Source organism: Amblyraja radiata, chromosome 38, assembly GCF_010909765.2.
Source record: "Amblyraja radiata isolate CabotCenter1 chromosome 38, sAmbRad1.1.pri, whole genome shotgun sequence".
Taxonomy (NCBI): domain Eukaryota; kingdom Metazoa; phylum Chordata; class Chondrichthyes; order Rajiformes; family Rajidae; genus Amblyraja; species Amblyraja radiata.
In genome coordinates this window covers 13571842-13643930 of record NC_045993.1, presented here as the reverse complement: position 1 = coordinate 13643930, position 72089 = coordinate 13571842, and the positions used below count along the sequence as shown (strand labels likewise).

Here is a 72089-nt window from a genome sequence, read left to right as displayed (position 1 = left end):
AATCAAGACACATTCTGGACCACAAATCACTACATACTCTGTATAATACACTCATATTGCCATATCTGAGTTACTGTGTGGAGATATGGGGTAACACCTACAACCTACAGTCATTATGCACATTACAAAAAAGAGCAATAAGAATGATCAATAACGTTGGATATGTTGAACATACCAATTTATTATTCTTAAAGTCACATACACTGAAGTTCACGATCTGGTTAAATCTAAGACTGCGCAAATCATGTACAAAGCAAGAAATAATTTACTTCCAGGAAATATACAAAAGCTGTTTATGGAAAGACAGGGTGGTTATAATTTGAGGGGAACATAATTAACAAACAACTCAATGTCAGGACAACTCTTAAAAGTATGTGCTTAGCAATCTGTGGTGTGAATTTGTGGAATGGTCTGGAACAGGAGATAAAACTTAGCACAAACATAATTCAGTTTAAAAAGATGTACAAAAACACTTGTTTAAAAGGATATTTGGATGAGAGGTGATTGTGAGTGGGATATTTGTTATACTGATTGTATTGGGAAGGGTGATTATAGGGTGATGGGTTGTATATATGACTAAGATACTGTATAATATATGAGGGGTTTTTCTCTTTTTAGTATGGCTTTGTAAATATTTGATTAGTGTATAAATGTAAATAATTTGGTGTACATTTAGCTGCTGGTGTACATATGGTGTACATATAGCTGCTAAATGTGTGTAAGATAATTACAAGCAGTTGAATAAGGGGTGGGAATTAATAAGCTTTGGCTTCTTCCTGCTCCTTTTCGGACACATACGATTTCATTTATTTATGGATATTATTTATGACACGTTATAAATATTCTTGGATTTTTTTTGTATGCTGTTTCACACTGGCTTTTTTTTCTTTTATTCTGTTCGAAATATCTGTTCGAAATAACGTCCTTTAATTATTGGGCCAATCTCTGCCTCAACCACCTCCACTGGCAACTCGTTCCACACACCCACCACCCTTTGTGTGAAAAAGTTACCCTACAGGTTCCTATTAAATCTTTTCCCTTTCACTTTAACCCTGTGTCCAAAGAGGAAGGATGTGCTGGCTTTAGAGAGGGTCCAGAGGAGGTTTATGAGAATGATCCCAGTAATGAATGAGTCCAGCACATGATGAGCGTTTGACGGCACCAAGCCTGTACTCGCTGGAGTTTCGAAGGATGAAGGGGTTACCTCATTGAAACTGACAGAATACTGAAAGGCTTGGCTAGAGTGGATGTGGAGAGGATGCTTCCACTAGTGGGAGAGTCTAGGACCAGAGGGTACAGCGTCAGAATAAAAGGACGTCCCTTTAGGAAGGAGATGAGGAGGGATTTCTTTAGTGAGAGGGTGGTGAATCTGTGGAATTCATTGCTACAGAAGGTTGTGGAGGCCAAGTCATAGAAACATAGAAACATAGATAATAGGTGCAGGAGGAGGCCATTCGACCCTTCGAGCCAGCACCGCCATTCATTGTGATCATGGCTGATCGTCCCCAATCAATAACCCGTGCCTGCCTTCTCCCCATATCCCTTGATTCCAATAGGATATTGGATATTTTTAGGGCATAGATAGGTTCTCGATTAGTACGGGTATCAGTGGTTATGGGGAGAAGGCGGGAGTATGGGGTTGAGGGAAAGATAGATCAGAAATGATTGAATGGCGGAGTAGTAGAAGACTTGATGGGCCGAATGGCCTAATTCTGTTCCTATCACATATGAACATGAGCTTATGAAGATGAAGAAGTGCCTGGTGCCACACTGCTCCAGGGAGCTGGGATCATAGAGCACAGCCCAGTACAGCACAGGAACTGGCCCTTCAGCCCACAATGTCTATGCCAAGCATGATGTCAAGTTAGACACAAAATGCTGGAGTAACTCAGGGTGTTCCTCCCACCCGCTGAGTTACTCCAGCATTTTTGTGTCAATATTCGGTGTAAACCAGCATCTGCAGTTCCTTCCTACACATAACGTCAAGATAAACGAATCTCCTCTGCCTGCACGTGATCAATGTCCCTTCATTCCCTGCATATCCAGGTTTCCTCTGTTGTTGGCTGTATCCAATGGAGAACACAGTGGCGCAGCGGGTAGGCCTGCTGCCTCAAAGCGCCAGAGACCCCGCTTCGATCCCGACCTCGGGCGCTGTCTGTACGGAGTTTGCATGTTCTCCCTGTGACCCGCGTGGGTTTACTCCGGGATCTATGGTTTCCTCCCAACACTCCAAAGACGGGCAGGTTTGTAGGTTAATTGCCTTGGTATGAATGTAAAATTGTCCCTGGTGTGGGCAGGATAGTGTTAGTGTGCGGGGATCGCTGGTCGGCGCGGACTCGGTGGGCTGGAAGGGCTTGTTTCTGCGCTGTATCTCTAAACTAAACTAAATGGTGAAGGAAGCCATTCGGCCCATCGAGCTCATGCTAGCTCTCCGAGCCGTTCCACTGCCACCATCATTCCCTGCTGCATCCTCTGCCAATGTACCCAACAGCCGAGGACCCATCACCTTGCGCTCAGCACCCGAGCTGCAGCCTCCCTCACCTCACTGCTAATGTGGGCCCCACCTGAGTCACTTCATCCTCGCACCTGCAACAGTTGTCTTCATTGGTACATCGAGGATATTAAAGTTTAGTTTAGTTTAGAGATACAGCGCGGAAACAGGCCTTTCCGGCCCTCCAAGCCTGCACCGACCAGCGATCCCCGCACACTAACACCAGGGACAATTTACATTTACACCAAGCCAATTAACCTACAAACCTGTACGTCTTTGGAGTGTGGGGGGAAATCGAAGATCTCGGAGAAAACCCATGCAGGTCACGGTGAGAACGTGCAAACTCTGTACAGACAGCACCCATAGTCGGGATCGAACGTGGGCCTCTGGCGCTGTGAGGCAGCAACTCTAACGCTGCACCACCGTGCCGCCCCATTTTGGGAAGTTTCGATGAAGGAACTGGAATGAAAAGCTGCCAGTTTTGCCAGTGTTGGGGGAGGGTGTGACCGAGAGAACGTTGCCCCCCTGTTTCCAGCCCCACTGCCTTGTTCATTGTCACTTCCCCATCTCCTTCCACCCCACCCTGTGAAAACTCTGTGTCCCACAACACTGCCCCACAGTCAGAAGCAAGTTCAAGTTCAAGTTCAGGGCAAGATTAAACCCGTGATGTGGACAATAAATTTGTAGACAGTTTTGTTTAGTTTCGGCGCAACTAGTCCATGCCGACCAAAACATCCCATCTAAGTTAGTCCTAATTGCGTGCAGTTGGCCCACATCCCTCCTATCCATGTCTCTGTCCAAATGTCTGGTCAATGCTGTTATAGAACCTGCCTCAACTACCTCCTCCAGCAGCTCGTTCCATACACCCTTGTCCCAAGGGGTGCAGGGTTGCAGTGGTAGAGTTGCTGCCTCACAGCGCCAGAGACCCACGTTCAATCCTGACTACGGGTGCAGTCTGTACGGAGTTTGTACGTTCTCCCCGTGGCCTGCGTGGGTTTTCTCCGGGAGCTCTGGTTTCCTCCCACACTCGAAAGACGTGCGGGTTTGTACGTTGATTGGCTTCACGTAAATTGTCCCCAGGTTATTGTTAGTGTATGGGGTGATCGCGGACTCGGCGGGCCGAAGGGCCTGTTTCCACGCTTATCTCTAAACTAAACTAAACTGAACAAGAAAATGTTCATCTATCGCTCAATCGATAAGCTGCAGAAATAAGACACAAGCCCAATGACACCAACCCACGCTGTCTGCCATCTCCCAGCCAGCAGCCCCGAGCTGGAGACAGAGGGACAAGTTCCCACTGCAGTTTTGAAACTAAAATGTCAGCTTGTCTCCCCTGATCTCTGTAGACCTTGCTGAGTATTTGCACCACTTCATGCAAGGGATCTAATGAAGCTATATTTGAAATTAGGGCAACAGGAAAGTGATTCTTCCTTTCACTTACAAGACAGGCGAGAACGGTTTGCCAATGTCACCTTCAGTGCCATGAACTCACTCACCGCCAAGCAACACTGGGGAGGAAAGAGTTAAACTGCGATGCAGAGGCAGATACTGGTGGTACAGAGGCAGTGGGTAAGCCAGTGGTGCCACACACGTTAAGTCAGGTCAAGGTAGACACAAAATGCTGGAGTAACTCAGCGGGTCAGGCAGCATCTCTGGAGAACATGGACACAAAGTGCTGGAGTAACTCAGCGGGTCAGGCAGCATCTCTGGAGAGAAGGAATGGATGATTCCTTAATTTATATTTAAGAGGGAGTTAGATGTGGCCCTTGTGGCTAAAGGGATCAGGGGGTATGGAGAGAAGGCAGGTACAGGATACTGAGTTGGATGATCAGCCATGATCATATTGAATGGCGGTGCAGGCTCGAAGGGCCGAATGGCCTACTCCTGCACCTATTTTCTATGTTTCTATGTTTCTATGTGATATTTCGGGTCGAGACCCTTCTTCAGACATTTTTTGGGGTCTCGACCCGAAACATCACCAATTCATTCTCTCCAGAGATGCTGCCTGTCCCACTGAGTTACTCCAGCACTTTGTGTCTATCTTCGGTGTAAACCAGCATCTGCAGTTCCTTCCTCCACCAACTTCTAATCGTTTTACACTTAGCTTGGAAACAGGGTTAGGAAGGTGTGAGATGTTCAGATGTAACAGCAAAAGGCTCTAGCTCCTCCTGTACAAGACTCTGGGGAGAACATGTAGAACCAAGGAACTGCAGATGCTGGTTTATACGAAAGATAGACACAAAGTGCTGGAGTAACTCAGCGGGTCAGGCAGTATCTCTGGAGAAAAAGGAAGGGTGACGTTTCGGGTCGAGACCCTTCTTCAGACCTGGTGAGAGCTTGATGTGTGGCGAAGGTCTCCACACTTTATTGACCGTGGAGGACATGCAGATGAAACTTCTCAGGTGAGACTATTATCAGGAGGAGAGCAAAGATGGTCCTAGAGCTCGCTGGAGGGCTCTACAGTTGACCCGTGAGGGGTGGCCGAGTGGCTATTTCCCCAGAGTTGAAAGTGGCAGCTCAGCGGGTCAGGCAGCATCTCTGGAGAAAAAGGAAGGGTGACCTTTCGGGTCGAGACCCTTCTTCAGACTGAAAGTAGAGGGGAGGGAACTGGAGGTCAGGAAAGTTCCAGAACAAAGCAGGGCTGGCAACAGATGGCCAACATGGTGAAGCCCAGCATTTTGTGTCTATCATTAGTATGAACCAGCATCTGCAGTTCCTTCCTACACAAAGGGCGGCATGGTGGCGCAGTGGTAGAGTTGCTGCCTTACAGTGCTTACAGTTCCAGAGATCCTGGTTCAATCCTGACTACGGGTGCTGTCTGTACGCAGTTTACACCTTCTCCCCGTGACCTGCGTGGGTTTTCTCCAAGATAGCGGTTTCTGCCCACACTCCCAAGACGTACAGGTTTGCACGTTAACTGGCTTGGTATAATTGTAAAATATTGTCCCTAGAGTGTGTAACATAGTGTCAATGTGCGGGGATCGCTGGTCGGTGCCGACTCGGTGGGACGAAGGGCCTGTTTCCTCGCTGAATATCTCTAAACTAAACTAAAACAAAACTAAAATAAAAGTTTGGGTGACGTTTCGGGTCGAGACCCTTCTTCAGACTGATATGGGGGGGTGGGCGGAGAAGAAGAAAGGAAGAGGCGGAGACAGTAGGCTGTGGGAGAGCTCACCCGCTGAGTTACTCCAGCATTTTGTGTCTACCTTCGATTTAATCAGCATCTGCAGTTCTTTCTTACAAATATAAATATATGTGTGTACATATATATACATAAATATATGTGTGTGTGTGGGTGGATATGTGTATGTACACACACACTGAACTTTTTTTGCCTTTATCATATTGTTTATAGTGTACTATGTTTACATACTCTGTTGTGCTGCTGCAAGTGAGAATTTCATTGTTCTATCTGGGACACATGACAATAAAACACTCTTGACTCTTGTGCACCATTGCAGTAGATGCTAACATTTAGCTTCTGCTTAAAATCTCTCCACAAATCGAGAAAGAACAACGTGCGCTGTGCAACAGTTACTTTCCAGGTGAGGCAGAGGTTCACTTGCACCTCCTCCAACCTCATCTGCTGTATCCACTGTTCCTGGCGTGGACTCCTGTACATCGGCGAGACCAAGCGCAGGCTCGGCGATCGTTTCGCTGAACGCCTCCGCTGGGTCCGCTTTAACCAACCTGATCTCCCGGTGGCTCAGCACTTCAACTCCCCCTCCCATTCCCACTCTGACCTTTCTGTCCTGGGCCTCCTCCATTGTCAGAGTGAGGCCCAGCGCAAATTGGAGGAACAGCACCTCACATTTCGCTTGGGCAGCTTACACCCCAGCGGTATGAACATTGACTTCTCTAACTTCAAGTAACCCTTGCTTTCCCTCTCTCTCCCCCTTCCCAGTTCTCCGACTTGTCTGACTGTCCTCGTTTACATTTTATCTCTGTTTGATTTGTTGTTACCTTCTCCCAACTAACAATGATCTATTCTACATTGTCCTTGCTCCCCATTCCCTTTGTCCCGTTTTCACACCCTACACCTCCTTATCTGTGCATCTCCCTCTCCCCTGATTCAGTCTGAAGAAGGGTCTCGACCCAAAACGTCGCCTATTCCTTCTCTCCAGAGATGCTGCCTGTCCCTCTGAGTGATTCCAGCATGTTGCGTCTATCTTTGGTTTAAGAGTGTGGCTCTGTGGTGTCAGTATTATTGTCTCCAGTCAAGTTAACAAGAGAGTTAACAGCAGCATCGTTTAATGGAGTATAAATAACCAACTAAATTAGAAGCTGTCCTTCAAATCAATCTATTTATATACATGTGCTGGGCTTTTATAAAATCCCCGGACACCTGGTGCCTCGGCAACTGTGTTGTTGCTGCCTTCAGCAACGTTGATTATTGTGATTATAAATGTTAATTATAGATCATCAGACCTGGGTGTTGAGATGCTGGGCTCAGTACCGCCATCTCAGCCTTGCCTCTTGTCGCTTCTACCGGCTGACGGCCCACACAGATATGGCAAGTGAAGAGAGGCGGTATCCATGGCTCATCCTCGCCTCCATCCCCGAACCTCAACCCCATCCCCGAACCTCGCCTCCATCCCCGAACCTCAACCCCATCCCTGGACCTCAACTCCATCCCTGAACCCTAACTCCATCCCCGAACCTCAACCCCATCCCCAAACCTCAACTCCATCCCCGAACCTCAACTCCATCCCCAAACCTCAACTCCATCCCCAAACCTCAACTCCATCCCTGAACCCTAACTCCATCCCCGAACCTCAACCCCATCCCCAAACCTCAACTCCATCCCCGAACCTCAACTCCATCCCCAAACCTCAACTCCATCCCCAAACCTCAACTCCATCCCTGGACCTCAACTCCATCCCTGGACCCTAACTCCATCCCTGGACCTCAACTCCATCCCCGAACCTCAACTCCATCCCTGGACCTCAACTCCATCCCCGAACCTCAACTCCATCCCTGGACCTCAACTCCATCCCCGAACCTCAACTCCATCCCTGGACCTCAACTCCATCCCCAAACCTCAACTCCATCCCTGGACCTCAACTCCATCCCTGGACCTCAACTCCATCCCTGGACCTCAACTCCATCCCCAAACCTCAACTCCATCCCTGGACCTCAACTCCATCCCTGGACCTCAACTCCATCCCCAAACCTCAACTCCATCCCCGAACCTCAACTCCATCCCTGGACCTCAACTCCATCCCCAAACCTCAACTCCATCCCTGGACCCTAACTCCATCCCTGGACCTCAACTCCATCCCTGGACCTCAACTCCATCCCTGGACCCTAACTCCATCCCTGGACCTCAACTCCATCCCTGGACCTCAACTCCATCCCTGGACCTCAACTCCATCCCTGGACCTCAACTCCATCCCTGGACCTCAACTCCATCCCTGGACCCTAACTCCATCCCTGGACCTCAACTCCATTCCTGAACCTCAACTCCATCCCCGAACCCTAACTCCATTCCTGAACCTCAACTCCATCCCCGAAGGACGAGAGCAGAAGAGGGGTGACGTTGCCTGGGTGTTGGGTGGGGAGGGGGGGGTGGGGAGAGACGGGGGGACACCTCAGTCGAAATCTCCCTCTGCAGGCTGCAACATCGCCATGACAACGGGCCTTCATGGTCAAGCCGAGAACCCTGGAGAGGATGTTTCTACTCATGGGAGTGTCTAGGACCAGAGGCCACAGCCTCAGAAATAAAGGACGTTCTTTTAGAAAGGAGATGAGGAGAGTTTTTTTTAGTCAGAGTGTGGTGAATCTGTGCAAATCTTTGCCACAGAAGGTTGTGGAGACAAAGTCAGTGAATATATTTAAGGCAGAGATAGACAGATTCTTGATTAGTAGTGGAGTCAGAGGTTGTGCAGGGAAGGCAGAAGAATGGGGATAGGAGGGAGAGATAGATCATTGGATCAGAGGAATTCATTGTCACTGACCTTTCCCTCTCAACCCCATTCTCCAGCCCTCTCCCCATAACCTCTGACACCCGTACCAATCAAGAATCTGTCTATCTCTGCCTTAAATATATCCATTGACTTGGCCTCCACCACCTTTCGAAAGGTTGTTGTAGGATGATACAGCTGGGAAAAACTGTCCCTGATACTAGAGGTGTGCACACTTTCACACTTCTGTACCTTTTGCCTGATGGGAGAGGGGAGAAGAGGGAGTGGACAGGCTGCGAATCATCCTTGATTATGCTGCTGGTCTTGCCGAGGCAACGCGAGGTATAAATGGAGTCAATGGAAGGGAGGTTGGTTTGTGTGATGGTCTGGGCTGCATCCACAATTCGCTACAATTTCTTGCGGTCTTGAATGGAGCTGTTCCCAAACCAAGCTGTGATGCAAGCATCCGCATCAAACAATTCCTGATATAATGTTGGCAATAAAAACTTGTGGCATTGTTAGAAATAACCAAAACACTGCAGAAAGGTGTAAGACTAACAGAGTTAGTGATATTAACTTTCCCAATATTGACTCTGACTCTCAGTTCACAAAGCTGAGGTGGGGTACACTCTGTTAAGTGCATCCAAGAAAGACAATAGGTAGCTAGTGCTTCTTTGGCCCACCGAGTCCGCGCCGACCAGTGATCACACCGTACGCTAACACTATCCTACACTCGAGGGACAAGCTATAAATTTCACCAGTTTAGCCAATTAACTTACAAACCTGTACGTTTTTGGAGTGGGGGAGGAAACCGGAGCACACGGAGAAAACCCACGCAGGTCACGGGGAGAACGTACAAACTCCGTACAGACAGCACCCGTAGTCAGGATCGAACCCGGATCTCTGGCGCTGTGAGGCAGCAACTCTACCGCTGCTCCACTGTGCCGGCTCTTGATATGCACTAGTATTGTTGTATGTTTTTCATATGTACTTATGTGTTTGTGAGTGTGAGTGTGTGTTTGTGATTGTGTGTGTGTGTGTGTTTGTGAGTATGTTTGTGTGTGTGTGTGTGTTTGTGTGTGTGTTTGTGAGTGTGTTTGTGAGTGTGAGTGTGTGTGTATATAGTATATATATATATATATTTGTGTGTGTGTATGTGTGTGTAGGTATGACAATGTTTTTTTACACATTTATATATTGTTTACAGTGTATTATGTTTATATATATTCTGTTGAAGAATTTCATCATTCTATCTGGGACATATGACAATAAAACACTCTTAACTCTTGATTTTATGCACCTCTATAAGATCATCCCTCGACCTCCTGAGCTCCAAGCAAATGGCGCCGACTTTGCCTTCAATGTATGTTTGAGCTTCAGGCAAACGTTGGGCAGGTTGATGCAGATTCCTCGTTCACTCGGTGACTGTCCACTCCTGTGATTAATCCTCACTGATAACTTCATCCAAAAGACCGGGTTTTGCATAATGTAATGATGCATTTACATTTGGTTGCAGCCTGACCGATGAAATGCACCGAGGTTTCTGTAGAAAACAATGTACCAGTTATGCCTTCCTGGTCTAATGAGCGGAATGCCCAGCGCACGGCGCTCCAGGGTAGTGTCGCTGCCAAGTGGCCGTGGGGAGAAACATAGAAACATAGACAATAGGTGCAGGAGTGGGCCATTCGGCCCTTCGAGCCAGCACCGCCATTCAATCTGATCATGGCTGATCATTTAAGGGGGGATTTAACCAGTAGCAGTGTCAGACGCAGGGTCAGGGACACAGGCAGGACAGGCAGGGACCACTCTGCCCATCTACCTGTTCTGTTCCAGCTCAGAGACATTGGGAAGGTCGACTGGTTAAAGGCTGATGCTCCAAGGGTGCAACAATGTGTGTTAGTGAGTCCATGTTAGTGTGTATGCATGTGTTATTGTGTGAGTGTGAGTGTGTCAGCATGGGTGTTACTGCCTAATTATGTGTGTGTGTGTGTGTGTGTGTGTGTGTGTTACTGAGTGTGTGTGTGCTGGTGTGTGTGTGTAATTATGTGTGCATGTGCTAATATGCATGTATGTGTGTGCTAGTGTGTATGTGAGTGTGCGTGAGTGTGTATGTACTAGTGCGTGTGTGTGTGTGCGCTAGTGTGTACGTGAGTGTGCGTGAGTGTGTATGTACTAGTGTGTGTGCGTGTGAGTGTGTGTGTGTGTGTTAGTGTGTATGTGAGTGCGTGAGTGTGTGTATGCTAGTGTGTGCGTGTGTGCTAGTGTGTGTGTGTTACTGCGTGAGAACGTGTGTGTGTGTGTTACTGAGTGTGTGTGCTAGTGTGTGTGTGAGTGTATGTGTGTGTGAGTGTGTGCGTGCTAGTGTGTGTGTGTGTGTGTGTGTGTGTGTGTGTGTGTGTGTGTGTGTGTGTGTGTGTGTGTGTGTGTGTGTGTGTGTGTGTGTGTGTGTGAATGTATAAATCTATATCTCTATTTACTATATAGTATCAGGAATCTGAGGGGCAACGTTTCCATGCAGAGGGTGGTGTCGTTTGTGGAACAAGCTGCTGGAGGATGTAGTTGAGGCAGGGATTATCACAACATTTGAAATACACTGGGGCAGGTGCATGGATAGGACAGGTTTAGAGGGATATGGGCCAAACGCAGGCAGGTGGGGCTGGTGTAGATGGGGCATGTTGGTTGGATGACCCCTACTTCATCTATCCAGAGCCGCCACGACTCCGAGCCTTCTAGCGGGAAGATAAGAAACTGCAGATCTCCTTGGGATGAGATCGGACTTCCCAGAGACTTGAGCGTTGCAAGATGATGCTGGAACACGGAGACTGCGGACTGTTCCAGAGGAGAAACTCGTGCAGAGTGTGACTGAACAGGATAGCACGCAGAACAAGCATCTCTGTAAGCGTGACACCAAATGAACGAATAAAGGAACTAATAAATAAATTGATAAATAAATAAACTAAACACTGCACCAGAACCTGCTGTCAAATGGCAAACTATCAGATTTCCAGTCAATCAGAAAGTAAACTTTCGATTTATTTCAGAGATACAGCACGGAAACAGGCCCTTCGGCCCACCGAACCCATGCCGACCATCGATCACCCGTTCACGTTGGTTCTAGATTATCCTACTTTCTCATCCACTCCCTACACACTAGGGGCCAATTAATCTATGGGTGCTGTCTATACAGAGTTTGCACGTTCTCCCTGTGACCTGCATGGGTTTTCTCCAGGTGCTCCAGTTTCCTCCCACATCCCAAAGACGTACAAGTTAATTGGCTTTGGTATAATTGTTGGTTGCCCCTAGTGTGTAGGATATTACTGCCGTGTGGGGTGATTGCTGACTTGGCGGGCCGAAGGGCCTGTTTCCGCCCTGTATCTGTAAAGTAAATTCACCTGGAGAAAACCCACGCACTCACAGGGAGAGCGTGCAAACGCCACGCAGGCTGGACCCGAGGCGGGGATCGAACCCAGGCCTCTGGTGCTGTGAGGCAGCAGCTCTACCCGCTGCACCACCCGTAGGTGTTTCACTGAGGGGAGGTGTCATGGTTGGTGTAGAAGCAGAGAGCCTGATTCTCTAACTCCTGACCAAGCCTCTGACTGTGCTTTGGCCCACACCACATATTATAAGATCTACATAAATACGATGGTAACTGTAAAACCCATAGTCGTTGTACTAGTTTCACTGTCATCCTACTGAATTTCACTGTTCATATCCCCCCGTTATCACCAACAATGGACCATTGTGGGCTCCCCTTTCCTCGATCATCGGTGCTGCCTTTGATTTGTTCTTTTCATACCTTTCACCCATTTGTTCTTTGTGCCTATTCATACCTCTAGTTCCGCCTCTCCCCTGACCCTCAGTCTGAAGTAGGGTCTCGAACCGAAACGTCACCTATTCCTTTGCTCCAGAGATGCTGCCTGTCCCGCTGAGTTACTGCAGCTTTTTGTGTCTATCTGGCCCACAGTACTCCCTGTGTTGTGATCACAGGGCAACATGACCTCTCCCTATGCAATCGGTGGCCCCTGGGATCTGCGCATTAATTTACTTGACGAGCTGTGTGAGTGTATCTGTGTGGCTCTGTGTATCTGTTTAGTTTAGTTTAGAGATACAGTGCGGAAACAGGTCCTTCGGCCCATCGAGTCCAAGCTGACCAGCGATCCCCACACATGAACACTATCCCACACACACTAGGGACAATATTACACACACACCAAGCCAACTAAACTACAAACCTGTACGTCTTTGGAGTGTGGGAGGAAACCGGAGATCTCGGTCAAAAACCCACGCAGGTCACGGGGAGAACGTACAAACTCCGTACAGACAGCATCCGGAGTCGGGATCGAACCCGGGTCTCTGGTGCTGCAAGTGCTGTAAGGCAGCAACTCTACCGTGCGGCCTGTGTGTGTGGGACAGTGTGCATATATTTCCCTGTGTATCTAAGTCAGTCTGTGTATGTGTTTAGTTTGGAGATACAGGAAATACAGCCTGAAGTCCCACACCACCAGGTTGAGGAACAGCTACTTCCCTGCAACCATCAGGTCCTTGTCCCGACCCTCACAACCCTAACCCCACCCCAGCAATGGAACACCACACACCACCTTTTGCACTATCCTGCCTTCTAATTCTGCTTTGCTCTAATTTTCTGTTTTTTGCAGTCATTGTCTTGCAGGATTTACATGCCATTCATATATAATTCATAGTCAGAGTGATACAGTGTGATAATGGGCCATTCATCCCAACTAGCCCACACCAGCCAACATATCCCATGAACTTGTCCCACCTGCCTGCGTTTGGCCCCTGAACCCTCCAAACCTGTCCTATCCATGTACCTGTCTAAATATTCCTTAAATAGTCCCAGCCTCAACTACCTCCTCTGGCAGCTCGTTCCATACACCATACTAAGTGTGAAAAAGTTACCCCTCAGGTTCCTATTAAATCTTTCCCCCTTCACCTTAAACCCATGCCCTCTGGTCCTCGATTCACCTACCCTGTACTATTTCTCTCATGATTTTATGCACCTCAATAAGACCCCCCCTCATCCCCCCGCGCTCCAAGGTCATAAGGTCATAAGGAATAGGTGTAGAATTAGGCCATTCAGCCCATCAAGTCTGCTCCGCCATTCAATCATGGCTGATCTATCTCCCCCTCCTAACTCCATTCTCCTGCCTTCTCTAGCACCTGTACTAATCAAGAATCTATCTATCTCTGCCTTAATAAGGAATAGAGTCACTGCCTGCTCAATCTCTCCCTCGTGTCCTGGCAACATCCTTGTAAAGCCTCATTATGTTCCGTGTGTTTGTCTGAGCCTGTGAAGCTGCTACAAGCAACATTGTCACTGAACCTGTACCTCACCATAGGTTTAAGGTGAGAGGGAAAAGATTTAATAGGAATCGGAAGGGCAATTTTTCACACAAAGGGTGGTGGGTGTGCGGAACGAGCTGCCAGAGGAGGTAGTTGAGGCAGGGACTATCCCAACGTTTAAGAAACAGACAGGTACATGGATAGGACAGGTTTGGAGGGATATGGGCCAAACGAGGGCAGGTGGGACTAGTGTAGCTGGGACATGTTGGGCGGAGTGGGCATGTTGAGGGGAAGGGCCTGTTTCCACACTGTATCACTATGACCATACTACTGACAATATATCCATTATAATACTTCTGACAATATATCCAATATAAGCACTTTTTCTCACAGAGAGTGGTGAGTCTGTGGAATTCTCTGCCTCAGAGGGCGGTGGAGGCGGGTTCTCTGGATGCTTTCAAGAGAGAGCCAGATAGGGCTCATAAAAATAGCGGAGTCAGGGGATATGGGGAGACGGCAGGAACGGGGTACTGATTGGGGATGATCAGCCATGTTCACATTGAATGGCCGTGCTGGCTCGAAGGGCTGAATGGCCTACTCCTGCACCTATTGTCTATTGTCTATTGTCTATTGACGACCTCAAGATACAAGAGATTCAAGAGAATTTATTGTCATGTGTCCCAGATAGGACAATGAAATTCTTGCTTTGCTTCAGCACAACAGAATATTGTAGGCATAAATAATACAGAACAGATCAGTGTGACCTGACAATATTCCAGGGCCAAACTCCCAACAATAACCGTATAACCATATAACCATATAACAATTACAGCACGGAAACAGGCCATCTCGGCCCTTCTAGTCCGTGCCGAACACTTACTCTCACCTAGTCCCATCTACCTGCACTCAGACCATAACCCTCCATTCCTTTCCTTTCCATATATCTATCCAATTTATTTTTAATTGATAGAATCAAACCTGCCTCCACCACTTCCACTGGAAGCTCATTCCACACAGCTACCACTCTCTGAGTAAAGAAGTTCCCCCTCATGTTACCCCTAAACTTTTGTCCCTTAATTCTCAAATCATGTCCTCTTGTTTGAATCTTCCCTACTCTCACTGGAAAAAGCTTATCCACGTCAACTCTGTCTATCCCTCTCATAATTTTAAAGACCTCTATCAAGTTCCCCCTTAACCTTCTGCGCTCCAAAGAATAAAGACATAGATACATAGATACATAGAAAATAGGTGCAGGAGTAGGCCATTCGGCCCTTCGAGCCTGCACCGCCAATCAATCTGATCATGGCTGATCATCCAACTCAGTATCCCGTACCTGCCTTCTCTCCATACCCCCTGGTCCCTTTAGCCACAGGGCCACATCTAACTCCCTCTTAAATATAGCCAGTTTAGTTTAGAGATAAAGGAAACCAGGCCCTTCGGCCCACTGACTGAAGTCTGTGCCGACCAGCGATCCCCGCACATTAACACACTAGAGACAATTTACACATACACCAGGCCAATTAACTAACCTACGTGCCTGTACGGTTTTGGAGTGTGGGAGGAAACGGATCTTGGAGAAAACCCACGCAGATCACGGGGAGAACGTACAAACTCCATACAGACAGCACCTGTGGTCGTATCGAACCCGGGTCTCTGGTGCTGTAAGGCAGCAACTCTACCGCTGCACCACCGTGCCACCCATTGATTGCACGAGGGACTTTGGGGTTTGTTTTTGTTTTTTTTGCACAATATTGTTTTTCTTTATTGAACTTTTTGTTATCTTTATTTACTATATCATCTATTGAGGACTGTGCTCATAAACCTGTCGTGCTGCCGCGAGTAAGAATGTCATTGTTCCGTTTCGATAAAGATGACAATAAAACACTCTCGACTCTTGAGGGAAAGTATGTTCTATATTTGGCAATTTTTATATATACTGTATATTTTTGGAAACGTATGCCATGGGAACTAATACCCGTCTGTGAGTCAGTAGGAAGGTAAATTGAATCATGGCTTTTATTGTAAGTACGAGTTGATTCTAAAGACATAGTCTTCAACTTCACTGATTGAAGTTGAACAAAATAGAGAGAGTACAGAGTGGATTCACTAGAATGTTGCCTGGGTTTCAGCAACTAAGTTACAGAGAAAGGTTGAACAAGATAGGTCTTATTTTGGTCTCCAAATCTGAGGAAGGACATTCTTGCCATAGAGGGAGTGCAGAGAAGGTTCACCAGACTGATTCCTGGGATGTCAGGACTTTCATATGAAGAAAGACTGGATAGACTCGGCTTATACTCGCTAGAATTTAGGAGATTGAGGGGGGATCTTATAGAAACGTATATGTAGATGGACCGGACGGTGTCCACCTCTTTTTGTGATCGCCTTCGCTCCTGAGCGTTCAAGTTGCTGAAGCAGGCCATGATTCAACCAGTCAACACGCTCTCTGTAGAAGTTCAAGAGAATCTGCTGCCAACTCGTGCAGATTGTGGTCTGTTGATGAGGAAGTCATGGATCCAGTTGCAGGGGGATGTCCGGAGAAAACCCACGTGGTCACAGGGAGAAGGTACAAGCTCCGTACTGGCAGCACCCGGAGTCAGGATCGAACCCGGGTCTCTGGAGCTGTAAGGCAGCAACTCTACCGCTGTGCCACCATGCTGCTCCCCAAGATGATCGGGTTTGGATATTTATATCATTGCAAAGTGGCATCAATTGTCCAACTGCAGTATAACCATTCCACCTGAGTTTGTTACACAGCACCCCCGGTCTGTGGTGGTTCTACCTGAGCCAGTGGTCCACCCCCCCCCCCCTACACAGAACCATCGCATTGGCTGCAACAAGCTTCAGCGCATGTAATCCTGCAGTTTGGAATGCGCGGGTCAATGACATTGCAATGGGCATCACATAGAGTGATAGAGTAATACAGTGTGGAACATGCCCTTCATAATCAGAATCAGAATCAAAATAGTACATTATTAGCCAAGTATGTTTTGCAACATACGAGGAATTTGATTTGCCATACAGTCATACCAATGAAGAGCACCGTAGGGTTTCCAACTGTCCCGTATTAGCCGGGACATCCCGTATATTGGGTTAAATTGGTATGTCCCGTACGGGACCGCCCTTGTCCCGTATTTGACCGCTACTACTCGAGTCGAGGGGACTGTCGGGTCAGAGCATCGTGTCCGGCCCCGCCTCACCCGTCCCGACGTAGTGCAGCCCATGGAGTGCAGCAGCAGCAGCAGCAGCAGCAGCGCCTCGACCGTGGCCCCGTCGGTCGGCAGCCCGGCCAGCTGTCCGACCTTCGGACCTTTGCTTACCACTGACACCACCATCACCCCTCCTTCTCATGGCCGATCATCGGTTCGTGAGTTGGATGGGGTGCCGGGCTTTGGGCCAAAACTCCTCAACTGGCCCGCCGGCTGGGCCTTGTGTGCTGTCCAGCACCCGAGCCAACTCATCATTCACCCCGCCACGGCCGAGTCGGTCAACGAATTGCCGTCGGGATTATTTTGACCGTTTGTCCCTTATTTGGGTGAGAAAGTTGGCAACGCTACCAACAAGACACCCAAATAAATGTTTAACATAAACATCCACCACAGTGACTCCCCCACATTCCACACTGTGATGGAAGGCAAAACAAGTTCAATCTTCTTCCCTTCTTTGTTTTCCCACGGTCGGGACACTTGAGCCTTCAGTTGTCAGGGCGATCTTGGCTCCCACAACCGCCGGTCGAGCCCTCCACGTCGGGACGATCAAGCTCCTGCATTCGGGGGGGATGTCAGCTCCCCGTGCCGGGCGATCATACCCCGGGTCGGGACTGGTCGAACCTCCTGCGACTATGGAGCTTCCTGACATCAGTCTCTCCCCAAGACTGCGAGCTCCTCGATGGTGAATACCGCAGTTGGTGCGTCGATCCCACGCAAGGGATCCCAGGCTCCGATGGTAAGTCCACGTCCCCACGGTGGGGCTCAAAGTCAGTCCCAAGCAAGGCCGCCAGCCCCACGATGTTAGGCCGCAGAGCGACCGGAGATACGATCCGAAAAAGAATCGCATCTCCGGCAAGGTAAGAGATTGAAAAAAACGTTTCCCCGACCCCCACCCCCCCTCCCACCCCCCACATAAAACAAACCAGAGAACATTACCACAAACTTTTAAAACACACTAAAAATAAAAAATAAAAACGAAAAGACAGACAGACTGTTGGCGAGGCTGCCATCGCCGATGGCGCCACCCATAGAGTCATAAAGTGATACAGAGTGGAAACAGGGCCATCGGCCCAACTTGCCCACACCTGCCAACATGTCCCTCCTGCCCACATTTGGTCCATATCCCTCTAAACCTGTCCTATCCATGTACCTGTCTAACCAAAACCTGGCAAAGACGAAAAACTACCAGCAAGCTACCGCCCAATCTCTCTACTCTGCGTCCCACTCAAAATCTTAGAACGCCTTATACTACAACGTATATCTCCAGGAGTAGAAGAGATTCTCAGTGTGGACCAGGTAGGTTTCCGCAAGGACCGCAGCACAGGAGAACAAGTTCTGGCCCTAACCACCTGCATTGAAAACGGCTTCGAGAACAAACTGAAGACCGGGGCAGTGTTCCTTGATCTCACCGCAGCCTATGACACTGTGTGGCACAAAGGCCTCCTCCTAAAACTCACCAAAGCACTCCCTGCCTGGGCATCAGAAACCATCAAATCTCTGCTCTCCAACCGCAGGTTCAGAGTTCACCTTGGACAGAACAAGAGTGCATGGAGAACACAGAAGAATGGGCTCCTGCAAGGGTCAGTTTTAGCCCCAACCTAGTTCAACCTTTACACAAATGACCTACCCACCACCAAATCCCGCAACTTCATCTATGCAGATGACATCTGTTTGGCCTTCCAAGCACCAGATTTTGGTACATTGGAACAGGTGCTCAATGAAGACCTTGCTAAACTGGACGAGTACTGCAAAACCTGGCGCCTAAAACCAAGCCCAGCAAAAACGGTCTCCAGTGTGTTCCACCTCCATAATGCAGAAGCCACAAGAGAACCAAACATCTATCTGAGCAGGACCAAACTGAAGTATGCCCCCACTCCAACCTACCTCGGAGTGTCCCTTGACAGGACCCTATCCTTCAAGGAACATCTCAAAAGAACAGCAGCTAAGGTGAAGTCCAGAAACAATAATAATAATAATGATGGATGGGATTTATATAGCGCCTTTCTAATACTCAAGGCGCTTTACATCGCATTATTCATTCACTCCTCAGTCACACTTGGTGGTGGTAAGCTACTTCTGTACCCTTTGGCAGACTGACGGAAGCGTGGCTGCCAATCTGCGCCTACAGCCCCTCCGACCACCACCAATCACTCACACACATTCACACACATTCACACACAGGCAAAGGTGGGTGAAGTGTCTTGCCCAAGGACACAACGACAGTATGCACTCCAAGCGGGATTTGAACCGGCTACCTTCCGGTTGCCAGCCGAACACTTAGCCCATTGTGCCATCTGTCGTCCCGATCTCCTCAGTAAGCTTGCTGGCTCAAAGTGGGGGGCAGCAGCCCCCACACTGCGCATTTCAGCACTAGCCCTTGCATTTTCTTCAACCGAATATTGTGCCCCTGTTTGGTCCAGGTCATCCCACACACACCATGTGGATACCCAATTGAACTCAACATAGCGGATCATCACAGGAACAATCCGCTCAACACCACTCCCCTGGCTCCCTGTCCTATCCAACATAGCCCCTCCACACATCCGGCGAGTAGTCCTCACTCAAAGGATGCTCCAAAAGACCAAAAACTCCCCTCACCTGCCAATTCACACGGACATCTTCAACCCACCCACTGCTCGACTTCCATCTAGACCACCAATTTGGAAGAACCCACCACCAGCTGATTTCACCATCCAATCAGCTTGGAAAAAGGAATGGGAGTCCAAGGACGTCCCAAATAAACATCTGGTGTCAGACCCCACCCTACCAATCTCCCAAGGAAGCAATGGACGACGCTGAATAGATTCAGCACTGGACATGGCCCCATGCTTGGCCAGCCTTCACAAATGGGGCAGCAGCCCAACCCCACGGTGTGCTTGTGGAGAGCAGCAAACAATGCAACACATCATTGAAGCATGCCCTCAACAAAGACTCAAAGGAGGACTTGTCACCCTTCATACAGCAGATCAAGAGGCAACTGCTTGGCTAAAGGACTTTGCATTCGCTAAATAAACCTGTCTAACTGTTTCTTAAACATTGGGATAGTCCCTGCCTCAACTACCTCCTCTGGCAGCTCGTTCCGTACACCTACCATCCTTTGCATGAAAAAGTTACCCCTCAGATTCCTATTAAATCTTTTCCTCTTCATCTTAAACCTGTGTCCTCTGGTCCTCGATTCACCTATTCTGGGCAAGAGAATGTGTGTTAGAGACCTGATCTATTCCTCTTATGATTTTATACACCTCTATAAGATCACCCCTCATCCTCCAGCACCGGGCCAACTCATCATTCACCCAGCCACGGCCAAGTCAGTCAACGAATTGCCGTCGGGAATTTGTCCCTTATTTTGATCTTTGGTCCCTTATTTGGGAGTGAGGAAGTTGGCAACCCTACCTGGCAGGGTCATGCATGGCGGGCAGGTTATGGGGGAACTTCCTGACACTGAGCAATTCAACGTGTGGCACGGTGGCACAGCGGTAGAGTTGCTGCCTCACAGCGCCAGAGACCCGGGTTCGAACCCGACTACGGGTGCAGTCTGTACGGAGTTTGTACGTTCTCCCAGTGACCATGTGGGTTTTCTCCGGGTGCTCCAGTTTCCTCCCACACTCTAAAGACGTACAGGTTTGTAGGTTAATTGACTTCTGTAAAAGTGGTAAAACATCCCTAGTGTGTAGGATGGCGCTAGTGTACGGGGATCGCTGGTCAGTGCGGTCAGGGTGGGCTGAAAGGCCTGTTTCCGTGCTGTATCTCTAAAGTCCAATGGAAGGAAAAAAGACGGAGGTTTCGTTTGCCCTGGAACAGAAGGCCCCATCTTGAGAGCAGATGTGGCAGAGACAGAGACACTGTGGGAAGGTCATTAAATGTTGGATCAGCCCCTGAAACCCACACCCGCAAATTAATAAGAAAAATTAGGGAAAAATTGACCGAGTATGAATGAAGTCAAATGAAGTGGTATACACAAGTACATGTGCACGTGCACACACACACACTCACTCACACACACACACATGCACACACACACACACACAATCTCAACAACACACATCACAGCCACGCAACACACACCACGACACAACACACACACACACACACACACATTCACGATCTACACACACACACAAACACGATCTTCACATCACACCACACACTCAACCCCACACACACCCGCACACACACCCACACACACACTATCTCAACACACACACACCACACTGCACACCACACACACCACACACACGCCACACACACACACATTCACAATCTCACACACACACACTCACACGCACACTCACACACACACACACACACACAAAACTACACAACACACACCACACCACACACACACACACACCACACAACAAACACACACACGATTCTCACATACAAACACACAAATTAACAATCCACGCAACACAAACACACAACACACACAACACGCACGAATTCACACACACACACACACACACACGCACACACACACGCACAATCTCACACACACACACACACACATACACAATCTCACACACACAAATACACACACAAATGCACACACACACAAATACACACACACGCGCACACACACGCACACACAAATGAACGCACACACACACACGCACGCACACACTCACGCAAATACATACACACACACACAAATACACACACACACACAAATATACACACACGCGTACACACACGTACAGGCACGCACAAATACATACACAAATACACACACGCTCACAAATATACACACAAATACACACACACACGCACACAGAACACGAGGGAGTTGATGTGGATCGTAGATGAATGACAGAAGGATGTGAGTGGTGTTGGAAGATGGGGTGGTCTGTGTACAGGACCCACCAATCGGCTTTCCTTGGGGTGGCACGGTGGCGCAACGGGTAGAATTGCTGCCTGACAGCGCCAGAGACCCGGGTTCAATCCTGACCACGGGTGCTGTCTGTACGTTTCTCCCCATGACCTGCGTGGGTTTGTACGTTCTCCCCATGACCTGCGTGGGTTTTCTCCTGGTGCTCCGGTTTCCTCCCACACTCCAAAGACGTGCAGGTTTGTAGGTTAATTAGCTTGGTATAAACGTAAAATTTTCCCTGGTGCGTGTAGGACAGTGTTCATGTGCGGGGATCGCTGGTCGGAGCGGACTAGATGGGCCGAAGGGCCTGGTTTGCGCGCTGTATCTTTAAAATAAACTATTAAATCAAATCTCAGTGAGTGGAGTGGTTCCTATAGGTGGGTGAAGTCTGCCATCTGCTGGCAGCACACCCTCGCCAGGTCAGACGGGCAGACAAGGAGGGGAGACCACTCCCAATTAGGACACTGGCACACACACTGGGCATTGCCAACATTCGCCAGTCACAGGAAGACAAAACTATCTCGATTCCTCACTAAGTGTATACAGGGGCACAGCTGGCAAAGACTGTCGAACTGAACATAATACTCTGAATGTGGCCAAAGACTATCGAACTGAACATAATACTCTGAACATAATACTCTGAACATCTTATACAACAGCAACAGGGATAGATGGCAGCGGGAGACCGCAGGATTTGTTTGTAGCCTGGTTAGTACAGGAGCCTGACGCAGAGTAACTCAAGCAGTGAGTCTGACCTGCGAGGAGGGATTGGGTCAATTAGAAGAATGAAGCCAGAGAAATTAGTGTGGCACGGTGGTGCAGCGGTAGAGTTGCTGCCTCACGGCGCCAGACACCCGGGTTCGATCCCGACCACGGGTGCTGTCTGTACGGAGTTTGTACATTCTCCCCGTGACCTGCGTGGGTTTTCTCCGGGATCTCCGGTTTCCTCCCACACTCCAAAGGCTGTAGGTTAATTGGCTTCTGTAAATTGTCCCGAGTGTGTGTCGGATCGTGCTAGTGTACGTGGTGATCGCTGGTCGGCGCGGACCCGATGGGCCGAAGGGCCTGCTTCCCCGCTATATCTCTAAAGTAAACTAAAGCTGCTGCCTTACAACGCCAGCGACCCAAGTTCGATCCTGACCACGGGTGCTGTCTGTACGGAGTTTGCACGTTCTCTCCGTGTACGTGTGGGTTTTCTCCGGGTGCTCCGGTTTCCTCCCACACTCCAAAGACGTGCGGGTTTGTAGGTTGATCGGCCCTCTGTAAATTGCCTCTGGTGCGTAGGGAGTGGATGAGAAAGTGGGATAACATGGAACTAGTGTGAACGGGTGATCGATGGTCAGCGTGGGCCATGCAGATCTGGCCGCCTCTTTACTGGAGGGGCGTGGAGGCTTTGGAGAGGCCACTGAAGAAGTTTGCCAGAGAGTTTTCCTGCCACCAGGAGAAGTTGGACAAACTTGGATCGTTTTCCCTGGAGTGTCGGAGTCACATTATGAGAGGCATAGATAGGGTAGACAGTCTGAACCTTTTTCCCCAGGATGGAAATAACAAAGATGAGAGGACATAGGTTTACGGTGGTAGGGGAAAAGTTTAAAAGAGATGTTTGGGGCAAGTTTATTTACAGAGGGTGGGAATGTGCTGGCAGGGGTGGTGGTGGAGGCAGATACGATAGTGGCTTTTAAGATAATTTTGGATAGGCACATGGAGATGCAGGGAATGGAAGGGCCTGGATAACATGCAGGCAGTAGAGATGAGCTTAACTTGGCTTCATTGGACATGGACATTATGGGCCGAAGGGCCTGTTCCTGGTTTTGGGGAGAGGGCTGGAGAATGGAGTTAGGAGGGAGAGAGAGATCAGCCATGATTGAATGGTGGAGTGGATTTGATGGCCTGATTCTACTCTAACCTAGAATGGGCTAACTATCACTTATGACCTTAGCTGTACTGTTGTATGTACAAAAAGATAAACTTACATAACGAGCATACACTGAAGATTCACAAGACTGTTCCTAAGATGGCAGGGTTCCGGGTTTGCCATTTCCAGGCAGTTTAGTTTAGTTTAGTTTAGTTTACAGATACAGCGAGAAAACGGGCCCTTCGGCCCACTGGGTCCGCGCCGACCAGCGATCCCAGCACACTAACACTATCCTACACACACTAGGAACAGTTTACACATACACCAAGCCAATTAACCTACAAACCGGTATGTCTTTGGAGTGTGGGAGGAAAACGAAGATCTCGGAGAAAACCCACGCAGGTCACGGGGAGAACGTACAAACTCCATACAGACAGCGCCCGTAGTCGGGATCGAACCCGGGTCTCTGAGCTGCAAGCGCTAGAAGGCAGCAACTCTACCGCTGCGCCACTGTGCCGCCCTTAAATTTAAGTAGATTTTGCAGAGGGAACGATGAGAAAAACACCAGACTAAGTGGGACCCGTTGGGTCCCTGTCACACAGGAGGCTTGGTCCCCCAAAGCAATATTCCACCACTCACCCATAGCCCCCAACTGCAAGGTGCGGCTCATTTCCCCTCATCCTCAGCACTCTCTCCCACTCCTCTTCACCCTCCCTCTTCTTTCCCCTCTCCTCCTCCCCTCCCCAATCCCTCCCTCACCTCTCCTTTCCCCTACCCTCAGTCACTCCCTCCCTCCCTCCATAACTCTTCCTTCCCTACTCCCCTCCTCTCCCTTCTTGTGTGCCCCGGAGGAGCATCAGCCGTTGGCGCCCTCAGAGCCAGGCCTCAGCTCGGCCTGGAAGCACCAGCAATTACAGCCGTGCCGGAGGGAGGAGGATGGGAGGGGGGGTTTCGATAAAGGACGGGGGAAGAGCCATGGGGAAGAGGGGGTATCACGGGAGGGAGGGAGGCAGGAGCCACTGAGGGGAACCAGAGGGGAAGGGGCTGGAGCTGCAGGGCGTTGCGATGCCGATGCGTTTGGGACTCACAGTTGGCGCTGGACGTTCTCCTCCGCCGGGATCAGATTCACCGCTTTCCGTTTGGCGACATCCCCTGCACTGCGCCGCTTCCGGTGCCTCCGAAAATGGTGCCTGGTTGGAGACCTCCGCCGGCCACACACAGCTCCAGTAAAGATGCAATGGCGCAGGAAGGGGCGGACCGTCCCGGGGAGTGACAGGAGAAGAGACTAATCCGCGCGGTGCTGACTAGCAGGAGAGGCGATCGATCTGCGCATGCGCGCTTTTTATGATGTTTTAACCTCACCAACTTTTACATTAGACCACCAATCAGAACAAATCTTGTGGCACTCACAGCACAGGAGAATGGTGAGTGAGCTGGCGAAAAATTGTAGCACTATCGGGTACCGTTTTTGCGCAAATAGGAAAACCGCGCAAACCGGAAGAGCCACAAGATCAGAGATTTAGTTATGTAGAGATGTATAGATAAATAGAAAGATAGATAGATAGATAGATAGATAGATAGATAGATAGATAGATAGATAGATAGATAGATAGATAGATAGATAGATAGATAGATAGATAGATAGATAGATAGATAGATAGATAGATAGATTGATAGATTTACAAAATGCGCACTGGCATTGACAGGGTGGATGCATGCTTACCAGTGTCTAGAACATGGGGTTTTGGTTTATGGGGTAGGACATTAAAGACCGAGTTTACTTTAGTTTAGTTTAGAGATATTGGGTGGAAACAGTCCCTTCGGCCCACCGAGTCCATGCCGACCAGCGATCCTCACACACTAACACTAGCCTACACACACAAGGGACAATTCACAATTTTTACTGAAGCCAATTAACCTACAAACCTGCATGTCTTCGGAGTGTGGGAGGAAACTGGAGCACCTGCAGTAAACTCACACAGGTCACGGGGAGAACGTACAAACTCCGTACAGACAGCATCCGTAGTCAGGATGGAAGCCGGGTCTCTGGCGCTGCAAGGCCGCAACTCTACCTCTGCACCACCCATTGATTGGAAAATAGGTTGGCCCAAGACCCTCATTTTATTGGATGGTGGAACCAGGGTCGCGGGGTGAAGGACAGCAGGTTATGTTTTGGGTCGGGTCGGGTCCCCTCTTCAGACATGGTGTAAGGGTTCACTCCTGTTCCTTTGGTGCGGTGAGGCAGCAACTCTACTGCTGGGTCACCATGCCACAGGTTAACTGAGGCCAGGAAAAAAGTCTACACCCAGTTGCGGGGCCTGAGTATTTGGAATATCCACTCTCGGTGGCCGTGAAGTCTCAACGCGACACACAGCACCCGAGTGCTCTCTTCGCAATCTCAAGCGATAATAAAGTTCTATCGTATCGTATCGTGACAATGAACTAAACTAAACTAATTGGCAGACGGAAAAGTGTTGGAGACGGTGACCAAGGCTGGAGGTGTTAAACTGAGAAGACAAAATACGCTTTCTGAGCAGAAGGGTAGGCGGGGAGAGAAATGTGGAACCAGAGGGAATGAATGGGGGGAAGGGAATGGGGAGGGATGGAAAATGGGAGAACTGGAGTTGGGAGGGTTGGGAGATGAACGTATGGAGGAGGTGAAGAGAACTGGGAGTGTGGAGGAGGCTGCTAATGATGCAATCTTCATCCTATCCAATGTTCTCAAAGGGGGCTGCTTCCCTGCCATACCTTACCCGGCCACGGGGGGGGGGGGGAGGGGAACCAAAGATTATAGAGGGGGAACCATCGTATTGTTTCTATCCCATCTCCAAAGACGCTGCCTGACTCGTTGAGTATTTCCTGTATTGTTGGGGTTTTATTCCGGATTCCAGCACCTGCAGTCTCTCTTCTATACTTTGGTTTGGAGATACAGAGTGGGGAAAAGCCCTGTCGCGCACAGAGGTCCACGCTGACCATCGATCACCCGTTCAAACTAGTTCCATGTAATGCCATTTACTCATCCACTCCCTACACACTAGGCCATTTACAGAGGGCCAATTAACCTACAAGCCCACACGTATATGGGATGTAGGAGGAACCGGAGCACCCGGTGAAAACCCACGCAGTCACAAGGAGAACGTGCAAACACCACACGGACAGCACCCGTGGTCAGGATCGAAACTGGGTCACTGGCATTGCTGTACCGCTCTCTTGTCTGCAGACCATCTGTGCCCTTGCAGAGGGATGGGGTTGAGGGCATCATTCCTCCCCTCACCCACAACCCCTCCCTGGCTTCAACCTCCCTCAAGCTGGAGATAGTACATAGAAGGTTTATGAGAATGGTGCCGGGACTCGAGGGACTGAGCTACAGGGAGAGGTGGAGCAGTCTGCGACTCTTGTAGAGGGGTGATCTGATAGAGGTGCATAAAATCATGAGAGGAATAGATTGGGTAGATGGACAGACTCTCTTGCCCAGAGTAAGTGAATCGAGGACCAGAGGACATTGGTTTAAGGTGAGGGGGAGAAAGATTTAATCGGAATCTGAGGGGTAACATTTTCACACAAAGGGTGGTGGGTGTATGGGATAAGCTGCCAGAGAAGGTAGTTGAGGCTAGGATTATTGCAACTTAAGAAACATTTGGACAGGTACATGGATAGGACAGGTTTGGAGGGATGTGGACCAAACGCAGGCAGGTGGGACTAGTGTAACTGGGACATGTTGGCCGGTGTCATAAGGTCATAAGTGTTAGGAGCAGAATTAAGACATTCTGCCCATCAAGCCTACTCTGTCATTCAATCATGACTGAAGTTTCTTATAGAAATTTACAAAATTCTTAAGGGGTTGGACAAGGGGTCAGTTTAAGGATAAGAAGGAGGTCCTTTAGGACCGAGATGAGAAAATCATTTTTCACACAGAGAGTAGTAAATCTCTGGAATTCTCTGCCACAGAAGGTAGTTGAGGCCAGTTCATTGGTATATTTAAAAGGGAGTTAGATGTGGCCCTTGTGGCTAAAGGGATCAGGGGGTATGGAGAGAAGGCAGGTACAGGATACTGAGTTGGATGATCAGCCATGATCATATTGAATGGCGGTGCAGGCTCGAAGGGCCGAATGGCCGAATGGCCTACTCCTGCACCTATTTTCTATGTTTATATGATCTATCTTTCCCTCCTAACCCCATTCTCCTGCCTTCTCCCCATAACCCCTGACACCCCTGTGGGCAAGTTGGGCAAAGGGGCTGTTCCTACGCTGTACGCCACAGGGGGCGCTGTGACCTCCTCCCCTCCACAGTGGGTGCTGTGACCTCTCCTCCACAGGGGGCGCTGTGACCTCTCCTCCACAGGGGGCGCTGCGACCACCCCTCCACAGGGGGCGCTGTGACCTCCCCTCCACAGGGGGCGCTGTGACCACATTGGTGCGCTGTGACCTCCCCTCCACAGGGGGCGTTGTGACCTCTATAATCTTTGGTTGTGATCTCCCTCCACAGGGGGACGCTGCGACCTCACTTCTACATGGGGCGCTGTGACCTCCCCTCCACAGGGGGCGCTGCGACCTCACTTCTACATGGGGCGCTGTGACCTCTCCTCCACAGGGGGCGCTGTGACCTCCCCTCCACAGGGGGCGCTGTGACCTCACTTCTACAGGGTGCGCTGTGACCTCTCCTCCACAGGGGGCGCTGTGACCTCTCCTCCACAGGGGGCGCTGTGACCTCACTTCTACATGGGGCGCTGTGACCTCTCCTCCACAGGGGGCGCTGCGGCGAGGGGGAGCCGCGGGCTGTGGGCGGAGTTGTTGCGCCGGGAGACGGTCGGTCGGACAGAGACGGACAGAGACGGACAGAGACGGTCGGCGGCTTCTCTACGGACCGGGATCAGGTACCTCAGGCGGCGGGGTTGCGAGGGCCTCTGGGCGGCAGCTTCATTCCCGGCCGGGCCCGCTCTTAAAGGGACCGCGTCCCCCCAGGGACGGGCCCTTCGGCCCACTAGCCCCGTGCTCAACACCATTGCCCGGAGAAGGGTCTCGACCCGAAACGTCACCCATTCCATCCCGGCCCGCTGAGTTACTCCAGCTTTTTGTGTCCACCTCCAGCTAAACTCATGTTCTGCTCAAATTTCCAGACGCCCTTCACCAACTTATTTACTGGATATTCACACAGAGGGTGGTGGGTGTATGGAACAAGCTAACAGAGGAGGTTAGACAGGTTAGAAACAGTTAGACAGGTACATGGATAGGACAGGTTTGGAGGGATAAGGGCCAAACGCAGGCAGGTGGGACTAGTGTAGCTGGGACATATTGGCCAGTGTGGGCAAGTTGGGCCGAAGGGCCTGTTTCCACACTGTATCACTCCATGACCTTGTCTTGTGGTCATCACTCTGGAAGAGTCCACCAGGAACTATACCGAAAGTATCCTACACCCACACGGACAATTTTTACATTTACCGAGCCAATTAACCTACAAAACCTGTTGTAGGAAGGAACTGCAGATGCCGGTTTAAACCAAAGATGGACACAAAATGCTGGAGTAACTCAGCGGGTACAGGCAGCATCTCTAGAGGGAAGGAATGGGTGACGTTTCAAGTCGAGACCCTTCTTCAGACTTGTGCCGACTTATACATGCAGATTTTTTAGTCCCTCAATACTCAAGAGGGTCAAGAGTGTCTGAAGAAGGGTCTCAACCTGAAACAACACCTATTCTTTCTCTCCAGAGATGTCCCGTTGAGTTACTCCAGCTTTGTATTTCTATCATCGATGTTTTATTCTCGTATGTCCCAGATAGAACAATGAAATTCTTACTTTCATTGGCAGGCAGTGAAGAAACCGAATGGCATGTTGGCCTTTATAACAAGAGGAATCGAATATAGGAGCAAAGAGGTCCTTCTGCAGTTGTACAGAGCCCTAGTGAGACCACACCTGGAGTATTGTGTGCAGTTTTGGTCCCCTAATTTGAGGAAGGACATTTTTGCTATTGAGGGAGTGCAGCGTAGGTTTACAAGGTTAATTCCCGGGATGGCGGACTGTCATGCTGAGAGAATGGAGCAGCTGGGCTTGTACACTGGAGTTTAGAAGGATGAGTGGGGATGTCAACAGGGCTTGGACACGCTAGAGGCAGGAAACATGTTCCCGATGTTGTTGGAGTCCAGAACCAGGGGCCACAGTTTAAGAATAATGAGTAATCCATTTATAACGGAGATGAGGAAACACTTTTTCTCACAGAGAGTGGTGAATCTGTGGAATTCTATGCCTCAGAGGGCGGTGAAGGCAGGCTCTCTGGATGCTTTCAAGAGAGAGCTAGATAGGGCTCTTAAAAATAGCGGAGTCGGGATATGGGGAGAAGGCAGGAACAGGGTACTGATTGGGGATGATCAGCCATGATCACATTGAATGGCGGTGCTGGCTCGAAGGGCCAAATGGCTTACGCCTGCACCTATTGTCTATTGTCTATTGTACTTGCAGCAGCACAGCAGAATATGTAAACATAATACACTGCACAATATAATAAATGAGAGAAAAAGTTCAGTGTGCTTACACACAGACACACACAAGATAGACACAAAAAGCTGGAGTAACTCAACAGGTCAGGCATCTCAAAATGTCATCTATTCCTTCTCTCCAGAGATGCTGTCTGACCCGCTGAGTTACTCCAGCTTTTTGTGTCATCTTCGGTTTAAACCAGCATCTGTAGTTGTTTCCTACACACATATATACACGCACACATGGTCACATACACATAAAACAAACCATAATAGTGCAAAAAGGCAAAACTAATGCCCCCAAGTCTATGTAGTTCACATCCCTCCATTCTCAGTCTATCCATATGCCTATCTAAAAACCTCTTAATACACCACTACCATATCTGTGTTCACACCACCACCCCTGGCAGCATGTACCAGGGTCCCACTACTTTGTGTTTAAAAAAAAACTTGTCCCGCACATCTCCACTAAACTTTGCTCCTCTCACCTTAAAGCTGTTTAGTTTAGAGATGAGATACAGCACGGAAACAGGCCTTTCGGCCCACCGAGTCCGTGCAGACCAGTGATCCCCACACATTAACATTATCCGACACACACAAGGGACGATTTACAATTTTTACCAAAGTCAATTATCCTACAAACCTGTACACCTTTGGAGTGTGGGAAGAAACCAAAGAAAATCCACTCGGGTCACAGGGAGAATGGACAAACTCCGTACAGATAGCACCCAGAGTCAGGATCAAACCCAGGTCTCTGGCGCTGTGAGGCAGCAACTCTACCGCTGCACCACCGTGTCTCTGTAAATTGACCCTAGTATGCAGGTCATGCAGCTAGAATGTATTTCAAGAGGACTAAAATACAAAAACAGGGATGTGATGCCGAGGCTCTCTAAGGCGCTGGCCAGGCCACATATGGAGTATTGTGAGCAATTTTGGACACCATATCTGAGGAAGGATGTGCTGGCTCTGGAGAGCATCCAGAGGAGGTTTACGAGAATGATCCCAGGAATGAGTAGGTTAACAAATGATGAGCGTTTGATGGCACTGGGCCTGTACTCGCTGGAGTTTAGGAGGATGAAGGGGTACCTCATTGAAACTTACCGAATAGTGAAATGCCTGGATAAATGAGAAGCTGATGCGACTTCCCATGCAACTACAGGAGATGCAACACCTGTCCCGTTACTTCTCCCCTCAACTATGACCAGGGACCCCCAACAGTCCTTTCAGGTGAGGCAGAGGTTCACTTGCACCTCCTCCAACCTCATCTACTGTATCAGTTGTTCAAAATATGGACTCTTATACATCGGCGAGACCAAACATAGACCGGGCGATCGTTTCGCTGAACACCTTCGCTCAGTCTGCCTGGACCTACGTGATCTCCCGGTTGCTAAACACTTTAATTCTCCTTCCCATTCCCACTCAGACCTTTCTGTCCTAGGCCTCCTCCATTGTCAGAGTGAGGATAAATGCAAATTGGAGGAACAGCATCTCATATTGTGCTTGGGCAGCTTACAGCCCAGTGGTATGAATATTGATTTCTCTAACTTCAAGTAACCCCTGCATTCCCCCTCTCTCCATCCCTCCCCCACCCAAGTCACACCAGCTTCCCGTTCTCACCCAACAAACAGCTAACTGTTTCCTTTGTCATCGTTACTTTTTGCATATCTTTCATTCATTTGGTCTATATCACTCTACATCATCATCTATGTGTCTCATTTCCCTTTCCCTGCTCTAGTCTGAAGAAGGGTCTCGATCCGAAACGTCACCTATTCCTTCTCTCCAGAGATGCTGCCCGTCCCGCTGAGTTACTCCAGCATTTTGTGTCTATCTTGGGTTTAAACCAGCATCTGCCGTTCCTTCCTACACAAGGGTTCTTGAATCTGGTTTGGCCTACATGTGACTCCTGATCACCAACTTCTCACTGCCTCCTCACTGGGACAACTAGGCATGCAGTTGTCAGTGGCAGTGACTCCCATATCTTGCCGATAGTGGCAGCAGGGGGCAGACTGCTCTAGACACTCCAGATGTATTCTAATCACGGCGGCACAGCGGTAGAGTTGCTGCCTTACAGCGAATGCAGCGCCGGAGACCTGGGTTCGATCCCGACTACGGGTGCTGTCTGTACGGAGTTTATACGTTCGCCGCGTGACCTGCATGGGTTTTCTCCGAGATCTTCGGTTTCCTCCCACACTCCAAAGACGTACATGTTTGTAGATTAATTGGCTTGGTGTATGTGTAAGTTGTCCCTCGTGGGTGTAGGATAGTGTTAATGTGAGGGATTGCCGGTCAGTGCAGACCTGGTGGGCCGAAGGGCCTGTTTCTGCGCTGTATCTCTAAACTAAACTAAATCCACTCTTTTGTACAGCTCCAGCTTAACTTCAACACTTCAACCTTGATGTTTTATGTACTTGGACCCTGGGGTGAGGACAGCAGGGGATGGCAGGGGTGCAGGGGATGTAAGAACAGCAGGGACGACAGGGATGCAGGGAGGGCGGGACCGGAGGAACCGTGGGAATGTAGAGGAGAAGCAAATGGGGTAATGTAAAATCTCACCTTTCTTGGATGAGCTGTTATCGTCAAGGGAAGTTGCCCTCCGCATTACCCCTGTCGTCCCCGTTCCGCCCCCCCCCCCCCCCCCACACACACACACACACACACACACACACACACCCACACACACACACACACACACACACACACACACACACACACACAGTTAAGGAACTGCAGGTGCTGGTTTAAATCGAAGATAGACACAAAATGCTGAAGTAACTCAGCGGGATAGGCAGAGAAGAGAAGGAATGGGTGATGTTTCAGGTCAAGAACCTTCGTCATTCTAATTCGCTGAGTTATTCCATCATTGTGTGTCTATCTTTAATTACTAACTTACTTCTCTATCAGACACCGTGGTATTGTATTACCCTTGTCATTATTTAATTCTATGGACTAAATGATGCATCTCATTACATCTGCAACCAAAGCAAATTGTCGAGCTGGCTAAATTGGAGCCCTTCTTCCCCAGACGTTATTGTTTCCTCACTCCAACATCTCGTTACCTCTCCACTGTCTCTCTACTGTTAGCCCAGTGCTTCCTACATTTTCTTTGACCTCCGTCCCCTTTGATCTCTCGTTTTCACACCTTACCCTTCCATATCTCTGTGTCTCCCTCCCCCCTGACTCAGTCTGAAGAAGGGTCTCGACCCGAAACGTAACCCATTCCTCTCTCCGGAGATGCTGCCCGTCCCGCTGAGTTACTCCAGCATTGTGTGCCTATTCCTCCACAGATACTGGTGTATTGTGCCTCTACCCGACAGCACAGCGGGCAGCTCCTCTACAGCAGCATGTCGGACTGGCGCTCGCACTACCACAATGACGATGAGGAAGATCAGGATGATGCCGAGGACAATGAAGGTACAGCAGCAGCACATCACTGCACTTTCACACGGCCCCTTGGTGAAAGACAATAGACAATAGGTGCAGGAGTAGGCCATTCGGCCCTTCAAGCCAGCACCGCCATTCAATGTGATCATGGCAACTGCACATGGGAACGCGGAACGCACAGGGAATACGCCTAATGCATGGTACACACTGGTCTAGTTTAGTTTACTTCAGAGGTACTGCGTGGAAACAGACCCTTCGGCCCACCGAGTCCGTGCCGACCAGCAATCCCCGCAAACTAACACTATCCTACACACACCAGGGACAATTTACACATACACCAAGCCAATTAACCTACAATCCTGTACGTCTTTGGAGTGTGGGAGGAAACCGCAGATCTCAGAGAAAACCCACGCAGGTCACGGGGAGAAGGTACAAACACCATACAAACAGCACCCACAGTTGGGATCAAACTCTGGTCTCCGGAGCTGCAAGCGCTGTAAGGTAGCAACACTACCGATGCGTCACTGTGCCGCTCTGCTGTGCTGTAGTCAATGATGGTATCACTAGCACACAACACTTGTCATGTGTTCAGGTGGCGTTTTGGATCGGGACCCTTCGTCGGACTGTCCTATCCAGAGATGCTGCCAGACCCGCTGAGTTACTCCGATATTTTGTGTCTTCCCTTGGTGTAAACCAGCCTCTGCCGTTCCTGTGAAGGAAGGAGTTCCTGTGAAGGGTCCCGACCAGAAACGCCAACCAACCGTTTTCTCCAGAGATGCTGCCTGACCCGCTGAGTAACTCCAGCACTTTGTATCCATCTTCTCTGCTTGTTATTACATTATAGATTGTGATGTAATCAGAGGGTGGTGAATCTGTGGAATTCATTGCCACAGACTGTTGTGGAGGCCAAGTCAATGGATATTTTTAAGGCAGAGATAGATAGATTCTTGATTAGTACGGGTGTCAGGAGTTAGGAGTAGAATGCAGGAGAAAGGGGTTGAGGGAAAAGATTGATCAGCCATGATTGAATGACGGAGTAGACTTGATGAGCCGAATGGCCTAATTCTGCTCCTATCACATGAACTTATGAATTATGTGTTTGTTCTTCTTTCAGAGGAATTTAAGTTCGCAGGAAGGGACAGCTTAATCTTCCTCATTGATGCCTCGGAATGCATGTTTGAAGTGGACAGTGAAACGGGCATTTCACCGTTTAACCTGACGTTACAGGTAAGAAGCATGTTCGCTATAATCCACTTGCCCCCTGAAGCCATTGCCTTAAACTCTGGCAGATACAGAACCACTAATGCAGGGGTTGGCAATAAAACACTTGACTCTTGCAACCTTATTCTGCATAGGGGCCGGGATGCATGTCTGTGAGGGGATGGCGGGCCACATCTATCACGTGTACACATGGATCCCACCCCCATCCCGCCACAAGTGGCAGGCATAAAATCACGTGTTCACAGAAGGTAGAATGCTGGAGAAACTCAGCGGCTGAGCCAGCCTCATGCAAGCCTTGCATGTCCCGCCCGCTGAGTTTCTTCAGCATTTTTGTCTACCTTCGATTTTTCCAGCATCCGCAGTTCTTTCTTATACATGTTCACAGAAGGTGCGCGGCCGTGCAAGCAGCTTTGCGCAGGTTGCGGTACAGCCAGAGCTCGGCCGCTGCTCAGGGCGCATGGCGGGCCGGATGATTACGGGGGAAAAACTCCACCTGCGGGCTTGATGATTTCAGGTTACGGGCCTCATTCGGCCCGGGGGCCGTAGGTTGTTTTCGTCACATGCTCTGACAACAGAACCATTAATTTCCTCCTTGCAGCAGTGTTACAGGTCTGTAAACACAATACGCATAGATAATATATAATAAAACAAAAATTCAATAAACTAATAACCCAAAAACGGGTGTAATAAAAGCTCGACATGCTTCAATCTTCCTCACCAAGGAAGCACGATGACGCAGCAGTAGATCTGCTTTACAGCACCAGAGACCCGGGTTCGATCCTGACTACGGGTGCTTGTCTTCACGTAGTTTGTACGTTCTCCACGTGACCAGCGTGGGTTTACTCCGACACCTTCGGTTTTCTCCCACACTCCAAAGGCTTGCAGGTTTGTAGGTTAATTGGCATGGTGTATGTGTAAATTGTCCCCTGTGTGTGTAAGATAATGTTAGCGTGCGGGGATCGCTGATCGGTGCGGAAACGGTGTTTCCTGTTTCCGCGCTGTGTCTCTAAAACCTAAGAAGAACCCAAAGCAGTGGCATTGATGGACTTTCTTTATGATTGGCATCAATGTGCTGGGCACGCCAGGCGCATCTTCACAGGTGGGCACGCCCAGGAACTGGAGGTTGTGGCATTTGATCTAGTGACCGATCTCGCTCAGGGACAGTTGTAGGGTGTGTGAATTGCACACTGATACTGGGTGGAGGATGCTGCTTTGCAAAGTCTTGACTGGAAACTATTAGAAAGTGAAAATGTTTCATTCTTTCACCTTGATTCGCACAGAGTTTAACGCCAGGAAAACTGCACCAAAGTGGGCATGAGGACTGACGGACTATTACCTCTGTCCTCTTGATGCCCACAGATTGGGCTAGGCAGTGAAGATAGACACAATAGGCTGGACAGGGAGCATCTCTAGAGAGAAGGAATTCCTTCTCTCCAGAGATGCTCCCTGTCCCGCTGAGTTACTCCAGCATTTTGTGCCTATCTTCAATGTAAACCAGCATCTGTAGTTCCTTCCTACACATTGGGCTAGACAGTGTTTGTTAGCAAAATGGTTACATTACTTGACCATTGATCCAAGTCTGAACTCATAAAGGCATCCGAGTTCCAATCCCACTTCGGAAGCTGGGAAATTTACACGTGTTATTATATTGATCTTGCTTTAAATGAAAATAGCAGCAATAACCATGACACCATGATGAGATTTCTGTCAAATCAATCCCGTTACTAATGTCACCACTGGGTCTGGCCTGTATGTGACTCCAAACCAACAGCTTTTTAAAACGGACTCAAATGGATCATAAGTGTGGCACAGTGACGCTGTGGTAGAGCTGCTGCCTTACAACGCCAGAGACCCGGGTTTGAACCTGACCACGGGTGCTGTCTGTATAGAGTTTGTACCTTCTCCCCGTGACCATGTGGGTTTTCTCCGGGTGCTGCGGTTTTCTCCCACATTCCAAAGATGTGCAGGTTAGGTGGCTTCTGTAAATTGTGTAGGATAGAACTAGTGTACGGGTGATGGTTGCTCGGCACGGGCTCGTTGTATCTCTAAACTAAACTAAACTAATATGTTCATAAGTTCTAGGAACTGAATTAGGCCATTTGGCCCATCGTCTTTAAGAATAAGGAGTAAGCCATTTAGAACGGAGACAAGGAAACACTTGCAGAGAGTGGTGAGTCTGTGGAATTCTCTGCCTCAGAGGTGGAGGCAGGGTCTCTGGATGCTTTCAAGAGAGAGCTAGGTAGGGCACTTAAAGATAGTGGAGTCAGGGGATATGGGGAGAAGGCAGGAACGGGGTACTGATTGGGGATGATCAACCATGATCACATTGAATGGCGGTGCTGGCTCGAAGGGCCAAATGGCCTACTCCTGCACCTATTGTCTATTCAATGATGGCTGCCATTCAATGATGGCTGATATATCAATCTCTCTCAACTCCATTCTCCTGCCTTCTCTCCATAACACTCCCCAGCCATTTGAGATGACGGGATGGATGGGCAATGTATGGTATTGTTGATTAGTGGTGGCACTGTTGATGATTGCCGTGATTGTCCTGTTTGCTCGCAGTGTGTCCACAAGGTGTACACCAGCAAAATCATCAGCAGCGACCGTGACCTCCTGGCTGTTGTCTTCTTTGGCACTCAAAAGCACAAGAACTCTGTGGACTTCAAGCACATCTATGTCCTCCATGACCTGGACACTCCAGGTAGGTTCACCTGCCAGATCCATGCAACTCCAGGTATGGCACCGACCAGCGATCCCCGCACACTTACACTATCCTAAACACACTAGGGACAATTTACATTTACACCAAGCCAATTTACCTGCAAACCTGTACGTCTTTGGAGTGTGGGAGGAAACCAAAGATCTCGGAGAAAACCCACGCAGGTCACGGGGAGGACATACAAACTCCGTACAGACAGCACCCATAGTCAGCATTGAACCTGGAACCTGGGTGCCGGGAACGCGCTGCCAGGGGTGGTGGTGGAGGCAGATATGATAGTGGTATGAAGAGGCGTTCAGGTAGAGTTATGCATCACGTGTAGGCAGATAAGATCAGCATCTGTATTTCCTTCCTACACACTCAGTCTGGGTCGTTCTCACTCAGGGGACTCTCAGTCTGAAGATGGGTCTCGACCCGAAACGTCACCTAGAGATGCTGCCTGACCCGCTGAGTTGCTGCAGCACCTAGTGTCTATCTTCAGTGTAAACCAGCATCTGCGGTTCCTTCCTACACAGTATCAAGAGTCTGTCTGTCTGGAAATAGGTGCGAAGCGAGTGCTGGAATTGGATGGGTATGAAGGAGAGAAGGGGAACAAGATGTTCAAGGAGGACCTGGGCCACAGCCGGGACGTCTCGGTGGGAGAGGCGCTGTGGGCCTGTTCCAACCTCTTCAGCGACGTCAAGCTCAAGCTGAGCCACAAGCGCATCATGCTGTTCACCAACGACGACGACCCTCACGCTAACGACAGCTCCAAGGCTCGCATGGCCAGAACCAAGGCCAGTGACCTCCGTGAGACAGGTGGGTGACTGCTGCGTGGAAGGAATAATATCTGTATGACACTGTCTGCCACCACTACAACAGTAACACCACGCCCTGTTCAGTCTAGCACACTGCACAGTATTACACTGTATCATTCATAGAAACATAGAAAATAGGTGCAGGAGTAGGCAATTTGGCTCATCAAGCCAGCACCGCCATTCAATATGATCATGGCTGATCATCCAAAATCAGTACCCTGTTCCTGCTTTCTCACCATATCCCTTGATTCAGTTAGCCCTAAGAGCTAAATCTAACTTAGAAACATAGAAAATAGGTGCAGGAGGAGGCCATTCAGCCCTTCGAGCCAGCACCGCCATTCATTGCGATCATAGCTGATCGTACCCAATCATTAACCCGTGCCTGCCTTCTCCCCATATCCCTTGATTCCACTAGCCCCTAGAGCTCTATCTAACTCTGTCTTAAATCCATCCAGTGATTTGGCCTCCACTGCCCTCTGTGGCAGGGAATTCCACAAATTCACAACTCTCTGGGTGAAAAAGTTTTTTCTCACCTCAGTCTTAAATGGCCTCCCCTTTATTCTAAGACTGTGGCTTCTGGACTCGCCCAACATTGGGAACATTTTTGCTGCATCAAGCTTGTCCAGTCCTTTTATAATTGTATATGTTTCTATAAGATCCCCCCCTCATCCTAAACTCCAGTGAATACAAGCCTATTCTTTTCAATCTTTCCTCATGTGACAGTCCCGCCATCCCATGGATCAATCTCGTGAACCTACGCTGCACTGCCTCAATCACAAGGATGTCCTTCCTCAAATTAGGAGACCAAAACTGTACGCAATACTCCAGATGTGGTCTCACCAGGGCCCTATACAACTGCAGAAGAACCTCTTTACTCCTATACTGAAATCCTCTTGTTATGAAGGCCAACATTCAATTAGCTTTCTTCACTGCCTGCTGTACCTGCACGTCAACTTTCAGTGACCGGTGTACAAGGACACCCAGGTCTCGCTGTACTTCCCCCTTACCTAACCTAATCCCATTAAGATAATAATCTGCCCCCTAAAGTCCAGAAGATTAGTCAAGCATGATTTACCTTTCATACTGCTATCCAAATGCCCCATTATTACCTCTAATAATTGACTCCAGCATCTTTCCCACCACCGGTCAGGTTAACTGGTCTGTAATTCCCCGTTTTCTCTCTCGCTCCTTTCTTGAAAAGTGGGATAACATTAGCTATCCTCCAATCCACAAGAACTGATCCTGAATCTATTGAACATTGGGAAATGATCACCAATGCGTCCACTGAGGACTCTGGGATGCAGACCATCAGGCCCAGGGGATTTATCATCCTTCAGTCCCGTTAGCTTACCCAATACTATTTCTCGCCTAATGAAAATTTCTTTCAGTTCCTCGACCCCCTTAAATCCTCTATCCTCCAGTACTTCTGGGAGATTGTTTGTGTCTTCCTTAGTGAATACAGATCCGAAGTACCTGTTCAACTCTTCTGCCATTTCCTTGTTGCCCATAATAATTTCACCCGTGTCTGCCTTCAAGGGACCCACATTTGACTTTGCTACTCTTTTTCCCTTAATATATCTAAATAAGCTTTTACTGTCCTTCTTTATATTCCTGGCCAGCTTCCCTTCGTACTTCATCTTTTCAGCCCGTATTGCCCGTTTTGTTTCCTTCTGTTGTTCTATGAAAGTTTCCCAATCCTCTGGCATCCGGCTACTCTTTGCTGTGTTATACATCTTTTCTTTTAGTTTTATTCTATCCCTAACTTCTCTTGTTAGCCACAGTTGCCTCCTAATCCCCTTAGAATCTTTCTTTCTTTTTGGAATTAAATGATCCTGTGTCTTCCGGATTATGCCCAGAAATTCCTGCCATTGCTGTTCCACTATCATTCCTGCTAGTATCCCTTTCCAGGCTACCTTGGCCAGCTCCTGTCTCATTCATAATCCCCTTTGTACAGCTGTATCATTGCCACTTCCGATTTAACCTTCTCCTTCTCAAATTGCAGATTAAAACTAATCATATTATGATCACTACCTCCAAGCGGTTCCTTTACCTCGAGTTCTCGTATCTAATTTGGTTCATTGGACAACATTAAAACCAGAATTGCCTTTCTCTCTGGTTGACTCCATTACAAGCTGCTCTAAGAATCCATCTCGGAGGCATTCTACAAACTCTCTTTCTTAGGGTCCTGAACCAACCTGATTTTCCCAGTCTACCTGCATATTGAAATCCCCCATCACCACAATGGCATTACCTTTGTTACATGCCAGTTTTAACTCCTGCTGCAACTTACACCCTACATCCGGGCTGCTATTTGGAGGTCTATAGATAACACCAATTAGTGTCTTCTTGTCTTTACAATTCCTCAACTCAATCCACAGTGACTCTACCTCGTCAGACCCTATGTCTTCCCTCGCAAGGGACTGAATTCCATTCCTCACCAGCAGTGCTACCCCCCCTCCTCTGCCCACCTGCCTGTCCTTTCTATAGGATGTATAACCCTGAATATTAAGTTCCCAGACCCGATCCTCCTGCAGCCACGTCTCGGTAATCCCCAGGTAATGCCATATCTACCAACGTCTATTTGAGCCTCAAGCTCATCTACTTTACTTCTTATACTTTGCGCATTCAAATACAGTACTTTTAATTCCTTACTCATCTCACCATTCTCTTGAACTCTTGAACTCTCTTGAAAACATCCAGTGAATAGTCCTCCACTGCCTTCATTGGCAGGAAATTCCACAGATTCACAACTCTCTGGGTGAGAAGGTTTTTCCTCATCTCAGTTCCAAATTCATGCAAAATCACTGCTAAATATTCCAAGAAAGCAGAAATCAAGCTTGCTTGGAGAGAGGGATGAGGAAGGAATTCCCTCAATTATCACTTAGTTTAGTTTAGTTTCGAGATACAGTGCGGAAGCAGGCCCTTCAGCCCACCGTGTCCGCACCAACCAGCAATCCCCACACATTAACACTATCCTACACACACTAGGGACAGTTTTACATTTATGCCAAGCCAATTAACCTACAAACCTGTACGTCTTTGGAGTGTGGGAGGAAACCAAAGATCTGGGAGAAAACCCACGCGGTCACGGAGAGAACGTACAAACTCCGTACAGACAACCCCCGTAATCGGGATCGAACCCGGATCTCCGACGCTGTAAGGCAGCAACTCTACCGCTGTACCACCGTGCCGCCTTTAGCGATAAAGCTGTACTGCTTGTGGTAGCCTGTGGCTGGCGTGTTGACGATGGATTGCCCGTGTCGTTGTTTAGGTATCATCCTCGACCTATTGAACCTGAGGAGGTCGGGTGGGTTTGACACGTCTCGCTTCTACCGTGACATTGTGAGCCAGTCGGCGGGTGAAGATGGGGGCATGCAGTTCAAGGAATCGGCCAAACTGGATGACCTGCTTCGGAAAGTCTGGGCCAAGGACTACAAGAAAAGAGCGGTCACCAGGTCAGCCATCATGGTCTGATGTTCCCCTGGCTCCTAAAGCGCCTGCACTTCCTGATACCTCTTCCTCTTTACGATGAACCGTGACAGACTTGTCTAAGATCATAAGTCTCTAGGAGCAGAATTAGGCTTTTCGGCCCCTCGAGTCAACTATGCATTAGTGGTTTTGTATCTGCCAGAGTTAAAGGCGATGGCTTCGGGGGGGGTGGATTATATTGAGCATGCGTCTTTCCTGTATTGTTATGTCAAACGGTTAAATGTCCGTTTCGCAGTTCCCTTCAAACATGCATGTCCTTCCTCCTCCCAAGAAGAACAAACACATAATTCATGTGATAAGAGCAGAATTAGGCCATTCAGCTCATTAATGCCCCTGTCCCACTTAGGAAACCTGAACGGAAACCTTTGGAGACTTTGTGCCCCACCCAAGGTTTCCGTGCGGTTCCCAGAGGTTTTTGTCAGTCTCCCTAATGGTCGAAAGTGGTTTCCGTTTCTATGTTCAGGCGATTATTTCAAAAAATTCAAAACCGGCCGCGACTAAAAATAGGTTGCGATGTTAGTTGAAGGTGGTTGCCGGAGGTTGCAGGTAGTGGAAGGTAAGACCTCCCCGGTGGAATAAAACTGGGTGAAAAAAAGGTCTTACCCCCCACTACCTGCAACCTCCGGCAACCACCTTCAAATAGCATCGCAACCGGCGTTGACTAAAAAATTACCGATATTTAAAACGGCAACCTATTTTTAGTCGCGGCCAGTTTTGAATTTTTTGAAATAATCGCCGGAACATAGAAGAAGCGGAAACCACTTTCGTCCATTATGGAGACTGACAAAAACCTCCGGGAACCGCACAGAAACCTTGGGTGGGGCGCAAAGTCTCCAGAGGTTTCCGTTCAGGTTTCCTAAGTGGGACAGGGGCATAAGTCTACTCTACCATTCATTCACGGCTGATCTATCTCTCCCTCTCAACCTCATTCTCCTGCCTTCTCCCTGTAACCCTTGATACCCGTACGAATGAAGAATCTGTCAATCTCTGCCTTAAAAATATCCATTGACTTGACCTCCACAGCCGTCTGTGGCAATGAGTTCCACAGATTCAGAAATCTCCTCTCATCTCCTTTCTAAAGGTACGTCCTTTTATTCTGAGGTTGTGCCGTCTGGTCCTAGACTCCCCCGCTAGTGGAAATATCCTCCCCGCATTCACTCTATCCAGACCTTTCACTATTTCAGTATCCTGACAGGACACTAGTGAGACCACACCTGGAGTATTGTGTGCAGTTTTGGTCTCCCAATTTGATGAAGGACATTCTTGCTATTGTGGGAGTGCAGCGTAGGTTCACAGGGTTAATTCCCGGGATGGCGGGACTGTCATATGTTGATAGAATGGAACGGCTGGGCTTGTATACTCTGGAATTTAGAAGGAGGAGAGGGGATCTTATTGAAACATATAAGATTATTAAGGTTTTGGACACGCTAGAGGCAAGAAACATGTTCCTGATGTTGGGGGAGTCCAGAACCAGGAGCCACAGTTTAAGAATAAGAGGTAAACCATTTAGAATGGAGATGTGGAAAAACTTTTTCACACAGAGAGTTGTGAGTCTGTGGAATTCTCTGCCTGAGGAGGCCAGACAGAGCTAGACAGAGCTCTTAAAGATAACGGAGTCATGGGATATGGGGAGAAGGCAGGAAGGGGGGTATTGATTATGGATGATCAACCATGATCACGTTGAATGGCGGTGCTGGCTTTAGGGGCCGAATGGCCTACTCCTGCACCTATTGTCTAAAGGGAGAGGTTGAGTAGTCCGGGATTCTATTCCTTGGAGCGCCAGAGGATGAGGGGTGATCTTATTGAGGTGTATAAAATCATGAGAGAAATAGATTGGGTAGATGCACAGAGTCTCTTGCCCCGAGTAGGTGAATCGAGGACCAGAGGACATCGGTTTAAGGTGAAGAGGAAAAGATTTAAGAGAAATCTGAGGGGTAACTTGTTCACACAAAGGGTTGTGGGTGTGTGGAACAAACTACCAGAGGAGGTAGTTGAGGCAGGGACTATCCCAACATATAAGAAACTGTTAGACAGGTATAAGGATAAGACAGGTTTGGAGGGATATGGACCAAATGCGGGCAGGTGGGACTAGTGTAGCTGGGACAAGTTAGCCGGTGTGGGCGTTGGATCGAAGGGCCTGTTTTCATGATGTATCACGCTATGACTGCTGTCAGTATTTTCAGCCCGACAGCATGAGGCAGTGCATGTTCCCCGCGTGTGATCCATGCCTCGGGCTCCCCGCTGCAGCAGCAGTTAGTGACGGTGCTGACGTGTGCTGTTCTCCCTTGTCCCAGGCTGAACCTGAAGCTGGGAGGAGGTGTGGAACTGTCGGTCGGCGTGTACAACCTCATCCACAGTGCCAGAAAACCGGCTGCAGTCCGCCTCTATCGAGAGACCAACGAGCCCATCAAAACTAAAACCCGCTGGTTTAACGGCGAGACCGGCAGCCTGCTGCTGCCCAGTGACACCAAAAAGGCCCAGGTAATGAACCCACACTTCCTACATTGCTCACAGGAGGCCAATCAGCCCGTTGAGTCTAGGCAGAGCCTCTAACTCTCATTAGACTTTCGAGATCCAGGACCAACGTACACTAGCACTGTCTTATACACTAGGGATAATTTACTGAAGCCAATTAACCAACAATGGGAGGTTAGACTGAGAACCTCAGCTCCCTGTTCAGATGCCTGTGTCCCATGCCACATTGAGCAAAGAACTGGAAGACGTTCTTGGTTAAAATAGAAAATGGTGGAGGCTCTGAGCAGGTTAGGTAGCATCTGTGGATTCCTGGTCTCACAACATTCCCATCCATCCTCCCCCACTCTCTCCACAATTTCAATCCAACTTGGTTTCTATCTTATTTAAGAAGGAACTGCAGATGCTGGAAAATCGAAGGTAGACAAAAATGCTGGAGAAACTCAGCGGGTGAGGCAGCATCTATAGAGCGCAGGAAATAGGCTAGTGAGGTCAAGAAATGGTAGGGAAGTGTCGGAAATGGTCCAGGTGTATTTGAGTGCCAGATGGAAGATAGTGGTGAAGTGGATGAAGTCAGTGAGTTGCGTGTGGGTGTAGCAGGTAGCACCAATGCAATCGTCGATGTAGCGGAGGTAGAGGTCGGGGATGGGGCCCTGGTACGTCTCGAACAAGGATTGTTCGACGTACCCTACAAAGAGTCTGAAGAAGGGTTTCGACCCGAAACGTTGCCTATTTCCTTTGCTCCATAGATGCTGCCTCACCCGCTGAGTTTCCCCAGCATTTTTGTCTACCTTTGGTTTCGATCTTTCCCAGTTCTGACAAAGGGTTTATCAATTTGACATCTTTGGGATGTGGGAGGAAACCGGAGTCCTAAAGTGTGGACCTCTCTCAAAACCTCTTGTCCCTTCAAGCTGTGGGGTTGAAAGCTACAACCTCAACCTGCCCTGATGCTGCTCTTATGCAGCTCATCAAATGTTGTTGCATGGACAGGTATACGGAGAGGAATAGGCATAAAGTGCTGGAGTAACTGAAGCAGCATGTCTGGAGAAAATGGATGGGTCGGGAACTTCTTCACGTTTCGAGGGATATTGACTAAACGCACGGCCTTGCTGTATGACTAAGACTTATTTGGGATTGTTAATGTGAGGCCACAGAGATTGAAGCCTGCTCTTGTGCTTTGGAAACCAGGTGTATGGACAAAGACAGATTGTTTTGGAGAAGGAAGAAACTGAAGAGCTGAAGAGGTTTGATAATCCGAGCTTGGTCCTCATTGGCTTCAAGCCATTGTGTCTGTTGAAGAAGCACCATCACATCAGGCCCTCGCAGTTCGTTTACCCGGAGGAGGAGTTCATAACAGGTAACCCACACCTCCAGTCACTGCCAGTTGTACAGGGCACTTGCTTTTACGAGGCTTTTGGATATGGAGAGATTCAGATTATGTGCAGGCATATAAGAGTTGATCTAGGCATCATGTTCGGCATGGATGTTGCGGGCCGAAGGGCCTGTTCCTGTGCTGTACAGTTCTGTGTTTATCACCAGTTGCACACAGGGCCCCAACAAAGGCACAGTGGCGCAGCTGGTAGAGCTGCTGTCTCACAGCGCCAGAGACCCGGGTTCCATCCTGTCTTTGTGGAGTCTGCAAGTTGTTCCTGTGGCCCCGTGGGTTGACTCCACATGTGTATCACGTGTCCTGAATAAATGCTGGTCATGCAGCATGGCCAAACTCGTCCAGGCCGACCAAGGTGCCCTAACTCCAGGTGCTCTAGTTTCCTCCCACATCCCATAGATATGTAGTTAATTGGCCTGTGTAAAATCAATCACCCCTCGTGTGAAGGGAGTGAATGCAACAGAACTATTGTGAATCGATGGTCGGCATGGACTTGGTGGGTGGAAGGGCCTGTTTCATGTTGTATCTTTCAACCAATCAATCAATAAAAAGGTAAATCACTGGCCATTTCTCTCAGACTCAGTCTTCAACATTGCACCTGGTCTGTTGATGAGTCAGATGACCTAGTGTTTAAGAAGGAACTGCAGATGCTGGAAAATTGAAGGTGGACAAAAGTGCTGGATAAACTCAGCGGGTGCAGCAGCATCTATGGAGCAAAGGAAATAGGCAACGTTTCGGGCAAAATTGACTTCGCTCCATAGATGCTGCTGCACCCGCTGAGTTTATCCAGCACTTTTGTCTACAGTCAGATGATGTAAGCTTATACCCCCTAGATGTTCCAGAATGAGAGGGACTTTTGAGTGGAATGTACAAGATCCTAATAGTCCTTTCAGGTAAGGCAGAGGTTCACTTGCACCTCCTCCAAACGCATCTAGTCTATCCATTGTTCAAGATGTGGACTCTTATGCATCGGCTAGACCAAACGCAGACTGGACGATCGTTTCGCTGAACACCTTTGCTCAGTCCGCCTGGACCTACCTGATCTCCCAGTTGCTAAACACTTTAATTCCCCTTCCCATTCCAACACTGAGCTTTCTGTCCTAGGCCTCCTCCATGGTCAGAGTGAGGCTAAATGCAAATTGGAGGAACAGTATCAAATATTCCGCGTGGGCAGCTTACAGCCCAGTTATATGATGTTGATTTCTCTAACTTCAAGTAACCCCTGCATTCCCTCTCTCTCCATCCCTCCCCCACCCACGTCACACCAGCTTTCATTCTCACAGAGCTACAACTAACAATGTCCTGTTTCCTTTATCATTGTTACTTTTTTGCATATCTTTCATTAATTTTTTCTATATCACTCTAAATCATTGTCTTTATCTCTTGTTTCCCTTTCCCACGAATTTCAGTCTGATGAAGGGTCTTGACCCGAAAGGTTACCCATTCCCTCTATCCAGAGATGCTGCCTGTCCCACTGAGTTACTCCAGCATTGTGTGTCTATCTTTGGTTTAAACCAGCATCTGCAGTTCCTTCCTACTCATCCTAAAAGTCTTGACCAGAGTGGATGTGGAGAGGACGATTCCTATTGTGGGGAAAACCAAGAAATAAGTCAGAGATGAGGAAAATTTGTCTCAAAGTGTCTTTTGAATTCTCTTTGTCAATGGTTAGTGTTTTGAGTAATTTTAAGAAATACACGAGTATTCGATAAGGATAGGGGTGAAATATTAATGGAAACTGTGGTTCCCACAGACAGCTGTGGAGGATGGGTATCGGGTTATGGGGAGAAGGCAGGAGAATGGGGTTAGGGAGAGACAGATCAGCCATGATTGAATGGCAGAGTAGACATGATGGCCAAATGGCCTAATTCTACCCTTATCACTGTGGTAGGATCTTGATTAGTACAAACGTTGGGTTATGGGGGGAAGGCAGGAGAATGGGGTTGAGAGGGCAAAATAGATCAGCCACCAAAACAAGACTGAGCATTCACTTTTTGTGTGCCTTGCCCCTCATGATCTTGTACACCTCAATAAAGTTACCCCTCAGTCTCTCACCCGCCAATGAAATAAAGGCCCAGCCCATCCAACTTCTTCCTATAACTTAACGTCTGCGAGTGCAGGTAATATCAGAGATAGACACAAAAAGCTGGAGTAACTCAGCGGGACAGGGAGCATCTCTGGAGAGAAGGAATGGGTGACGTTTCAGGGTCGAGACTATGGGAACTGAGAAGCTGATAAAGTTACTGTGGTGCTACATTGACCATCCAACACATGATTGAGTACAACGAGCTTCCCAGTACTCTGGATATTGGCCTTGATTGATGATATATTATCACATGTGGCATGTCACAGTGAGATTCTTTGTGTTACATACACATAGTATGCAAAGAGTCGCCACATACAGGATGGCGGCAAAGTTACGCCCCCAATACGTCTGAGAGAATGGAGCAGCTGGGCTTGTACACTCTGGAGTTTAGAAAGATGAGAGGGGATCTCATTGAAACATATAAGATTGTTAAGGGCTTGGACACGCTGGAGGCAGGAAACATGTTCCCGATGTTGGGGGAGACCAGAACCAGGGGCCACAGTTTAAGAATAAGGAGTAAGCCATTTAGAATGGAGACGAGGAAACACTTTTTCTCACAGAGAGTGGTGAGTCTGTGTAATTCTCTGCCTCAGAGGGCGGTGGAGGCCGGTTCTCTGGATGCTTTCAAGAGCGAGCTAGATAGGGCTCTTAAAAATAGCAGTCAGGGGATATGGGGAGAAGGCAGGAACGGGGTACTGATTCGGGATGATCAGCCATGATCACATTGAATGGAGGTGCTGGCTCGAAGGGCCGAATGGCCTACTCCTGCACCTATTGTCTATTGTCTATTGTCAATAGTCCTTCTTTGTTCTCTCAGCCCCCTCCACCCCCACCCAAGCCCGGTCCCTCTTTGATCTCAGCGGTGAATCCTTCGACCCACGCGTGGCCCGTCCGACCTTTATAACCTTAGTTCAGCGACCACTGGTCCTCCCGCAGCTCACCGCTGACTCTCCAGGGTCCTAGTGCCTGGCTCTTGGTTCATCTGATTTTTGCCTGTGCTCGTATCGCCAACAGGAAGCACGACTCTGTTCAGCGCGTTGCTGACCAAGTGCCTGGAGAAAGACGTGTACGCCATTTGTCGGTACACCCCGCGGCGGAACACGCCACCTCGGTTCGTGGCCATGGTCCCACAGCAGGAGCATCTGGATGACCAGGAGATGCAAACCATGCCTTCAGGTTAGTGACTCTGCGACTGCTGACTGACCGACGGAGTCCACTCGACAACCAATGTTCAATGGTACTTTGTAGCAAGGAACCGCAGTTGCTGGTTTAAACCGAAGATAGACACAAAACGCTGGAGTAACCCAACAAACAGCAAATTTTATCTTTATCATCATTACTTTTTTGCATATCTTTCATTCATTGTTCTTTATCTCTCTACATCATTGTCTATATCTCTCGTTTCCCTTTTACCTGACCAGTCCGAAGAAGGGTCTCGACCCGAAACGTCACCCATTCCTTCTCTCCAGAGATGCTGCCTGTCCCGCTGAGTTACTCCAGCATTTTGTGTCTATCTTCGATGGTACTTTATTTTCACAAGTGCCTAGCTACAGTCAAATGCCTTTTATGCATTCGGTTCAGTAAAATAGTTACCATACATTGCCGTTATCATATTTAAGTACAAGGGTGTCGGAAGAGTTCAGTTCAGTTTATTGTCACGTGTACTGAGGTACAGTGAAAAGCCTTTGCTGTGTGCTAACCAGTCAGCAGAAAGACAATACATGATTACAATCGAGCCATTTACAGTGTATAAGGGAATAACTAAGCTTTGGGCTTCACACCATACGCACTGCTTTACAATTGCAGATAAAACAACTTGCATTGTTAAAATGCCATTCACATCCTGAGGGGCAACTCCAGATGCTTTACTTGCTGTAACATGCTTTCATGTGTACTCTATTCTTTAGTCAGAGGGTGGTGAATCTGTGGAATTCATTGCCGCAGAGGGCTGTGGAGGCCAAGTCAGTGGATATTTTTTAGGCAGAGACAGACAAATTTGTGATTAGAACGGGTGTCAAGTCTTATGGGGAGAAGGTAGGAGAGTGCCTTGTACATCGGTCACTGAAAGTTGGCGTGCAGGTACAGCAGGCAGTGAAGAAAGCTAATGGAATGTTGGCCTTCATAACAAGAGAATTTCAGTATAGGAGTAAAGAGGTTCTTCTGCAGTTGTATAGGGCTCTGGTGAGACCACATCTGGAGTATTGTGTACAGTTTTGGTCTCCTAATTTGAGGAACGACATCCTTGTGATTGAGGCAGTGCAGCGTAGGTTCACGAGATTGATCCCTGGGATGGCAGGACTGTCATATGAGGAAAGATTGAAAAGACTAGGCTTGTATTCACTGGATCTTATAGAAACATATAAAATTATAAAAGGACTGGACAAGCTAGATGCAGGAAAAATGTTCCCAATGTTGGGCTGGTCCAGGACCAGGGGCCACACTTAGAATAAAGGGGAGGTCATTTAAGACTGAGGTGAGAAAAAACTTTTTCATCCAGAGAGTTGTGAATTTATGGAATTCCCTGCCACAGAGGGCAGTGGAGGCCAAGTCACTGGATGGATTTAAGAGAGAGTTAGATAGAGCTCTAGAGGCTAGTGGAGTCAAGGGATATGGGGAGAAGGCAGGCACGGGTTATTGATAGGGGACGATCAGCCATGATCACAATGAATGGCGGTGCTGGCTTGAAGGGCCGAATGGCCTCCTGCACCTATTTTCTATGTTTCTATGTAGTGGGATTAGGAGGCAGAGATCAGCCATGATTGAACGTCGGAGTGGACTCGACCGGCCAAATGGCTTATTTCTACTCCTTGAACTAGTGGACTCCGAGTATTGAAGGAATGCAGTAATTATGCACTAAGGAAGCTCCCTCAAACAACCATGGGATGGTGAAGGAGTTATTTGTGTTTTTTCCCGGTGATGTTGAATTAGGAATAAATATGGTCCAAATCACAAGAGAGAACACTACTGAATAGTGCCCTGTTTGTTTCCATCAGTCTCTGATGATGTCCATTGTAGCTTCTCCAGTACAGATGTCCCCACAGATTTAAGTGGAGATATTTTCAGTGGAGGCGTATCGGTGGCCACCTCCCACCCCAAAGGCCTGTGATACCCCTTGTTGGGGGAAATTTAGTGTTTCAGCTGCACCATGTCTGGCTTCATGTTGGCCCAGTTGCCCGCTTAATTACGGCTCGGATAGGGACAGACACATGGAACATCTCGTAGAGCAGTGGTGAGTTTCTCAAATGTCGCTTTATTCAAGGCTTTAACAGTACTTTTAAAAAATAATCAAATAAACTTTATTCAGGATAAAAAATATGTACAAAACAAGAATTGCAAAATTTCTCCAACATTATCCGCGGCTATACATACATTTGTTAACGTTATATTTGGTAGTGTTCCCAAGAACCATCATTTTACCCCATGTCCAGCAGCGGAAGGACCCTAGACTGTGGTCCTCCCCCACCGAGCCTTGGCGTTGGCTGCACCAAGCTTCAGTGAGTCCCTCAGCACGTACTCCTGCAGTCTGCTGTGGGCCAGTCGGCAACATTTCCCGACGGACATCTCGCTCTGCTGGGTGGTCAGCAACGCTCGGGCAGACCGAGTTGATGACCTTCCAGCAGCACTCGATGTCTGTCTCTGACAGTACACACTGGGAAACATTCTGAGAGAACCCAAGTGTTCCAAAGATTCACAGCGCCTACAGCATTTTATAGTACCACAACACGTGCTTACATGTAGATTTTACACATTTGAAACAATTTACCATTGACCAACATTTAACCTCATTGGTAAACAATTCCCCCATTTACCTAACAAATGGGTGCAATAAAGGACACATATCATCCACCCATTCCACCATTGACCAATGTGTGTAGGAAGAAACTATAGATGCTAGTTTACACCGAAGATGGGCACAAAAAGCTTGAGTGACTCAGCGGGTCAGGCAACGTCTCTGGAGAAAAGGAATGGGTAACGTTTTGGGTCGTCTTAAGAAGGCTCCCGACCTGAAACGTCACCTATCACTTTTCTCCAGAGATGCTGCCTGACCTGCCGAGCCACTCCAGCTTTTTGTGTCTGACTTCAACATTGAAAAATGTTCAACATCCTGTTTCCTGTCAATTCCTCTATTTGCCCAACAAAAGGGCACTTTTTCCTGTTACATGTGGAATTTACACCTAACACCCAGTCTAAAGCAAAGATCCTATAGCGAGCAAGATAGATCACTCGACGGAAAAGACGTAGTACGGTCATGGGCAGATTCATGGGTAATTTTCAGCCCCATTTCCGTAACCGGCTTCCATCTTCGCACCAAAGATCCCGTAGCGGAGCAAAGATACTATTGCGGAAACGGAAGCCGGTTACGGAAACATCCTCGTAAAAATCAAAGTTCTTTGATAAAAATCTTCTCCTCATTTTCAGAATTATAATTTATTAACACAAACTGTTCCCCCGCAACGTTGATTACACTGCGAGTCGGGTCGGGTCGAGTCGGGTTACTGAAATGGATGAAAAAAAGGCCCACCTTGCACTCCGTTGCATACTACACGTCAGCCCATTGCATTTAGCAGGAGTGGTCTATCTTGCTCCGCTATAGGATCTTTGGTCTGAAGAAAGGTCTTGACCCGAAACGTCACCCATACCTTCTCTCCAGAGATGCTGCCTGTCCCGCTGAGTTACTCCAGCTATGTGTGTCTATCTTCGGTTTAAACCAGCATCTGTGGTTCCTTCCTACACATCGATTCATCACCTTGCTCAACATCCCCACTGCTCCCCTCTCCATGCTGCCATCACCCCCTCATCCTGCCTTCCCAGCACATCAGCTCCCGGGCTAAACACACCACAATCTTTTTCAGAAATCCCCACACCACCCCTCCCACTGACGATGTGGTCAGCGGTTTATGGGAAGAGTGTATTCGGGGAGTCAGTTGCTTTGGCCAGATCCCAGCTTTGACCGTATTTCTGTGGAAAGGTTGACATCCATTCTAAGGTTCAAATAAGCAAATCAAATACAGCTTATGTCCATAAATTACTGGAGCAGAATTAGGCCATTCAGCCCATTAAGTCTACTCCGCCATTCAATCATGGCTGATCTATCTTTCCCTCTCAACCCCATTCTCCTGTCTTCTCCCCATAACCCCTGACACCCGTACTAATCAAGAACCTGTCAATCTGCACCTTAAAAATACTCAATGACATGGCTTCCACAGCTGTCTGTGGCGAAGGATTCCACAGATTCATCACCCTCTGACTACAGAAATTCCTCCTCATCTCCTTTCTAAAGGTACGTCCTTTTATTCTATGCCCACTAGTGGAAACAAAGCCTGGAAGGATATGGATCTTCTTTTGTGTCCATCTTCCCTGCTTCAAATGTTGACATCGCTGTCATCGTCTATCCTGAAAAGGACACAAGCTTCCGGCGACAATCAGTGGGAGCCATCACTTGTTGCAATAGTGGTGATGGTGGTGACAGAATTAGCTCTGGATACTTCCAGTTTCCAGCCCCCCCCCCCCCCCCCCCCCCCCCCCCGCCACGTGGATGCTTCTGCTCTGGGGACAGGGATATGGATCATGCAGGCAGATGAGATCAGTAACCAGGCCCGAAACCTCACCTATCCATCCTATCCATGTTCTCCACAGATGCTGCCTGACCCACAGAGTCACTCCAACACTTTGTGTCTGTTTTTATAAATCAACATCTGCAGTTCAGTTTAGTTTAGAGATACAGTGCGGAAACAGGCCCTTCAGCCCACCGAGTCCATGCCGACCAGCGATACCTGCACACTAACACTATCCTACACACACAAGGGACAATTTACAATTATACCAAGCTAATTAACCTACAAACCTGTACGTCTTTGGGGTGTGAGAGGAAACCGGAGATCCCTGAGAAAACCCACGCAGGTGAACGTACAAGCTCTGTGTATACAAGCACTCGTGGTCAGAATCGAACCCAGTTCCCTGGTGTTGTAAGGTGGCAACTTTACCACTGTGCCACCCTTGTGTCCTTGTATCTCCGTGTAGTTTCATGTATCTCCCCTACACGTGGGCAGTGTGAGCATGTAAAACGCGTTCTTGGTTACAGTTACAGTTTCTTTGTTGTCACATGTATTGAGGTACAGTGAAAAGCTTTTGGTGTGTCAGGTTGGTGTCAATAAACCATCTCTGTTGTCCTCCTTAGGATTCCACCTAACCTTCTTGCCATTTGCTGACGACATCAGGAAGGTCAGTTTTCCAAAGAGTGAGAAGGCTAATCAAGATCAGATCGAGAAGATGAAGAGGGTGGTGCAGAAACTCCGCTTCAAGTACAGGTCAGCGGAGCTTTGGACAATACCTTTATCGAGCGGCTCTGAATCTGTCCACTGTGTCTTTGAAGACGGTTTTGAAGACGGGTTTATGCTCTGGGTCCTTTGTAACTAGAACTGCAGTTGTTGAGCCTGCAAAGTTCATGCACCCAAACAGCTTGCAGTTGCGCGAAATCACAAGGAACTGCAGAAGCTGGTTTGTGAAAAGTGCTGGAGTAACTCTTTGGGTCAGGCAGCATCTCTGGGAGACATGGATAGGTGACATTGCCGGTCGGCACCCTTCTTCACACTGATCATAGTAGAAGGAAGTAAACCGGAAACGAGAAGGGGGCGGGAATGATATATGGACACCCTCTGACTGAATTTCTTTAGTCAGAGGCTGGTGAATCTGTGGAATTCATTGACAAGGACAGCTGGGAATGCCGTCAATGGATATTTTTAAGGCAGAGATGGATGGATTCTTAATTAGTAAATGTGTCAGGGGTTATGGGGAGAAGGCAGGAGAATGGGGTTGAGAGACAATAGACAATAGGTGCAGGAGTAGGCCATTTGGCCCTTCGAGCCAGCACCGCCATTCAATGTGATCATGGCTGATCATCCCCAATCAGTACCCCGTTCCTGCCTTCTCCCCATATCCCCTGACTCTGCTATTTTTAAGAGCCCTATCTAGCTCTATCTTGAAAGCATCCAGAGAACCTGCCTCCACCGCCCTCTGATGCAGAGAATTCCACAGACTCTCAACTCTCTGTGAGAAAAAGTGTTTCCTCGTCTCCGTTCTAAATGGCTTACTCCTTACTCTTAAACTGTGGCCCCTGGTTCTGGACTCCGCCAACATCGGGAACATGTTTCCTGCCTCTAGCATGTCCAAGCCCTTAACAATCTTATATGTTTCAATGAGATCCCCTCTCATCCTTCTAAACTCCAGAGTGTACAAGCCCAGCTGCTCCATTCTCTCAGCATATGAGGGAACCAAAGATCAGCCATGATTGAATGGCAGAGTAGACTTGTTGGCAGAATGGCCTAATTCTACTCCTGTCACTTATAACCTTATGACAAACGTAACAAAGGGGGACATGACAGTGGAGAGGTGAGGGGGGGGAGGGTGCCGAGAATCAAGGGGGAACTGTCTGATGTTTGCCATGTGCAGCGGCAGGCAAGAGAAAGGACTGTTGGGTGAAATGTATGGAAAGGCAGGAGAATGAGTTTGAGAGGGAGAGATAGATCAGCCACGATTAACTAGCGGAGTAGATCTAATGGCAGAATGCCCTAATCTGCTCCTACAATTTAAGAACTTCTGAACTTGTGACAACAGGCCGGAGAGTTTTGAGAACCCCGTCATACAGAAGCACTTCCGCAACCTGGAGGCCCTGGCGCTCGACCTGAATGAACCGGAAGAAATGGAGGATCTGACTCGTGAGTTGTGGGAAGAGGGAAACGTGACGCTGAGGGAGCATTCGAGGCAGTCCCGGTCTCCGTCAGTCTGGGCTAGGCCTGGCTACTGGTTACAGCTGCAGGAAGGAACTGCAGATGCTGGTTTAAACCGCAGATAGACGCAAAATGCTGGAGTAACTCAGCGGGACAGGCAACGTCTCTGGAGAGAAGGAACGGGTGACGTTTCGCGTTGAGACCCTTCAGAATGAGAGACGGGGGGAGGGAGACACAGATATGGAAGGGTAAGGTGTGAAAACGAGAGATCATAGGGGACGGAGGTCAAGGAATATGCAAGAACCACTGGGTGTGGACACACACACACGCACGCACACACACACACACACACACACGCACGCACATACACACGCACACACACACACACACACACATACACACGCACACACACATAGACACACTCACACACACACACCACTCACACATACACACACACGCACACACACACTCTCACACACACCACTCACACACACACACCACACACTCACGCACACGCACACGTATACACACACACATATACACACACACCACACGCGCACACATACACACACTCACACTCACTCACACATAAACACACAGACAGACACACGCTCATGGGGCACATGCACACACACACAGCACAAACACACACATACACGCACACCGGGGGTACATACATAAACACCCACACACTCGTACAACACACACAGGGTGCACATATACGGGGTGCACACACACACATGTACACAAGCACATATACACACACACAGGAGCCACGCACATACATACATGCACACACAAGGTACATGCACAAACACATATATATTGAGAGACCCATATACAAAGAGACATGCATGTACACACAGACGTTGACAGTGATGTGTGGGGCAGAGTGAGTCAGGATGATTATTGCAGTTGCCAGCATTGTGCACATAACTGGAACAAGTGATGTCTGTGTCCCTGCAGTGCCAAAGGACGACGTGATTGATAAGAGGCTTGGGCAGCTGGCTGAGGAGTTCACAAGCCTGGTCTACCCTCCGGACTACAACCCCGACACAAAGGGCCAGCAGAAACGCAAGCTGTGTGAGTGCACCACAAACAGTGTGTGGGGCTCTGCTCCACGGGCAGCTTGCAATGGGAGCACACTCACACTCACATGCACATGCACTGTCACACTCACACACGCACGCATTCTCACATGCATTCTCACTCACACACTCACAGACACACACACACACACACACACACACTCTCACACTCACATTCTCTCATGCTCTCACACTCTTGCACTCACACACTCTCACACACACTCGCACTTACACTATTATACTCTTTCTCACACTCTCATTCTCTCTCTCGCACACTCTCTCTCACACACACACTCTCACACTCACACACACTCTCACACACACTCTCACACACACACTCACACACACTCTCACACACACTCTCACACACACTCACACACACTCTCACACACACACACACACACTCTCACACACTCACACACACTCTCACACACACTCTCACACACACACTCACACACACTCTCACACACACTCTCACACACACTCACACACACTCTCACACACACACACTCTCACACACACACACTCTCACACACACTCTCACACACACACTCTCACACTCTCTCACACACACTCACACACTCTCACACACACTCTCACACACACACACACTCTCACACACACACACTCTCTCACACACTCCCTAGCTCGCACTCTCTCTCTCTCTCTCACACACACACTCAGCACCCCTGGCAGCTGAGCAACAAAATAAAGTCACATTTCCCCAGTGCCCTTCACCACCGTGCCTTTGGCAACGGCTGAGGCGCGGCAGCTCTTACCGCACAGTACAAACGTGATGGTCACTCTCTCTCTCTCTCTCTCTCTCTCTCTCTCTCTCACACACACATTGTCCATTGTCTATTGTCACACACAAGATCTCAAAGGAACCAGAAACCAGCAGCAATCTTAGTTGAATGGTAAATATTACCACACACCCATGCTCGGAGCAGCATGGAAACAGAATGCAAAAAGGCCCTTCAGCCCTTCATCCACCTACTATTCAAACCCCCACCACCACCCCTCACTTGTATTCACCTATAACTTGTAATAACATAACTTGTTTTCAAAACATAGAACATAGTCAGTCAGAACATAGAACATAGTTAGTCAGAACATAAATCTGCAAATAGTTGACGCATGTAAAAAGGGAACTGCTGTAATCATGGGGGACTTCAATTTTCATATTAATTGGGCAAACCAAACTGGGCAGGGTAGACTAGAGGAAGAGTTTATAGAATGTATTAGAGACGGGTTCCTAGAACAGTATGTCACCGAACCGACAAGGGGGGAGGCAATCTTGGATCTGGTCCTGTGTAATGAAGCAGGATTAATTAAAAATGTCCTAGTTAGGGACTCGTTGGGAACAAGTGACCACAATATGGTCGAATTCCATATTCAAATAGAAGGGGAGCAGGTTGAAACTCAGGCTAGGGTGCTTAGTCTAAATAAGGGGGATTATGAAGGTATGAGGACTGAGCTGATCAAAGTTGACTGGGATAGCAGACTCAAGAATAAGACGGTACATGAGCAGTGGTGTACGTTTAAGGGTATACTGTATAACCTTCAAGAAAAATTTATTCCTATGAAGAAAAAAAGGGGTAAGGGTAAGAACAGTCAGCCATGGCTCAGTAAAACTATAAAGGATAGTATTCGGCTGAAGGCAAGGGCATATAAGGTAGCCAGAGATAGTGGGAGGGTAGAGGATTGGGAAGCATTTAAAGGTCAGCAAAAAATAACTAAGAGATTAATTAAGACGGGGAAAATAGACTATGAAAGGAATTTAGCGAACAACATAAAAACTAATAGTAAGAGTTTTTATAGCTATATAAAAAGAAAAAGGGTGGCTAAGGTGAACGTTGGTCCATTGGAGGGTGAGACTGGAGAGTTGTTGGTGGGGAACATGGAAATGGCAAAGGCATTAAACGAGTATTTTGTATCAGTCTTCACCATAGAAGACACAAAAAATATTCCAACGCTGGATAAACAGGGGGCGGTAGGAATGGAGGAGCTAAATACTATTAAGATCACCAAGGAGGTGGTATTAGGGAAATTAATGAGACTGAAGGAGGATAAATCCCCTGGGCCTGATGGATTACATCCAAGGGTCTTGAGGGAGATAGCGGTGGGGATTGTGGATGCATTGGTGATAATTTTCCAAAACTCCCTGGAGGCAGGAACGGTCCCAGTGGATTGGAAAATGGCCAATGTAACACCTATATTTAAAAAAGGAAGTAAACAGAAGGCGGGTAACTATAGACCGGTTAGTCTAACATCGGTGGTGGGTAAAATGTTAGAGACAATTATTAAAGAAACACTAACGGGGCACTTGGATAAACATGACTTCATCGGACAGAACCAGCATGGTTTTGTGAAGGGGAAGTCCTGTTTAACGAATCTGCTCGAATTCTTTGAGGAAGTAACAACCCGGGTGGATAAAGGGGAACCGGTGGATGTGGTATACTTGGACTTCCAAAAGGCTTTTGACAAGGTGCCACATAAGAGACTATTGCTAAAAATAAAAAATTATGGGATTGGGGGTAATATATTAGCATGGGTAGAGGATTGGCTAACAAATAGGAAGCAGAGAGTGGGGATAAATGGTTCATACTCGGGATGGCAACCGGTAACTAGCGGGGTTCCGCAAGGGTCGGTGCTGGGACCCCAGTTGTTCACAATTTATATAAATGATTTGGAGGAGGGAACCAAGTGTAATATATCAAAATTTGCGGACGATACAAAAATGGGAGGAAAAGTAGGGGATGAGGAGGATAGGAAGAGTCTGCAAAAGGATATAGATAAGCTAGGTGAGTGGGCAACAACTTGGCAGATGAAATTTAATACTAATAAATGTGAAGTCATTCACTTTGGGAAAAAAAATGATAGGGCAAGTTATTTTCTAAATGAGGAGGAGCTGCGTTGTAATGCAACGCAAAGGGATCTAGGGGTATTAGTACATGAATCACTAAAAGTTAGTATGCAGGTGCAGCAAGCAATCAGGAAGGCCAATGGAGTTTTGGCCTTTATTGCTAGGGGGATTGAGTATAAAAACACGGAGGTCTTGCTGCAGCTGTACACAGTATTAGTGAGACCACATTTGGAATACTGTGTACAGTTCTGGGGTCCATACTTAAGAAAGGATGTACTAGCCCTGGAGGCAGTGCAGCGAAGGTTTACAAGATTAATTCCTGCAATGAGGGGATTGACATATGAGGAAAGGTTAAGTAGGCTGGAACTCTACTCTTTGGAGTTTAGAAGAATGAGAGGCGATCTCATTGAAACATATAAGATCGTGAGGGGCCTTGATCGGGTGGATGCACCGAGGATGTTCCCAATGATCGGGGAAACTAGAACTAGGGGACATAGTTGCAGAATAAGGGGGGGCTCTTTTAAAACTGAGATGAGGAAGAACTTCTTCACCCAGAGGGTGGTTAATTTATGGAATTCACTGCCCCAGGGAGCAGTGGAAGCAGAAACTTTAAATATATTTAAGACTAAAATAGATGGTTTTTTAGCTGCCAAGGGGATAAGGGGCTACGGGGAGAGGGCAGGGATATGGACCTAGGTATGGTTAGTATAGTAAGACCTGAGTGATCTCCTGGACAAGTGTCGATCGCCTGGATTGGGGTCGGAGAGGAATTTCCCGGATTTTTTTCCCGAATTGGACCTGGGTTTTTATCCGGTTTTTTGCCTCCCCCAGGAGATCGCGAGGTTCTTGGGGTGGAGAGGGGTGATAGCGGTATAAAGGGGAGGGTAGTGTCTTGTGTTCTGTGTCTTGTGTCTACTGTTTGTGGGTAAGTGTGTCTGTTTAGTGTTCAGCCATGAGCGAATGGCGGTGCGGGCTCGACGGACCTGGTGGTCTACTCTCGCACCTACTTTCTATGTTTCTATGTTTCTATAAAAAACATAGATAAATAGGCCATTTGGCCCTTCAAGCCAGCACCACCATTCAATATGATCATGACTAGTCATCTAAAATCAGTACCCCGTTCCTGCTTTCTCCCCATATCCCTTGATTCCGTTAGCCTTAAGAGCTAAATCTAACTCTCTTGAAAACATCCAGTGAATTGGCCTCCACTGCCTTCTGTGGCAGAGAATTCCACAGACTCACAACTCTCTGGGTGAAAATGTTTTTCCTCATCTCAGTCCTAAATGGCCTACCCCTTATTCTTAAACTGTGACCCCTGGTTCTGGACTCCCCCAACATCGGGAACATTTTTCCTGCATCTAGCCTGTCCAACCCTATAAGAATTTTATATGTTTCTATAAGATATCCTCTCATCCTTCTAAATTCCAGTGAATACAAGCCCAGTCGACCCATTCTTTCATCATATGTCAGTCCCGCCATCCTTGGAATTAACCTGGTGAACCTACGCTGCACTCCCTCAATAGCAAGAATGTCCTTCCTCAAATTAGGAGACCAAAATTGCATACAATACTCCAGGTGCGGTGTCACCAGGGCCATGTACAACTGCAGGCCAACATGCCATTAACTTTCTTCACTGCCTGCTGTACCTGCATGCTTACTTTCAGTGACTGATGTACAAGCACACCCAGGTCTCGTTGCACCTCCCCTTTTTCTAATCTGCCACCATACAGATAATAATCTGCCTTCTTGTTCTTGTCACCAAAGTGGATAACCTCACATTTATCCACATTATACATTCTTGCGATTAAAGGAAATGAGAGAGGAAGAAGACACAGGAACTGCAGATGCTGGTTTACGCTAAAAGACAAAAGTACTGGAGTAACTTAGCGGGTCAGGCAGCAATTGCGGAGGACATAAATAGGTGACGTTTCAGATCGGGACACTTCTTCAGACAAAGGTTTCAGATGACGGTTTTGTCCATCTGATGAAGGGTCCCAACCTGATATGTAACCTATCCACATTCTCCAGAGATGCTCACTGACCCCGCTGAGTTACACCAGCACTTTGTGTCCTTTTCTGGGGTTGATTGGAAGTTTCAGTTCAGTTTAGTTTATTGATCGTGTACAGTGAAAGGCTTTTGTTGTGTGCTAACCAGTCAACGGAAAGACAATACATGATTACAATCAATAGACAGTAGGTGCAGGAGGAGGCCATTCGGCCCATTGAGCCAACACCGCCATTCACTGTGATCATGGCTGATCATCCCCAATCAGTACCCCGTTCCTGCCTCCTCCCCATATCCCCTGACTCCTCTATTTCTAAGACCCCTATCGAGCCATTTACAGTGTTACTTAATAAAGTGAATAACGTTTAGTGCAAGGTAAAGCCAGCAAAGTCTGATCAAGGATAGTCTGAGGGTCACCAGTGAGGTTAACAGTAGTTCAGCACTGCACCCTGATCAAGTCTGATCTAGATAGACAGTAGTTCAGCACTGCTCCCTGATCAAGTCTGATCTAGATAGACAGTAGTTCAGCACTGCTGTCTGGTTCAGTGGAGATGGGGTGAGAGAGCAGCAAGCTGAGAGGCAGAGTCCTGGTCCTGGTGTTGTATTAACCCCTTGTCTCCTGCCATCAGACGAGCCGGGTGGCGGAGGGGAGAAGAAGGTGAAGGTGGAGACGCCGATGGGGGAGGAGGAGATCAGAGAACTGTTGAAGAGCGGGAGTCTGGGCAAGCTGACGGTGCCGAAGCTGAAGGAGGTGTGCAGGCAGTACGGGCTAAAGGGCAGCAAGAAGCAGGAGCTGCTGGACGTAATCTCCGCCTACTTCTCCGCCCACTGAGGGCAGTGCAACACACACTGTCTAACCCACTCTGCGGCAACACCAGGCCCACGGCCCATCACCGACCCAGAGCTCCACAAAGTACAACATGCCCACTATTTTTGTACCACTTCTCACACGTTTATTTTATCTTTTTTTGTGAAACCTTGTCAATAAAGCCTTATATTTCAGATGGCAGTCTGCCTTTGCTTGTACGCAGTTGGGTGGCGCAGCGGTAGAGTTACAGCGCCAGAGACCCGGGTTCGATCCTGACTATGGGTGCTTGTGTGTGAGGAGTTTGTACGCTCTCCCTTTGACCGCGTGGGTTTTCTCCAAAAACTTTTGTTTTCCTCCCACACTCCAAAGATGTACAGGTTTCTAGGTTAATTGGATTGGTATAAATGTAAAAAAAAACGTCCCTACTGTAGGACGGTGTTTAGTGTACGGGGATCGCTGGTCAGTGCCGACTCAGTGGGCCGAAGGGCCTGTTTCCGTGCTGTATCTCCAAGCTAAACTAATCTACAAGGGTGGGGACGTTTCTTGATTGACACACAAAAAGCTGGAGTAACTCTGCGGGTCAGGCAGCTTCTGTTGAGAGAGGAATGAGTGACGGAGTCAGGGAAACTAGAGGCATATAAAGGTTCAGGACAAATCAGACCTGGCACAGATGGCCAAGGAAAGGTGGAGCCCACAATGGTCCATTGTTGGCTGTGGAAGAGGTGATAACGAAGGGATATATGAATGTGAACAGCCCCTGAATGGAATCAGCGTGAAGAAGGGTCTCGAGCTGAAACGTCACCCATTCCTTCTCTCCAGAGATGCTGCCTGTTCCCGCTGAGTTACTCCAGCTTTTTGTGTCTATCCCTCAATGGGTGACACTGTTCTGTGTCCTTGCCTGAGATCAGACAGTTTATGGTCAATGCCATGAACTTTGGCTCCTTGGAACTGCCTGATTGAGGTGCACACAGTTCAGGTTGAAGTGGGTTTATTGTCATGTGCACTAGTACAGTGAGGTGCCCGTACAATATAGCAAGTCCTTATGTTTAAAGAGCTGCCGTGACTTCCTTCAAAGCCAGATCGAGGTGGAACAAGAGGGTTGTGGGCAAAATCCAGCGCTGTGCAAAATAACCTAAACATGACTGGGAAAAATAGAAAGATAATAAGGAGGTGTGGCGTGGTCCGACTGTTCCACATGAAAGAAAAATAAAACTAAACACGAGATGCTGGAAATCTGAAACTAAAACAGGTTCTGCTGGGGAAACTCAGTAGGTCAAACCGTATCTGTGAAGAGAAACAGTCAAAGTTGAGGCCTGCAAACTGGGAAAGGGAGAGTACAAATTAGTTAAAGTAAGGGAAATTGGAGGAGTTCACAAGTTAAAGTAGGCCATCCGGCCCATCGAGTCTAACCCGCCATTCCAGCATGGCTGATCTCTGCCTCCGAACCCCATTCTCCTGCCTTCTCCCCATGACCCTTGACACCCGTTCAAATCAAGAACTTGTCTATCTCTGCCTTAAAAAATATCCACTGACTTGGTCTCCACAGCCTTATGTGACACTAAATTCCACAGATTCACCGCCCTCTAAAGAAATTCCTCCTCATCTCCTTCCTAAAGGAACGTCCTTTAATTCTGTGGCCGTGCCCTCTGGTCTTAGACTCTCCCACCATTGGAAACATCCTCTCCTCATCCACTCTATCCGGGTCTACACAGGGAGGCGCGGTGGTAGAGCCGCTGTCTCACAGCGCCAGTGACCCAGGACCGATCCTGACCTCAGGTGCAGTCTGTGTGGAGTTTGCATGTTCTCCCTGTGACCGCGTGGGTTTCCTCCGGGTGCTCCGGCTTCCTCCCAGATCCCAATGACAAGCGGGTTTGTAGGTTAATCGGCCCCATGTAAATTCCCCCTAGTGTGTAGGGAGAGGATGAGAAAGTGAGATGAGATGGAATCAATGTGTGCAGGGTGATCGATAGTTGGCATGGACGCGGTGGGCCGAAGGTCCTGTTCCTTCTGTTTTTTCTGTGCAGAAGAGCCCACACAGCGATCAGAGTGGGGGGTAAGATGGCGGCAGGAAACAGGATGGCCAGAGTCCTCTCTGGGGACAGGGTACACAACATGGTCCTTATCCTGCACAGGCCAGACTGTGAATACTGAATGTAGTCGTGGGAAGAATAGGGAGTGAATCGTGGAATCAGTGAATCTGCAGACAGAATGTTTGTGTACCAGTCATGTGCAATACTTGTGTACCGCCCAGGCTGGAGGTGCAACCAAGCATTTCCCCCTAGGTACATGAGACATTCATGCATGCAACCACAGGAGGTGCAGTCCTGAACTTCTCACCTCCTCTCAACACTGTGTGCCCCTCCACATTTCATCCTACTGAAGGTAGCTCCAAATTCTGAGATCCCCCCTCCCCTCTTCTCCCCCATTTCTCCCACTATCCCTCCCATCCCTACATCCCTCCCTGCAGCTCAACCATTCACTCCTCTCCTTATCTTATACCCTTTTGTCTCTGTCTCATCTCAAACCTTGTCACTTACTTCATCAGGTCCTTCGGTCCACCGAGTCAGCGCTGACCAGCGATCACCCATATACTCGCACTATCCCACACACTAGGGACATTTTTAATAGCACCCAGTTAACCTACAAACCTGCACGTCTTTGGAATGTGAGAGGAAACCGGAGCACCCGGAGAAAACCCACTTGGTCCCGGGGAGAACGTACAAACTCCATACAGACAGCAGCCGTGGTCAGCATTGAACCGGGGTCTCTGGCGTTGTAAGGCAGCAACTTTACCGCTGCGCCACAGTGCCGACCCTTACAACGTACAACATACAGCGTAGAGTGACTGGGATGGGAGTGGGACGGAGAGAGGGGATGAAAGGGCATTTTTTTGAAAAATATATATATTTTTTTTTTAAAAGCTTGAACCTGTTTTTGAACCTTGTTTGTTTATAGGTTGAACTTGTATCTGAGGTCATTGAGATGTTTGGTCACACACATCTCACTTTGGCATGTTGTTGGCATTGGTTTATTGTTGTTACATACTGAGATACACTGATAGAGTTCTTGCTTTGCAGGCAGATGTTACCACACTTGAGTGCATTAGTAACCTGCACTGGTACATCTGACTGTTTAAAAGAGAAATCAACAGAGTGCAGTGTATAATGTTACAGGATACCGTTACAATTACAGATAAAGAAAGTGCAATTTTTTTTTTAAGTGCAAGGGCAGCAACAAGGTAGGTTGGAAGATTGGCAACTCATCCGTAGCAGGCGAGAGATCATTCAAGAATCTGATAACAGCGAGGAAGAAGTTAGTGGCACCGAGATACAGTTGCTGCCTCACAGCGCCAGAGACCCGGGTTTGATCCCGACTACGGGTACTTTCTGTACCTTCTCCCCGTGACCTGCGTGGGTTTTCACCGGGTGCTCCGGTTTCCTCACAAAGACGTACAGGTTTGTGGGTAAATTGGCTTTGGTAGATTAGATTAGATTAGATTAGATTTACTTTATTAATCCCCTTATTCAGGGGAAATTCAGATGTCCTTGCAGCACACTAATAAAAATACAACATAGCATTCAAGAAGTCCAACACCAAAACATCCCCCCACAGTGGTTCCCACTGTGGGGGAAGGCACAAAGTCCAGTCCCCATCCTCTTGTCCACCCAGAGTCGGGCCTATTGAGGCCTCCACAGTCGCCGCCACGGCGCCCGATGTTCTCGCCGGGTGATGGTGCTCCGGCGTCGGGAGAACCCTCAGCGGCTTGGGGTGCCAGGAACGGCCGCCTTCTTACCGGAGACCGCGGCTTCCAAGCCAACAGACCGCGCCGGACGGAGCTCCACACACTGGCGATCTCGGCGAGAGATCCCAGGCTCCGGGATGTAAAGTTCAGCGCCGCAGCTGGCCGCTCCACAGAACCGCGCCTCCACGATGTTCTCATCGGCGGTCCCAGCATACTGGAGTTCCAGCGCGGCGACCCAGGAAAGGCATCGCCCGCTCCGCAATAGCGCTCCAGCGCTGCACCGCCGCCAAAGCCGAGGTTCTGGCCAGGTCCCCTCAGGAAACGTCGCTCCAGGACCCGCTGGTAGGCCGCGAGGACAGGTCGAAGGTGCTGCTCGGAGGAAGGCAGCCTCTCCGACCAGGTAGGGACTTGAAAAAGCAGTTTCCCCCTTCCCCCCCACCACCCCCCACACATAAAAAGATTAGACCCCCCGACTACACACTTTAACGTACTAAAAATAATAAAAAATAAGTGAAAAAAACGGACAGCTGCAGGACAGGCAGCCGTACAGGACAGCGCCTCCTCAGGGTAGCATTGTAAATTGTCCCTGTTGTGTGTGTAGGATAGTGTTAATATGCGGGGATCGCTGGTTGGTGCAGACTCGGCCTGTTTCCGCACTGTATCTCTAAACTAAACTAAAACCTGCAGGAAAACCATCGTTGAATCTTATTGTTGATGGATCTTGGGAACAGTTTTAAATGGTCCCACACTGACCTTTCTGTCCTGGGCCTCCTCCATTGCCAGAGTGAGGACACATACACTGGAGGAACTGCACCCTATTTTTCACTAGGGCAGCTTACAACCCAGCAGTATGAACGTATGATTTTAAGTAACTTCTGCAAACACTCCCCCACCATTCCCATACCCTCTTCTTCCACCCTAGTCATTTAACCAGTTCCACAAGTCGAAAAGGTATCCCTCTTGGGATCGCACCATCCCTAGCCAACATCTACATCTATCATGGAACCTCCCTTGGCCCAGATTTGTCCTGGGCTTTTCTCACCTCCAGTTCTTTCATCCCCCCCCCCCCCCCCCTCTTTCAGTCTGAAGAAAGGCCCCAACGCAGGAGGATGGGTGATCTTATCGAGGTGTATAAAATCATGAGAGGAATAGAGTAGGTGAATCGAGCACCAGAGGACAAGGGTTTAAGGTGAGGGGGGAAAAGATTTAATAAGAATCTGAGGGGTAACTTTTTCACACATGTATGGAACGAGCTGCCCGAGGAGGTAGTTGTGGCTGGGACTATTGCAACGTTTAAGAAACATTTAGACAGGTACATGGAAAGGACAGGTTTGAAGGATAATGGGCCAAACGCAAGCAGGTGTCGATGGGCCATACTGGGTTAGTATGGGCAAGTTGGGCTGAAGGGCCTGTTTCCACACTGTATCACTCTATGAGCACTGTGCTTACAGATCTGTTACTCTGCTGCAAGTAAGAATTTCATTCTTCAGTTTTCGGTACATATGGCAATTAAACTCTCTTGACTCTTGGTCGAACCCGTGCCTCAGAGCTCCAGTGATGCAGGTTCATTCTGCATGCCATCTGTGTGGAGTTTGCACGCTCACCCTGTGACCTACAACTGTGGCGGTGACGGGTACAGTGCACCCCAATGAAGATGATTATGAAAAACATAAACACACAATCCAGCAAATCTTCCAAATGTTTCATCAGCTTACGACAGTCAACGTTATATTGAAGAACGTAGAAATAAAGAACTGCAGATTCTGCTTTATACAGAAAATAGATACAAAGTGCTGGAGTAACTCAGTGGGTCAGGCAGCATCTCTGGAGAAAAGGATGGGTGATGTTTCAGGTTGGAACCCTTCTTCAGACCAATTATATCTTGCCTCCTGGAATAGAGTCCCAGCCTGCTCAATCCCATAACTTAGACCATCAGATCCTGGCAACATCCTTGTAAATCTGCTCTGCACCCATCTTTCCTGTAACATGGTGCCCAGAACTGCACACAATATTCTAAATGCGGCCTCACCAACGTCTTATACAACTGCAACATGACCTTCTTGCAGCAGCACCTCATATTCGCTTGGGCAGTCTGCACCCTAGCAGCATTGAATTCTCCAATTTCCGGAAGCCCTTGCTGTCTCCTCCCCTTAGAAACATAGAAAATAGGTGCAGGAGTAGGCCATTCGGCCCTTCGAGCCTGCACCGCCATTCAATATGATCATGGCTGATTATCCAACTCAGTATCCTGTACCTGCCTTCTCTCCATACGCCCTGATCCCTTTAGCCACAAGGGCCACATCTAACTCCCTCTTAAATATAGCCAATGAACTGGCCTCAACTACCTTCTGCGGCAGAGAATTCCAGAGATTCACCACTCTCTGTGTGAAAAAAGTTTTCCTCATCTCAGTCCTAAAAGATTTCCCCCTCATCCTTAAACTGTGACCCCTTGTTCTGGACTTCCCCAACATCGGGAACAATCTTCCTGCATCTAGCCTGTCCAACCCCTTAAGAATTTTGTAAGTTTCTATAAGATCCCCCCTCAATCTTCTAAATTCTAGCGAGTACAAACTGAGTCTATCCAGTCTTTCTTCATATGAAAGTCCTGACATCCCAGGAATCAGTCTGGTGAACCTTCTCTGCACTCCCTCTATGGCAAGAATGTCTTTCCTCAGATTCGGAGACCAAAACTGTACGCAATACTCCAGGTGTGGTCTCACCAAGACCCTGTACAACTGCAGTAGAACCTCCCTGCTCCTATACTCAAATCCTTTTGCTATGAATGCTAACATACCATTCGCCTTCTTCACTGCCTGCTGCACCTGCATGCCTACTTTCAATGACAGGTGTACCATGACACCCAGGTCTCGTTTCATCTCCCCCTTTCCTAATCGGCCACCATTCAGATAATAATCTACTTTCCTGTTTTTGCCACCAAAGTGGATAACCTCACATTTATCCACATTATACTGCATCTGCCAAACATTTGCCCACTCACCCAGCCTATCCAAGTCACCTTGCAGCCTCCTAGCATCCTCCTCACAGCTAACACTGCCCCCCAGCTTCGTGTCATCCGCAAACTTGGAGATGTTGCATTCAATTCCCTCGTCCAAATCATTAATATATATCGTAAATAGCTGGGGTCCCAGAACTGAGCCTTGCAGTACCCCACTAGTCACTGCCTCCCATTGTGAAAAGGACCCGTTTACTCCTACTCTTTGCTTCCTGTTTGCCAGCCAGTTCTCTATCCACATCAATACTGAACCCCCAATGCCGTGTGCTTTAAGTTTGTATACTAATCTCTTATGTGGGACCTTGTCGAAAGCCTTCTGAAAGTCCAGATATAACACATCCACTGGTTCTCCCTTATCCACTCTACTAGTTACATCCTCGAAAAATTCTATAAGATTCGTCAGACATGATTTACCTTTCATAAATCCATGCTGACTTTGTCCAATGATTTCACCACTTTCCAAATGTGCTGCTATCCCATCTTTAATAACTGATTCTAGCAGTTTCCCCACTACCGATGTTAGACTAATGGTCTGTAATTCCCCGTTTTCTCTCTCCCTCCCTTTTTAAAAAGTGGGGTTAAAAAGAGCTGTTCTCAGCTCTCCCTCAGCCCTCGGGCTCCTCCACTTCCTTTCTTCTGTAGTCTGCTTGTTGTAGTCAGCAGCCTGATGGGTGTTGGGAAGATGGTTTGTTCCTGAAGCTGGAGGCAGCCGCTGGTGTTTCGGGGTCAGAAGGATCTGGGGTCAAGGAACCAGGTCAAGGTTTCAGTAACCGGTTGCCCGCTGTCCTTCAATAATCTCCACCTGTCAGCTGAGTCAGTGAGGCACGCCATCTGTGTGATATCTGCAGTAAACATCACTCTTACAGCAACCGACACCACTTTACAACAGACCACCAGAGTTCAGCTGGTGATAAAACTAAGCGAACAGCAGCAGATAATCTGCAGTGTTATCTGGCCCGTGTCTCATTACAGCTCATTATATACAAACTGCCTGCTCATGCCCCAGCCTTGCAACATTCTCAGCAGCTTTAGGGCGTCCCCAGGCGCTAAATCAATGCAGTCTGTTTTTTAACTGGGAATTTTTGTGAGAAGGTTTTCATGATCCACGCACATTTTGTGTGTTTGCGTTAGGAGCAGCAAAGGAGCTTGCTGGAGATGCCTCGTCGATGGCTGTGACACCTTAGCTCAGTGACTTTATTACGAATCGAACCTTGCCCTCTTTTACAAATCTATGAAGAATTGATTGATTGATTGAGTTTAGTTTTTAGTTCAAACTCGATGGGCCGAATGGTCGAATTCTACTGCTATAACTTGTGGGTTTCGTTCGCGTTTAGTTTAGAGATACAGCGCGGAAACAGGCCCTTCGGCCCACCGAGACTGCACTGACCAGTGATCCCCGAACACTATCACGATCCTACACACACTGGGGACTATTTTATTTACACCAAGCCAATTAACCTAGAAACCTGTACGTCTTTAGAGTGTGGGAGGAAACCGAAGATCTGGCAGAAAACCCACGCAGGTCACGGGGTGAACATACAGACTGTGTACAGACAGCACCCGTGGTCAGGATCACACCCGGGTCTCTGGCTCTGTGAGGCAACAACTCTACCGCTGTGCCACCGTGCCACTCTGATTGAAAGATACAGCATAAGTGTTGAGGAAATTGACTGGGAGGAAAATCAAAGGAAAATCGTAGATTTTGAGTTTTGCTACAAGAGACTTTATTGCATGATACCATGGAGAGATGGCGGCAGTGAACTGCTCACCTGTTCTCTATCCTTGCAGCAGAATGAGCCAACAATACAGTGCAGTAAACAACTTTTTTTTTGTTAGATACAACTATACGAAAATATACTTTGTCCTTGACTATATGTTTTCCTGTTGTTACTATCCACTACATGGGCATTAATTCTTTCATTAGTCATAATATGCTTTTTGGTTATGTTAATCTTATTCAACAACAGATGGTTAACACAAGTCAAACATAATAGACAATAGACAATAGGTGCAGGAGGAGGCCATTCGGCCCTTCGAGCCAGCACCTCCATACAATGTGATCATGGCTGATCATTCCCAATCAGTACCCCATTCCTGCCTTCTCCCCATATCACCTGACTCTGCTATCTTTAAGAGCCCTATCTAGCTCTCTCTTGAAAACGTCCAGAGAACCTGCCTCCAGCGCCCTCTGAGGCAGAGAATCCCACAGACTCACAACACTCTGTGAGAAAAAGTGTTTCCTCGTCTCCGTTCTAAATGGATTACTCCTTTTTCTTAAACTGTGGCCCCTGGTTCTGGACTCCCCCAACACGGGAACATGTTTCCTGCCTCTAGCTTGTCCAAACCCTTAACAATCTTATATGTTTCAATGAGATGCCCTCTCATCCTTCTAAACTCCTGAGTGAACAAGCCCAGCTGCTCCATTCTCTCAGCATATGACAGTCCCACCAACAATAAGATCTCCTCTCATCCTTCTACATCCTAATACAAGGGCATCTTGACATTATTCTATCTCATCTTTCAAGCAGACCGCACCACTGCCCCCTCCCCGAGCCCCCATTTACTGCAACGTTTCTGCGCTACTAGCGGTAAAGGGTGCGGGTGGTCTACCCAGCTGTTGCTGTTGTTTTTCTGGACCACAATAGTTACCGACATTACATTCACTATTCTGTATGTTTCAATGAGCTCATTCTTCTAAATTCCCAGCAAATAAGGGCCCAGCGCCATCAAATGCTCATCATAGGTTAACCTACTCATTCCTGGGATCATTCTTGTAAACCTCCTCTGGACCCTCTCCAGAGCCAGCACATCCTTCCTCATTCCTTCTCAGGGGGCGGTGGAGGCCGGTTCTCTGGATGCTTTCAAGAGAGAGCTAGCTAGCTAGGGCCCAAAATTGCTCACAATATTCCAAATGCGGCCTGACCAGCGCCTTATAGAGCCTCAGCATGACATCCCTGTTTTTGTTTACAAGTCCTCTCGATATAAATACTAGCATTAAGTTTGCTTTCTTTACTACCGATTCGACTTGCAGATTAACTTTTTGGGAATCCTGCACCAGCCATGCTTCTTTGCACCACCGATTTCTGGATTCTCTCCCCATTTGTACGGAGCTTGTACGTTCTCCCCGTGTCCTGCGTGGGTTTTATCCGGGTGCTCCGGTTTCCTCCCACACTCCAAAGATGTACAGGTTTGT

General features: G+C 48.3%; 1 protein-coding gene across 2 annotated transcripts; it reads left to right on the top strand.

Moving 5' to 3' along the window:
* Positions 1 to 28378: 28378 nt before the first annotated feature.
* xrcc6 (X-ray repair cross complementing 6) lies at positions 28379 to 62337 on the top strand. Of its 2 annotated transcripts, XM_033013551.1 has the most exons (13): positions 28379 to 28499; positions 33380 to 33506; positions 34591 to 34703; positions 37263 to 37401; positions 37963 to 38217; positions 41488 to 41671; positions 44000 to 44186; positions 45366 to 45534; positions 48662 to 48823; positions 53826 to 53955; positions 55262 to 55362; positions 56341 to 56457; positions 61963 to 62337. In XM_033013551.1, the coding sequence occupies exons 2-13, from the start codon at positions 33437 to 33439 to the stop codon at positions 62163 to 62165; spliced, it is 1830 nt and encodes a 609-aa protein (XP_032869442.1). In that variant the 5' UTR covers positions 28379 to 28499; positions 33380 to 33436; the 3' UTR covers positions 62166 to 62337. The 2 variants fall into 2 exon arrangements, with proteins under 2 accessions (XP_032869442.1, XP_032869444.1); XM_033013553.1 differs by lacking the exon at positions 56341 to 56457.
* The last annotated feature ends 9752 nt before the right edge of the window (positions 62338 to 72089 follow it).

What these genes read in the sequence shown, in the direction of transcription:
- xrcc6 (XM_033013551.1), top strand. Translation starts at nt 33,437, where the DNA reads ATGTCGGACTGGCGCTCGCACTACCACAATGACGATGAGGAAGATCAG. An exon ending in AGAAATGGAGGATCTGACTC is followed by an intron (nt 55,363 to 56,340) that starts GTGAGTTGTGGG and finishes GTGTCCCTGCAG; the next exon opens with TGCCAAAGGACGACGTGATT. An exon ending in CCAGCAGAAACGCAAGCTGT is followed by an intron (nt 56,458 to 61,962) that starts GTGAGTGCACCA and finishes TCCTGCCATCAG; the next exon opens with ACGAGCCGGGTGGCGGAGGG.